General features: G+C 33.3%; 1 protein-coding gene across 2 annotated transcripts; it reads left to right on the forward strand.

Moving 5' to 3' along the window:
* Positions 1-7,273: 7,273 nt before the first annotated feature.
* LOC111503545 (nose resistant to fluoxetine protein 6) lies at positions 7,274-49,905 on the forward strand. 2 transcript variants are annotated; one of them, XM_023157886.2, is made up of 12 exons: positions 7,274-7,526; positions 10,262-10,458; positions 18,184-18,398; positions 20,918-20,994; positions 22,207-22,397; positions 28,787-28,950; positions 33,452-33,620; positions 34,441-34,622; positions 38,066-38,195; positions 41,318-41,501; positions 47,288-47,430; positions 49,774-49,905. In XM_023157886.2, exons 1-12 carry the CDS (start codon positions 7,337-7,339, stop codon positions 49,897-49,899), a joined length of 1,968 nt encoding a protein of 655 aa, XP_023013654.2. In that variant the 5' UTR covers positions 7,274-7,336; the 3' UTR covers positions 49,900-49,905. The 2 variants fall into 2 exon arrangements, with proteins under 2 accessions (XP_023013654.2, XP_074027752.1); XM_074171651.1 differs by lacking the exons at positions 38,066-38,195; positions 47,288-47,430; positions 49,774-49,905 and having other exon boundaries at positions 41,318-41,460.
* Positions 49,906-72,089: the final 22,184 nt, after the last annotated feature.

Raw genomic sequence — 72,089 nt, forward strand, 5'->3', positions numbered from 1 at the left:
TCGAGCATAGTTCTCAAAATGAATGCGTTTTCAAACAGTGAAGTTCAAGGTGAGTTGAACCTCAAAACAATGAGCAGCCAGAGTCCGTTTCGTTTTTCTGATATGTACCGCTCTTGGTGGAATCAGATGTGCCAAATCAATTGAAAACTTCTTGTGAATTTATATATAGAAAAGAGACAAATCTCCAACTTTTTTTCGATGTTCCAGACTATCGAGGAAAGCATGTGAAGTTAGTGTCTCCAATCAGATGGATGGCTTTTTTCTGGATGGAATCTAGCAACTTCAGGGTATGCTTAGGAGCGGAGCTCCATACATGAGAACAGTACTCCAAAGTAGGTCTGATCTGAGATCCATAAAGCATTACAAGTTGCTAAACTGTGTACAGATTTCTGGTTCGGAACAGTATTCCAAGCTTTCGAGAAACGACTTTTGCAATTTCAGCGACATGATTGTGCCAAAACATATTAACCCCCAACAAACCTATCGAAGCAGAAAGTGAAATGGTCTGACCCGACATTATTATATTCGGTTCGGAGACGTTTATCCATTTGAAGAAAATCGATGCTTGGGTTTCTGTGGCATTGAAATGAACCTAGTTACTTTCAACACAATTCGAAATCACTTCTAGATTCTCATTAAGATATGAAACCTACTGCTGCCAGTGACGATGTGCATCCACAGCCGAAGTCATGGAATCCAAATGGAATGACCAGTCAAGTGTGCTATCGTCAGCAAAGCAATATATTGGATTCATGTTTGTTTTTTTATTTTTGAAATACAATAAAAAGGGTTGGAGTAAATGAAGGTCCCTTGAGAACATCAGCGTTGATGGTGAAAGTCTTCGAGATATATCCATCGACGGCCACTTGCAGAAAACGTCAATGAATCGAAGTTTGGCCAGCAAACTCTTATGCCAAATACGGTAGAAATATCAAACGCAACAGTTCTCAACTCTCCATGTTTCTTGATTACGTTATTCCAAGTATGGGTGACATAGGATAAAAAGTCGCTAGTTGATCTTTGTTTCCGAAAGCCATATTGATAATCACTCAAGATGTTAAAGCATCCCAAATATTTGAAGATATGGTGGTTTACAGCTTTCTTCATGATTTTCGATATCTCTGATGACAAAGCGACTCGTCCATAGTTATTTGAAAGATTGTCCTTCCCCTTTTTGGGAATAGGTTGAACGCGAGCAATCTTCCAACCTGAAGGGAAAACCCCTTTCTTGTAAGACAGGTTGAAGAGTCTGCAAAATACTGATGCGAGTTCATTAGCGCACTTTTTTAGTTCGATGACGGGCACTTCATCAGGACCAGACGCCTAGTTGATTTTAGGCTGTTCCAAAATTCGCCTAACTAGACGTTGTCAAAAAGTAATTTCTGGCATCGTGGATTATAGCGTGGGAATAGTGTGTGATGCCTTTTCTAGAAAATATCGACTGTGAAGTAGGACGCAAATTATTTAGCTAGTAAATTTGCTTTTTCTATGAATGTTGCTGCAACTGAACCATCCGTTTGCGTTAGTGGTGGAATTGTGAATTTTGTGAATCTACCAGGTCCTAAACTTATACTCACAAACCAATAACGTGATCAACGACAACTCTACAAGTGGTTATTAACTTTTCTCTAAAATAGTGCTCGAGAAAGTGGCATAGAGCTCCACACTCTCTATGTAGAGTTTTCACAAGAACTTTATTCAGATACTGTGGTATCTTAACTTTCAGAACTACATGAATGGATAGTGTATATTGAAGTTGAGTTATCTGGTTGAATTTTGAAATTTCCATTCTTCTGTAATGCAAAGATATGTATTCTCTTCTTTTGATTTATGAGTAGCACATTTATGATTTATGAGGTTGTCCCGCAACCAATATGAAATGGAAAGTAGAAAAATGGAATGTTACAACTCATCTTGGGGTTCAACAGAATAACAACTATCAACTAAATGTTTTGAATTCTATGGATGATAGGAATTGTAGAGATTTTACTCATTACCAACAATTTTGAGATATTTGATTTCATCCGCTTCAATCCAGATTACTTAGAAAAATTAGAATTATTAGAAAAATTTTTATCGTTTCGTTTCGGTATCGAAAAATATAAGTTCTTTGTTGTATCATATAGAATATTGAATTTCACTAGTTCGGACTTCCATTGTCTATTATATAAAATGATTTGAAATCCCTGAAACAAGTAAAAAAGTAAAAAAGAATAATTAAAAAAAGAATAGTTGAAAAATAACAATTATATTAAGCAACAATAAACCTGAAATGAAATGCTAGTAAAATAACCTACAAGTAAAAATATAATAATGAATAAATAAAAATTAAAGGAATGCAAAAAAGAAAATAATAAAAATAAAAAAGTGTAGAGATTCCAAGTCACGTTAGTTCACGACGTTTCGATTGTTGGTATCTACAATCGTCTTCGGGTGATGACCCAGTCATCACCCGAAGACGATTGTAGATACCAACAATCGAAACGTCGTGAACTAACGTGACTTGGAATCTCTACACTTTTTTATTTTTATTATTTTCTTTTTTGCATTCCTTTAATTTTTATTTATTCATTATTATATTTTTACTTGTAGGTTATTTTACTAGCATTTCATTTCAGGTTTATTGTTGCTTAATATAATTGTTATTTTTCAACTATTCTTTTTTTAATTATTCTTTTTTACTTTTTTACTTGTTTCAGGGATTTCAAATCATTTTATATAATAGACAATGGAAGTCCGAACTAGTGAAATTCATCACGAAACATTGTCAATCACCTTCAAACAAACATATAGAATATTACTGGAGTTTTTTCCCAACACCAAATCGTTATTTTTAACACCTCGACACGTGTCGAGGTGTTGAAAATAACGATTTGGTGTTGGGAAAAAAACTTCAGTAATATTCATTACTACACCAAAGGTTCCAAACAGTGCATCATACGTATATCATATAGATACATCACACAATTCATTTGAATTTTGAACTGATATTGAAGTCACCGAATCTGCGTAGTTGATCTACGAAATAAAGGGGTGCGCAAAAGTCCGGAATAAAATTTATATCTTTTTAACCAGTATTTTAGGAAAAAAACGCTGAAATACGTCAGTTGATTTCACGTTGTACGCTTGTTCGCATTTTTTGGCAATGGAATGAAAAATTTTTTTCAACCCCTTAGCTGCAACCCTCCCCAACTTTTTTTTTCAAATACAAACCTATGTCGTGTATGGGCTCATTGAAAAGCTCGTACAAAATGGAATCTGACCATACCCTTCATTTTTTTTACTCATGCGGTTACCACGAAATGAGAAGAAACTCTTTTAAAACCAAAAAAGTTAGAAATACCTACTTAGTGCTATCTACGGGGGAATTAACGTTGCAAAAAACAAATGAGTGGTGATGATGTACATTGCTCAACAATTGCTAAGAATCACCAGTACCTACTTTCTAAAAGTTAACAAATTTTAAGAACAGACCAACCGGGCCAGGCACCACAACACATTTTATTGATTTATGTATGAAACTGATAACGTAATGTAGCATCAACATTCCGTGGATTTTATTTTTTCACCAAAAACTTACACATAAAATTAGTTCCATCCCAAGCAATTGTTGACCAGTGTACCTCAAAAAAAAAGATTGTTGCATTTTTTGTACCAAAATGAATGCCCTGATAAGAACTATTGTCTTGACTCAGTTTTAAAATTGTGGCATTTCTGGGTGAAATTGAAAATATGTATGTTTAGTCTATTAATTGGGTACCTTCAAAGTGAAGACCACTCACCATACAAACTAATCGGCTTCGTTAAGAAGCTGGGTTTATTTGGCCGAGTGTGAATAGGTGTGAGCCACAATAAACCCTTATGGGTTGTGGTGGAGGGTCGAATAGACCCACTCACTTTAGACCCACCTACCTATCTACCTTCAAAGTGTTCACAGTGTTCTTTTTCAATTTGCCAAACAAAAATGGTATTGTCAGAGAGGCAGCGTATCGAAGTCTTGTTATTGTTGGGATGTGGGGATAGAATGCGGAGTCAAAGTGAGGTGTGTACTTCATTCAATGCAAAATATACGAAAAATCACATTTCCCAGGCTACTGTGAGTGAGACCTTACACAAATTTGAAGAACATGGTACGGTGAAGGACTTGCCCAGAAGTGACCGGCCACATGTTTTAGACGAAGATGGAAAATTTAACATTGTCGTATCTCTGCAGGAAGATCCACATTTGTCAACGGTTTCATTAGCCTAAAACAATCCTGCGTCGAGACGTACGATTGGGAGGTTTTTGACAACAGAAAAATACCACCCATATAAGGTATGTCTTGTCCAAGAACTCTTGGAAGATGACTATGACAGGCGTTTGCAATTTTGTGAGGAAATAATCAGGCGATGTGACGAGAATAATGGGTTTCCACTCAACATACTCTTTTTGGACGAAGCTACTTTTTATTTACATGGAGTAGTTAACTGGATATGCAAAGCTCGTACGCATCGTCCTCAGAAAGTAAATGTATGGGCAGGCATCATCAACAACAGAATATTGGGGTCATACTTTTTTCAGGAATACCTTACAGCTGCACGCTACTTAGACTTTTTACGCTTTGAAATGGTCCCTGCTTTAGCTGTTATGTTCCCCAATGAAGCAGATCCAGATATCCCCACTGAAACACTTTGGGTCCAACAGGACGGCGCTCCCCCACATTTTGGTATTGATGTCAGAGAATATCTCGATGACATATTTGCAGGACACTGGATTGGACGACGTGGTACAATTGAATGGCCGCCAAGATCCCCAGACTTAACGCCATTAGATTATTTCTATTGGGGATACACGAAAGACAAGGTTTATCAAAATAGGCCGGCTAATATTGAAGATCTAAAAAGCAGAATTGGAGTTGAATCACATAACATATCGGCTGAGGCCATTCGGATTTCCGAAGACGGGTTTTACCATCGCCTAAGTAGAGGGTGGAAGCCAATTTCAGTATCTGTTACGTTAATTCACCCGTAGATAGCACTAAGTTGGGTATTTGTAACTTTTCAAAAGAGTTTTTTCTCATTTCGTTGTAACACCAAAAAAATAAAGCTTATGGTCAGAATCCATTTTTTACGAGCTTTTCAATGAGCCCTTACACGACATAGGTTTGCATTTGAAAAAAAAAGTTGGGGAGTGTTGCAGCTAAGGGGTTGAAAAAAAAATCATTTCATTGCCAAAAAATGCATACGACGTGAAATCAACTGACGTGTTTCAGCGTTGTTTTTTACTAAAATACTGCTTGAAAAAATATTCATTTTATTCCGGACTTTTGCGCACTCCTGTATACGGAAATGATTGGGTCACACTTTGTATTAGTTCTGATCTTTTACTGCATGATGAAATATTCACCGTATGTTGATAAAATGAAAATGTTTGGTATCACATTTTTCACATGCATTTCTTAAATTTGATCTGCGTCTACATATGTAACATGAGGCTTCATTCAGCAGAGATTTAAAGAAATATGTCAAAGCAATACGTGGAAGTAAAATAAACTTTTTTCATTTGTTATAATTTTCTGTGAATCATGGCAAGGATCAATGTGATATATAAATAAATTTCTTCCTTCTGTCATTCACTTGTTACGTAATTCACTACTGACTCTTTTCAAATAGTTCTTGAATAGAAGAGGAAATCAGCCATGATATTTCATATAAATACTTCTCAACCATTCATACAGAAATTATCTGCTCTGACGGCGATGAACTTTTACGGAATATTCATCAAACCGAAATGAAAGCTAATTTGGTACTTGAATTTTATCTCTTTTTTTCGAAGGAGTAAGACAAAACGCAGAATTCCATTGAATATTTAATTATACCCAGAATTTTTCCCGGTAAATTCGGATGATGAGAATGAATATTCTATTGAAGCTTTTGTACTGAAATGAAAATATCGGGCAAAAATTTTATTTTTCAAATGATCGAGAAGAAGATTGTACTTCACTTGGAAGTTCGTTATCGAAAATAATAATGAAGATTTGTATAGTGTATTGAACTATACAAATATATATATATATATATATATATATATATATATATATATATATATATAAAGGTTAATGCAGTCAAGCTGCTGGAAAATAATTCCATGAAAATCAAAAAATGAATAGATTAGTACTCTTTGATCATTCCCATATTGATTTCAATTTAAGAGCCACCGGTATACAGCTGTTTCAGCCTATTGGGCATCGTCAGTACCGGGCAGGCGGTCCTCGATTGAAGACAAAATGAGAAAAAACCAAGAAAGTACTTGATAAAAATAGCTGCGTAAACGCAAGCGAAACATAAGTGGAACCACCTATTGGTGTGACACCCAAGTCAACTTGCCAAGTTTTTATGTCAGTGTTGGTGGTTTGACCAATCAACCGACAACTGCGGTAGCAGAAATTTGGGAAGCTAACCTGAAATATATATATATATATATATATATATATTCTATATCGGCCAAACCAAGAAAAAACTGATCCAAAAGTACAATGAGCACAAAAAGGCATACATAAATCCAACAGTATATAAATCAAACCTTGCAACACACGCCATACAACGTGTGGGTGGGACCTATACCTTTGGTATAGGTCCGTCACTTGGTGATCGAAACACGTGTCGAGATGTTAAAAATTACGATTTGGTGTTGGGAAAAAACTCCAGTAATATTCATTACTACACCGAAGGTTCCAAACAGTGCATTATAAGTTGAAATAATTTCAAAAGCAACCGAACTGAATCAATGAAAGTTTGCCCATATTCTTTTCGTACACTAATCTGCTGTTGTTATTCGAACCAAAAAACGCACGAAAGAAATTGAGGAATGTAGTAGTGATAAAAATGCCGTTGTTTCCGCATTTTCATTAACACCAAAAATATCGAGTTGATGTTCTTGCTTTTTTTATAACTATTCAAGTAAATACAACAAATCAGGTATCATTGGAAAGAGAATTTTGTGCTCTTTCAAATGATATATTACTCGACCCCACTTTCTATTAAAAATTTTTGGGTTGTTACTCACCCTCGCTAGGGGGTTGAAGGCAGAGGTAGAAAAATACATCGAAAATGTGTCCCCCTCAAAAGCAAAATTGACCTGTCCGAGCATTTTTGCGTTGAGTAACAAAAAAAGGAGAAAAGCAAGGTGCATACTTTTCGTTGGACCACTCGATATAAGAACAAACTTCCCCAAAAAAAGCATTTCTGTTTTTGCCTATCCATGAAAAACACAATCGTTTTTATTGTGTTGACATTTATGTAGTGGAAACCTTTTCAACTGATGTTCTGTCAGTAGAAAATAGGTGGAAGCAGCAGAATGAAAACTAGTATTCATTATATTGTGGTGCTGCTTTTACTACTTGTTGAGATTTATGGAAACATAATTCTTGAAACGGTTCAAAATGAGGACAAAAAAGCCAGTCTCACTGAAGAATGTCGATCTACATTAGAACTTTACTCGTACAACTGGAAGAATTCTTCCGAGGATGACTCATGGGCATTGAAAAGTAAGTATAAATATTTTGCACTTCTCTGACAAAGCCAGCAAACCGGTTTCAGAGTAAATACTCTGATCAGTACAGTATTGCTCTTACAGTCCTTGACAGATATTAATGATTTTTGGTGTCGTTTTTTGGGTCGTGTCGTGTTCTGGGTAGGATATGTTAATGATGACCCCAGCCACCTATTCACAATTTATCAGACATGTTACGTTACAGAACCATCCCAACTGCAGATAGAGTAATTGATAACATCTTAGATATTTGGGAAAGAGAGGTTTTGGCTTTCTACTTCTACATCTTCATGAAAAAATGTGGGAATCTTACAAAAACGAAGAAACATAGTTGATTTCAGAATAAACTCTCCACAAAGATGTATAGAGCATTCAAATAAGTTACTTTCAGACACAAACTGGAAGAAAACGATCTTTCGAAACACTATCTTTCTATAAATCTTTATATGAACATTGAACTTATGATGCAGTGTTTGGAACCTTTGGTGTAGTAATGAATATCACTGGAGTTTTTTCTCAACAACAAACCGTTATTTCAACACTTCGACACGTGTTTCGCTCACCAAGTGATCATCTTCTAGATAAAGGTATTCGTCCACCATCCTTATTCATAATATCATTATGTTTACTTATTTCTACACTTTCATAGGCATCTAGATGCCTGTTGTTGTTAACTTGTCTAATAAATCTTAAGGAACTGAAGTCTGTGGAATGGTTTTGTTGCAAAATATGATGGGCGACTGCTGGTCGAATGAACGAAATCTTGACTTTTACAAAGGACAAAAACCAAGATAAATATATCTGAGTTTCATACCACCAATACATGAAAAACTTTGGAAATATTTTCAAGGAACTAGGTATGAAGGTGGATTTTGCAAACAAGTCATACTTTACAGAGCCTTTTAGGAAGTCCAAAACACAAAACTCGAAATCAAATGTAAGGACTGCGATATTATGGACAGACAAAAAGATGTATCAAAATAAAATGTTAAGAAACAATTAGCACACTCAAAATATGGAAGACCTGAAAAATCAGCTGTCGCTCATTATATTTTGCAACAAAACCGTTCCATAGACTTGAGTTCATTAGGATTAGTTAGACAAGTTAACAACAACATGCATCTAGATGCCTATGAGAGTGTAGAAATAAGTAAACATACTTATATTATGAATAACGATGAATAACTAATAGTATACTATATAGCTTGTTGAAATAATATTTTATTTATTAGATTCACCATAAGGACACATTGTAATATTATTTTGAGACAAGTAGATAAGGCAAATTGTAGAATTAATTCAAGACACTCAAGACGAAGGTACTTAGAACAGATATCTATGGTATAAGTAAGGATAGCTTTGTAAGTATAATTAGTTTGATCTTCCTCTTGAAGATGATCACTTGGTGATCGAAACACTTGTCGAAATGTGAAAATAACGGTTTGGTGTCGGATACAATCGGTGTCGGATACGATATCCATGATACTAATTGAACCATTTTCACATTTTTTTTTAATTCTATACGCGTTTCGCTAATACCGTAGCTTCATCAGTAGTAATAATGAAGGTGCAGTGTTACCGAAACGCGTCTTGAATTGAAAAAATGTGAATATCATGGATATTCGCATTACTCATGATGCACTGTTTGGAACCTTTGGTGTAGTAATGAATATTACTGAAGTTTTTTCCCAACACCAAACCATTATTTCAACACCTCGATACGTGATTCGATCACCAAGTGATCATCTTCAAGAGAAACATCGAACTGGTTGATCTTGGTGTTCAAAACACGTATCGAAGTGTCAGAATAACGGTTTGGTGTTGGAAGAAAACCCCAGTAATATTGATATGCACGTTGTTTATTGTATAATTCAGTATTCATATGAAAGTAACTGTTTCGAAAGTTATTCAATGTTTATATAAAAGTAGTCGTTAGGAAGGGGTTTTTTCTTTCAGTTTTTGTCTGCTTCGATAAGTTTGTTTGGGGTTGAAACGGACCCCAATATGTCTTGGAACGAACATGTCGCTGGAATTGCAAAGGCTGCTTCAAGCTTAGGTCAGTTCTTCTTTGGAGTTTTGTTCTCATGTACGGAGCTCAGCCCCTAAGCATAACCTGAAGCTGCTGGATTCCATCCAAGAAAGAGTCACCCATCTAATTGGAGACGCGAACATCACTTGCAACTTCACTAGTCTGGAACATCGAAGAAAGTTTGGAGAATTGTCTCTCTCCTATTGATACTTCCAGGGGAAGTGTTCAAGTGACTTGACACATTTGATTTCACCAAGAGCGGTATATACCAGAAATACGCGACGGACTGTGGCTGCTCATCGTTTTGAGGTTCATTTTAGTTCACCTCGAACATCACTGTTTGAGAACTCTTCCATTTGGAGAACTGCGTTTATGTGGAATCAACTTTCTGAGAACGTTTTTTCAAATGGTTTCAATCTCCAGCAATTCAAATTCAATGAGAAATGCTTTTTTTGTACAGACACCGCGACTGAAGGAATTTCCCGTATTGTTTGTGTTCCGTCCTCAAAAAATACTTTTTTGCATAATATACACATTCACACATCCTTATAAACCGTTTACTTCCAACGAGTCGTTGATATACAATAAAGAGAGGGTTGAAGATAATATGTATCCTGGAGGAACACCAGTGTTGATGGTGAAAGTATCTGCTCATTTTGAAATTATTTTCATTCTTTCATATGTTACTGTATAATTTTCAGTGTGGGATTCAAGTACCAAGATTCCTGTGGGCCTTTTGTCGTATGATTCCAAAGAAATGGGAAACTTCATGGAATGTGTTGAGACAAAGTCGAAGTCGAATGAAATATTTGGCAAATATTGCCTTGGAAGTATTACAGCTACTAACATATCGTGTTGCAATGCAACAAATAATAATTCCCCTAGTTTTGAAGTACAGGTTGGTATTGAACATATTCCGGATTTTTCTTTCGTGTATTGATGAACATTCACAAAAAGCAAAATTGCACAATTAATTGACAGAAATAGAACTTTTGGTATATCACTACGTAGTTTAAAACGAAGTCGCTTCCCGCTGTCTGTCCTTATGTATGCTTGGATCTTTAAAACTACACAACAGATTTTGATGCGGATTTTTCAATAGATAGAGTAATTCATAGAGAAGGTTCATGTGTATATAAAATGGTTTTTAATGTAAATAAACACATTTTTTGCGCTTACATTGCAAACGCTGGCTGAACCCTACGAGATAGATCAAAAAATGTACTACAGTATACTTCGAAAAGGCCTACAAAAAAGTCCGCGATGGGATAACCCACAATAACTATTTTTTATCCTTAACATTCAACGAAGCAATTTCAAGAGATTCAGCATTAATCGTTATCCAATTAAGTGCATTTAATATAATCCTATATGGTACTCTGAAGGATGTTATTCAGATAAATAAATTACTGAAGATTCATAGTTGTGACATTTGTGTGAGCTATTCCAAAACAAATATCGAATTAAATAATGAATCTCTGTACTGTTATTTCAGAGCATTTCAAAATGGAACTCTTGACACATTCGGTAACGTAAGGATGCCCAAAAATGAATTTATTTATTTTATTTCCTCCTTGGAAGTGAACTTCCAAAGTAATTTTGAGAATCTTATTGAAGGAACAAATGTCATTGCAGGATTTGTATCATTGTTTGAACAATTCAATTATAACTATCTATGTGAAAATTTCCAAATATCTCACCTTTTGAAGTTACATAGTAGAGTAAGATTATTTTATACATCAAAATATATAAATAGGAATTCCAAATATTATAAAAATATTGTCAAAAAGAGAAGGAAGAATAAAATAATAATATGGAGACACGAATAAATGTTTTAAAATGAACAATTTGTATTTCTAGTATTTTCCTTATATAATAGTCACCAGCTACCCTGGAAACCTAGAAGAATCCTAAGTGGGTCAATTACATGATATTGACATTTCAGGAGGGTAAAAAACGTTCTGTGAACATATTACTAGAAAAGATTAAAAAGATTGGTGTAACAAAAGTAAGTTGATGTTTGGATAGAACTTATCTATGTATATATAAAAAATACATTTATTTTGAAAAAGTTCATTCTAAAATGCAAGGAGAACGTCAATTCTTATAATGAAGAACAATCAATTCAACTGAAAGGTTAATTAGTAATATATATAATCATATTTATTTTAAGAGGGGTAGATCAAGTTTATACCAAAAAGTTGATTGCTGGACAATTTCTCCTTCATATACCAGATGATTGTACCATTGTATTCCTACTGGTGATTTAAAAAAAATCATGTAACCAGATAGAATGTCTGCACAAGAATTATTATATCAATTGAATTTTGGTCCATTCCGTAAGGTATATCAAAATTATATGAGCATTATGGATATAAAAAGTTTGAGTACGAACCTGTCCAAAACCATTTCGCAAATCCTGCTCTTTTATAGTCACTTCCCAAAATGGCGTCTAAATACTTTTCCACATCAAAGGCGGTATGGCCAAGTGTCCATGCTGATTGTTACTTATGCTGTGGCCGCCCTTCGCCCTATAGCACTTCATGATCAGCAGCGATTGCACGCGTTTATATGTACAGGGTGAGTCAACAAGGATTCCTTCAGTCCATTGCTATCAGGGAAAACTATTTTTCGAATTAATAATGTTTTTTCTTAGTCATATCGATGAAGACTATCTTTAAAAATTATTTTCTCGCATACTGGGTAGTTCAGTCAAGCATGGCCAACCAAACTTATATTTTTTCAAATGGAACACCCAATATATGAATACGTCATTTGATTCCATATTTTTTCAGCTCTCTAAAAAAATTTTGTTTTCGAATTTCCATTGCGGAATTGCCAAGTTATTCCAGAAAAATCTATTTTGCAGACAATATTTTTTAATTCACCACCCGCATGTCTACAGTAATTAGATAGATTTTTTTAGAAATACTTAGTCAACATCACAATGATAATTTCGAGAATCTCAACTTTCGAAAACAATATATAGGATGTTCAGTGAAACCAGTCAAGTTTCATACATTTTCAATCAGACAATATGAAGTGTTCGAATGGAACACTTTATATTTTTTCATTTGTATGGAATTTCTCCACATTCCACTACATTTTTCATCTGAAGTGTACTATACGAAAAGCAGATATTTTACCCAGTTTTATTACTAGCTGTAACCACAAAAAATGCATTTATTTATGTGTACTCACTCAAATTTTTTTCAATATGAACAATAACGCCTAAATTTTTTATTGAATAGCTGAGTCCAAAAGATGTTCAAAATTGCGACCATTTTCTAAAACACATAATGTATCTTTTTTTTAAACGAACTATCTACACGTTCCAGCACATCATCTGGAATTTCCCTGGAAGCTCTAGCGATTCTTCGTTTCATCTCTACTATAGATGTATGACCTCATTGTACTTATACATGAGAACAAATTTGACATTGTGATGGTCTCTGAAACGTGGCTGACCGATCAGTTTGATTCTAACTTGATTCAAATTTATGGTTACAAGTTCATACGTGAGGATAGAAAAGGGAGAGTTGGAAATTTATCTTAGAAATGATTTGAAGTACAACAAAATAACTTTTGATTTTGTGGTTGAAGAATCTCTTGAATTCATCTTTATTGAAGTGAAACTTGGATGTAGGAGTTTGGTATTTTATAGGCCTCCAAATGCTAAATTTTTGAGCATGATTGATGACCTTGATAATATTTTATCCGCTGTTTATATCTCGTCAATAGTTAGAACTGAAAAAAGGACATATCTCAAGTCTGTCTGTTCTGAAAAAATACCACGCAAAACCTGGAATGCTCTTTCTAACCTCAATGTTCGTTCAAAAAAACAATATTCATTACCCAATCACCTCTCGAATCCCCATGAAATAAACAACTATTTTGCCCAATTCGTACAAAATGTTTCTAATAATTGTGATGAAAATATTGAATTTTATAGCAATAATTATTTAATCAGGCAAGATAACTTCTCATTTCGTTTCGCTACTGAAGAAGCTATTCATGAAATCCTGAATGATATTAAAAGTCAAGCTTCAGGGGTTGATAATAGTCCAATCAGAATGTTGAAACTTTGTAGCCCGTTTATAAATGAATATATTACACATATCATCAATTGTTGTTTTGAACGTTCATATTTTCCAGACTTGTGGAAAATGGCCATTGGGAAACTCATTCCCAAGAATATTGATCCAGCTAGTTATTCTGATCTCAGAATTATCAGTATACTTCCAACCATGAGTAAAATTTTTGAAAGAGTTATTCATTTACAAATTAATGAATATTTCAATACCAATAATCTGTTATCAACATCGCAATGTGGTTTTAGGCAAGGTTTTAGCACGGCTACAGCTCTTGCTACTGTTACACAAGACATTGTTGATGGATTTGATTAGGGAATGATTAGCACTCTGGTACTCTGGTAGATTTTTCGAAAGCATTCGATACCATCAATCATGAGCTGATTTGCATTAAACTCAAATATTATGGTTTTGATAGTGCTGCCTTATTTCTCATCTGGTCTCATTTACTTGTTCGTTCTCAAAAAGTTGTTGTTGATGGTCATCACTCCTTACCTCTTGATATTCTATCAGGAGTACCACAGGGTTCTATTTTGGGACCTTTCTTGTTCATCATTTATACTACTGACATTATCTCGCCCACCAAGAAATGTAAAATACAGGCGTATGCTGATGACATACAATTATATATGCACTTTAAAATCGATGAGTGTGCTGAGGCACAAAATCTCTTCAACACAACATTGATTTGATCAATGGGCTATCAAGTGAACATGATTTGGAAGTTAATCCTGATAAAACAATGATGATGCACTTTGGATCGCAGAAGAATCGTAAATTTGCAGAAAACAATTTCCGTTTAGAACTAGGTCATACTGTCCTGTCAATACAGCTAAAACCTTAGGGGTCATGCTTGACACTGATCTTAGATTCACTAGTCATGTTGAAAATTTAATGAAAAAAGCTTATATGTCATTGAAACTCTCATACTGTAATCGTTTTATTCTGAGCCAACCTCTAAAAAGAATGCTCTGTGATAGTTTGGTGCTAAGCCATTTCAACTACTGTGACTTCATATATGGGTCATACTTATATAATTCAGATAAAAAAAGAATACAAAAAGTGCAAAATTCTTGTTGCCGCCTAATTTATGAACTTCGTGAGTATGATTCAATTTCTGAAGCCTTTAAAAACTCCCGCTGGCTCAATATGAAAAACCGTATGATTCATCATTTGGGTTGTTTTGTCCGTAAATTGATTACCCTTCCCCATTCTCCTCTTTCAATACAAAAACTAATTCTGCGTGAAAATATTCACTCAAGAAACATTAGACATAAAAACAAATTAACTATGTCACAACATCGCACTGCACAGTTTCAGAGATCATTTCTTTTTGGTGCTGTAAAACTCTATAATTCATTGCCTGAGCAATTGAAGAGATCCAATATCAGGAAATTCAATTACAAATTTAAAAATTACATCTATGATAGTCAGTAATGTCAACTTTTGCTTTTTAGGCAACAGATCAATTGAATTAAATCATTTATCAACTATCTTCAGAAGGTAATCACAAATTATTATTTTTTTTACGGTTCTCATTTCGTACCATCACTGTTAATTGCTTTTATTTTTGTATGTTTGCTTGCATTATGGAGTGGTGCTTGTTGGTTGAGTTAGAGTAGCTTTGAACTAGACTTTGCCAAGGAGTACCAGAATCTCCTGTAACCTATTTTCATTTTCGAATATATCTTTGTATTGTTTTATTTTGTATTATCAATAAAGCCGATTTATTATTATTATTATATTGGAGGAGTTTCGTATACAATCCATTTGATATACCCTATAAAAAATTAATTTTGGTCAGATCAGGTGATCTGGCTGGCCACTTCACAGGCCCACCCCTACCTATACAGTTTTGATTGAAAGGAAAGTTGAGGTATTCCCGTACTTCAGTTTTAAAATGTGGTGGTGAATAACCGTCTCAGTGTAGCCACATTCTAAGTCTTGTTCCATATTGAACAATATCCAATAAATTGGCAAACTGATGCCGAAGAAATCTTACATATTTTCTTCCAGTGAGATGCCCAGACACGCTGATTGACAAAATCCTACTTCTCTGCTCTGTTCTCGGGAGCTCACATGAAGATTTCCAAGAAAGTGAAGAGCAATTTGAAATGTATTCTCTTCATTTGTTACAGGACAGACTTGTTCGAGCTTCTTGTGATTGACATTACCAGTTCTTTAAAATCTTGATTTTAGAACCTGAAATGCCCTTCCATCAGGTTGTTTTCTTTCGGGGAACTTCTCCGTAAATCCTAGATGCAAGGAGGCAGTTTTCGTCACTTTCCCCCAAAGCATAGACCATTTGCACCATATCTTTCAATTCATAAGTCATAATGGAAATAATTCAATCTACACGGGAAAGAAACTTCAACACATGGCGTTATTGACACATTCCGAGATTCATTTTTTGATGTCAGTCATAGATAACTGGGTTTTTAACTTCTCAAACATATTCAGATTTCTTTCTGGAATTGATTCACTGAACGAATTGTGAATAACCTCTCTTATCACAATGTTATTTAAATTTGTAAAAAAATACTATTGTAAATGATTATGTTATGTATGTGTATATGTATTTTTCTATGTTGCTAATAATAAAAGAAAAGAAAAAGCACAAAAATTACTTAAACTTGGTATAATATGTAAAATATCAGTTTTTTGTTTAGAATACCTTCAATAAAAATTCAGTGAAATGTTGAAACAGAAAAACAGGGTGTTCTATTTGAAGAAGTTGAATTTTGTCTATTTGAAAACGAATGAAACTTGATCGGTTTTACCGAGCACCCTATATATTGTTTTCGAAAGTTGAGATTCCAGAAATCATCATTGTGATGTTGATTAACTATTCCTAAAAAATACACTTAATTGCTGTAGACATGCGGGTGGTGAATTAAAAAAATATTGTCTGTAAAATAGGTTTCTCTGGAATAACTTGACAATGTCGCATTGGAAATTTGAGAAAAAAAATTCCTTTGAGAGCCTAAAAAATATGGAATCGAATGAGGTATTCATACACTTGATGTTCGATTGAAAAAATATAACTTTGGTTGGCAACGCTCGGCTACAAACAAAAGTAATCATTTCGAAAAATTGTTTCCTCTGATAGGAATGGCCGAGGGAATCTTGTTGACTCACCCTGTATATTTAGTATCAGCATTGCACCCGTGCGGAGCCGCGGCGGCACATTGGTATGGTAAAAAGTTTGTCCCTTAAATCCTACTAGGCAATAGTTTTCCAATGAAAAAATAATTTCATTTTGGAAATATCACTTTTGCATTAATTTTTTTTCAATTAAAATGAGCTAGTTGTCGTAATTATCTGGACTGGAAAATAAGTACTCGAAATTAATATGAATGATTAGGTTTTTTCAGATATTTGAACCTGAGTATCGATATTCATGTTTTATACGACACGTTTCAGCGTTCGAAAGCTGTGTCAACAAATGTCAGTGAATTTCCTCAACTTTCGCCTTGTGTTTTTAAATAAACGGATGAAATAAAATTCCGAACGAACTGAAAGAAATATATCTTGTTCACAAATATATTTCCTATAGTTGCAGACCTAATCCTGGTCCATCTAGAATCTAGATCGTTGAAGATAACACAAATCGATTATTTCTCAAGCTTGATGTGAAAAATGGGGTGTATCAGAATATGTACACATTTGAATCAGCCCAGCAAGTCCAACAACATTATTTGATCTCGTCCATCAGAACCAGAAACATGTTTTCTCTGCTTAAATGAGAGAAAAGGTGTATTATACTTTGAACATCCAACTTTATTAGAATTTTGAGTGAAACATTGAGTGACACAATTTCTAATACTGAAGCTGTATTATTGGCAAATTTTTTCCGTTTTATAAACAGCTGTCTCCAAGTGAATCATCAATGTATGACTAACAGTAATATTCACTCTGTTGGATATAAGTAAGCTCAGTAAAAAGTTAGGAGATGGTTCGGATCAACTCCCAAAGAGACAAACTTGAATCGTGAAATGCGCTTAGAAAATAATGTTGCACTCATGTTGTGTGGAATGCTATATTGTATCAGCACAACTATTTTTAAATATTTTATCAGTTCAGACTTCGATTGTCTAATATAATATAAATTGATTTGAAATTCCTGAAAGAATCTGTAAAAAATTAAAAAGATTAACCGAAAAATAACAATTTCATTAAACAAAAAACTGAAATAACAAAGAAATAACATACAAGCATCAACCAAAAAGAAATAAAAAAATTGAAATATTAATACAAGCTGTATGTTATTTCTTTATGATTCCAGTTTTTTGTTAATGAAAATTGTTATTTTGCGGTTAATCTGTTTAATTTTTTTTACAGAATCTTTCAGGGATTTCAAATCAATTTATATTATATCAGACAATGCAAGTCCGAACTGATGAAATACACCACGAAACATTATCAACCACCTTCAAACCAATATTAAATATTTGATGAAAGCCAGTACTGGCCACAAACCAGTTGAATCAAAGTTTTTTTATATTGATAAATTGCTGCTCATCATATTTCAGGTGCATTTGGAAAAACTCCTAACTCTAGCAGCTCCAGGATTCGAGTTATATACTTTCCCCACGTGGGCCATATGTATTCCCAGGAACTGCACAGACAGTGACGTACAGGTGATCATGAGTAACCTGCAGGAAGTAGGGGTTACTTTGGAATCCCTTACATGTCAGACAATTGATGATGTGTATCCCCAGTTGACAACAGGGGCTGTCATTGGTATGTAAGTATATCTACTGTGACGATACGGAAATGAAACATTTTCTTTTTATCGTTTTCAATTCATCGACTGAAATGCAGACTTTTTTAATTAAAAAAAAAGCACGTTTTCTTCAGCTAATATTTATGACGTTATATATATAAAAGAATAATTAGTGACTGGATTAACTATAAATCGATTTAATTCGTGAGGTTGCAGTCAATAGCTGGGCTGTTACAAAAAAAACTCTTTGTTATATGTCAAGCTTTCGGTATATTTCACACCTTCGTCAGGACAACTACAATAATAAGATTATATATCTTGTAAAAAATATATAAATATGGAGAACTTACTAACGTGAGAATAAAATATAAAATGGTTCAAAAACAGATAGAAAAACATTAATAAATGACAGTTGATAAAAATTTTGGCTGACAATGTCAAGTGGGAAAATTCTGAATGATACTCGAATTACAAGATCTTTTATTTTCTTTATCATATTTCAGTAGGTACATGTAAATTTTGCTAAGACTATCAATATTAGTTTGTTTATTCATTGAATGTTCTTCGTTATTAATATGTATCATTTCCAAAAATATTCTTTTAGTTGTATTGGTTTCTCTATCTAAAATATTAGGATTTTCAAAATTCATTTTATGATCCTCCGAATTAACATGTTCTGTTAATGCACAAGAAATAACATTTCGTCTACAGTCGCTCTTATGGGAAGTGATGCGACTACTTAGAGGTCTAGATGTTTGTCCTATATATGTTTTAGAACAATCCATACAAGAAATTTTGTATACTAAATTGGATTTTTGTTTATTTGAAATTGGAGCTTTCAGTTTACTGTATAATTTAGATATAGAAGTGACATTTGTTTTAGATATTTTGAGGTTATTATTTCGGAATACATTAATTAATTTTGGTGTCAATTCTTGAATATATGGGAGTGATTTATATATGAATGAAGGTATAACGTTGTTATGTTCAACTTCTTCATTATTATTTTGAAAGTTTGTTCTTTCACAAAATAAAATTCTGTATACTAAAAATTTAGGATAAGAATTTTGGATCAGAATTTTACTGAAATTAGACAAACTTTGGTTTCGTAAATCGGGATGGGTAATTTTGATGATTCTGTTTTTTAATGATTTTATTAAATTGATTTTCATTTTATTTGGATGATAGGAATGGTAATTAATAAATCTATTACTTGATGTTGGTTTTCTGTACCATTCAGTGATGATAATATTTAGTTCTGATCTCAATAACTTCATATCGAGGAAAGGAATTCAGTTGTTTATTTCCTCTTCAATAGTGAATTGTATATTGAGATCATATGAATTAAATTAATTCAAAATTTCTTCTTTTTCATCTGCAGGTATGGTCAGAATCAAATCATCTACAAAACGTTTGATGAATGGAATACGGAAAGATAATTTTTGAATACATTCATCAATAAGCTCATCTGAAACAAAACTCGATAAAATTGGTGAAATGGTGGAACCCATATGTGTGCCAAATATTTGTTTATAAAATTTGTCTTCAAATATAAAATATGTTGAATCAAAAATAAAATCTAAAATATTCATGAATGTAATTTTGTCTAATTCACAATGTTCTTCAATGTTAGACCAATTTTTGTTCAAAGTTTGTTTCACTACTTTTAACGGTAGGTTTGTGAAAAGTGAAACAACATCTAGGCTTATCAAAACATAATTTTGAGGAAGCTGAAAATTATTTATAAATTCACTAAATGAAAAAGAATCTTTAATATAATAAGGATTGTCTGTTTTATAGGAAGTTGTTAAAATATTCGTGTCTATAAAACAGACAATCCTTATTATATTGAAGATTCTTTTTCATTTAGTGAATTTATAAATAATTTTCAGCTTCCTCAAAATTATGTTTTGATAAGCCTAGATGTTGTTTCACTTTTCACAAACCTACCGTTAAAAGTAGTGAAACAAACTTTGAACAAACATTGGTCTAACATTGAAGAACATTGTGAATTAGACAAAATTACATTCATGAATATTTTAGATTTTATTTTCGATTTTTTTATATTTGAAGACAAATTTTATAAACAAATATTTGGCACACCTATGGGTTCCACCATTTCACCAATTTTATCGAGTTTTGTTTTAGATGAGCTTATTGATGAATGTTTTCAAAAATTATCTTTCCGTATTCCATTCATCAAACGTTTTGTAGATGATTTGATTCTGACCATACCTGCAGATGGAAAAGAAAATTTTGTATGTATTTAATTCATATGATCTCAATATCCAATTCACTATTGAATAGGAAATTAACAACCCAATTCCTTTCCTCGATATGAAGTTATTGAGATCAGAACAAAATATTATCATCACTGAATGGTACACAAAACCAACATCAAGTAATAGATTTATTAATTACCATTACCATGAGTGATCATCTCAGAAAGGAAACAATCTGCAGATGTTTTACGAAAACTATCATATGACCAATATTTATATATGTATTCACATTAATTTCAATAATTCATCTAATTTCAGAACAATTTTGAGCGTAATCGTAGCAGCTATAGGATTGTCTACTTGTTATGATGTATACTGTCATTTCCATAAAAAAGGTAAGTTTCATTCTCCAAACAAGTACAAATTGTTTCAAAAATTCAAATTTCAAAAGGTTTATTATTTTTTCACGATATACCTAATTCATTTGATGATTTCATTTCAGATGACTTTCAATCGTAATTCCAAGATTGATACAGTCACCTTAAAAAAATTGTTTATTGGTAATATTGAGAGGGCCTAGGTTAGGTAATGCATTTTCATGAGAAGTGAATGAAACATATCAAGGTCTAACTTTGAAGTAAACTACCGGAGAGAGGCTCGAATCTCATAGTCATTCTCAATGTTTCATATTTTATATTCTACCAACCACTTATTCTTTATTGCTTTTGGATGCTCTTATGTATGATTGTAATTTGTAATCTGTTTATAATTTAAATCACTTATTTGTATTATCGAAAATTCGCGTGGACAAACTGTTCCTGACACCTGACTTGTTCTGTATTATGTGAGAAGCAGTCATAATAACTAATATCAAATAATCAACCACCATTACTATCAAATTGAGTCATTTTACATGCTTTCATGCAGTTAGTCACATCAATAACTATATTAATTATATTGACCACAAACATGTTTCATTAATTTATCTTATGAATCTATTTTTAACTGTTCTATATTATGCTAGACATAACCTAAAGAACTGTGTGTTAGGAATCACACGTTAAAAGGTAAGACCTCGTTAGTCCTTAGCTCGTACAAGTTTCTCAACTACTGAGAGTTGTCGTTCGTGTGGGGGCGATAGTTGATTAACGGAAAACATTTTTTTTCAACAGATACTCTATTATTATTATGGCCGTACACATAGCTCAACGCTTTGTGACATCAGTCAAGGTCAAAATTGGTGGGGGATAGATGTTCATATAACGTTATTCATGTATATGCCCGAGACACATGTCACCATGTTGGCGACACATTATGGTGAAGGGAGATCGAGAATCGACTGTAATCTCTCACTCATATTTCTTAACAAAGCTTATACGCGATTGAAAAAAAAATTATCTATGGTTTCTTTTCACGTTTTCATTCTTGTAGGATGACTGATATCCTCAAATGATAAGAACAAGTTAACTGTTTGGTTCCTGATCACTTATAGAGTTTGTGAATATTACTCGAAGTAACTTTGAAAATTGAATTATGAAGTTTTGTTACTCTTCTCAGTTGATGTAAAACAACTCTTCTCACATTGTTCATGAAAATAATTATTTTAGATTTCGTCCAACAGATGTTCAGAGCCTTATCCATTTATACCAACAGTGGAAAAATCTTCCAGATGAAGAAAGAAAATTCTGGACAGATTGGTTGTCTGACTGGAATCAGAGTAATAAGTACAATTTGGATAGTTATTGGGCACACAAGACATTTTTATGTTTCTGGCCCCATCGTCAATTCGAAGGATGCGGTGAGTTACAAAGTAAAGAAAAAAATTATGAAACAAGTTATTGCCGACTAACAACTAGACAAAACTCGTACATACTAGAATTCTGGTGACCTCTAAGTAACATAAGGCATAGTCACAAGACTGATAACTGAATTTTAAATGAAATCGTTTTTTGTCTTTTTTAAATTGAGCTCCTTCAAATCTGAGTTTCAACAACTTCTTGAAGTTTTACTGAATGAAACTTCTTTTTACACGCTTTATATTAGCTTCACCTGTATGTATGTATGTTTGTTTGTAACTCTTCTTTTCCATTTGAATGCTGGGGATCTGTATTTGACAGATTATCGACATTATTGCTTCATCTATTCGTGGGCAGATGGCGCTGCACGTAACCTTCGTGATATAATTCGAACTCACTTTACATGCATTTCTTCATTTGTTCTTCATTTATCAACACACGCGCCTGCTGCCTTTCTTGGGCTTCGTAGCTGATTTTCAGGCTTCCTCTCCGGAATCCGAAAATATCAATGGTCATTTTTCTGAACTATATACGGCTGATTGGTCCCAAAGTTTGGATAAAATAAAATATATTTTAAAAAAACTAAAAAGCACGCTTTTATAGTATACGAAACTAAAAAATGAAAAATAAATATAGTTTGAAAAACTAAAAAACACGCGTTTAAAGAATATCGAACAAAAAAGTTAAAAATATTTTTTTAATAAGCTTAAAACGACAACGAACGAAAATAAAAATATTATTGTGGAAAAAGCGTGGGCGCTTTGTGCCATTTTTTTGTATATCAAGCGCTCATCGCTTCTTTCACAATAATACTAGAATTTTTCGTTCGTTTTTTAAGCTAATTTGAAAAAATATTTTCAAATTTTCGAACTTTTTAGTTCGATGTTCTTTAAAAACATGTTTTTCAGTTTCATGAAGTATATTTATTCAAATTTGCTAATGCTTCGTTGAACTATTCCATCTTTTATCTATGTACATTGAATATATTTATGTTTGCTGTCCATTTTCTGTGTACCTATCTATTAGTTCTAGCAATTCAACAATTGAGTGGTTTTTTAGTCATTATGGGTCGAATCGTTCGGAAACAATCAAAATATGTTACTTCCTTATGGATTTTTGCGATATTTGCTGGAATCAAACATGATGACAGAAATTCCAAACTTTCCGTTTTTGTGCAGAAATGAATTTGTTCTCGATATACTCGTATTTATGATATACCAGTTGTTGCCCGCGGCCTCGCCCGCATAGAATTTGGTTTGTCACATCAAGTTTCGTGACAGACCATGTTGAACAAATAGTTACAATATTTTCTTATTAACCCAAAACTTCAGGGCTGTACGTTAATGTAAGAGAGGACAACAGCTAGTAATTGATATTTTCACTTTAAAAACACAATAACTGAAAAAATATGCCAACTGCACTGAGTAATGAATAGCTTCGTGAATCGAATCATGTTACCTACAAAGGACGTCTGCCTCACGCGTCTGCCCCCGTTCGGGTCGCGTTCTCGGCGATGGCGCTTCATTGCTTAGACCGCTCCTCTACCCCCGCGTATCATCTTCCATCGTCTTACAGTAGGCGCGACGCGCAATGGCTCACTGCGTATCGTCAAGTTTCTATCATCATGATTCGTACAAATCACTCAGTGGAAAAAAATATTATCCATTAATAAAGGTATCTAAAAAGGTATCCAATTGAATTGTATTTATTGTTCAGTATTTTGCATACAGTGGCTACCATATAAGAGGTAGATATATGATATCTTGGACTTTTATTCAGAACTTTTTAAAATAAACAATTTTACGTTACATTATCTGCATATAACTGTAACGGTGTAGGCAGCGCACGCCCAGATAGCTCTCAGGAAGCAAGAATTTTTTCGACCTACTTAATACTCATCGTTATATTATGACCAAAATCACACAAAACCTGTATTTGTAGCCTATATGTTATTCTGATGTATGAGCTGTATTTATGTAAAGTTTCATCAAAATCCGTTCAGTCGTTTCAGCGTGAAAGAGACTGAAACATACATCCTCACAAACTTCCACATTTATATCAGTAAAATACAGGCTGATTCACGGTGGATGGCACATTAGACGTTTCTGGTGAACCAGACAACGGATCACTTTGAAAATTTAATGGAGGGCATATTCGGACATTCTCTAGCCAACTAAAATATTTTCGACAATGCGGTGTTGCCGCTTCTATTAGAAAGCAGTAGCAACTTTGATTTTTCAAATAGAACACTCTGTATATAATATTATTTTTGGAATCTCCAACAATTGCCCGACAACTTTTCTTGATATTTCCCTATACCTATCTGTTACCGTTTTCGAAATAAAAATTAATTTCAATTTTTTTCTTCGAAAATCATGACTTCTAAAAATGCCGATATCTTTTAGTTAAGAAGTACTATGATATCGAAATTTGGTTTGGAGTTAGGTGATACCTGGACACTTCCCACACGTCAGCCTAATCTCCGTTACTTCAATACAGGGTGGTAAAAAAATACAGTTTTTTCGTTTGCTTGAAAAAGTTGCTGAAATTTGATTATTTTAAATGGAACACCCTGTATATTATTGAAAATTCGGAAAGCTGCTGAAATTTGCTTTCTTTCTATGTATATCATACCTATACCTAACTAGTCAAGTTTCGGAATTATGAACATTTATTTGTGAAAATGTCCCTTCAGAATGGTATTTCCATTCGGTATTTGGTAAGCAGGCCATGATTACTATTTGACAGTAGCGTTGTGACATTCTCCTAATAATATCGACATTTTCGTCACTTCAGAAGTTGCAAATACCTTCAAAACGATGGAACAAAACTATTCAAACGAAGTTCTTATGAATTTGTTTATTATTTTTGGACAGTGTGACAAAATTATCAGCAGAACATGTAGAAAGTTCAATGAAATGTATCCGAATCTACCGCCAATGAACCTCAAGAAATTTATACGAATTCAGAACAATTTCAATATGTTTGGATAAACTTTAAAAAAGCACCAAGAAACTTGAAATTGGAAATATTGATATGAATAATTATAAAAAAGTAAAACAATCATGTGGAATATTTCAAAATATGTTCGAATCGCTGGCCGTTCACTTCCAAGCACTTTAGAATGCGGGTGTTGACTGCTTTCGTGGTGGCAGATCTGATTTCATTGGGATCCACATCTTCAAATGTTTGGGCAATCCTTTCTAACAATTCATCTCTCGAACGCACGGGTATTTTGTAAACTTTTTCTTTAAACATTCCCCACAAATAAAAATCTAATGGATTAAGATCGGGTGATCTCGCTGGCCAATTCCATGGTCCCAAGCGCCTCATCCACCGATCGTCAAATAGTCTATCCAGTTCTGCGCTCACTTCTCTTGTGCAATGTGCAGGAGCTCTGTCTAGTTGGTACCAACAGTTTCGATAATCTTCGAGTGGCAGATTATCTACGAAACTGTCTACAGTATTCTCTCAAAATATTGAAATCCGGCTTCTTTTGTGACGTGAGGATTTTCACTGGACCAATAATGACGATTTTTTCTATTGAAAATCCCTTCTGTCGAAAATTTCGATTTATCAGTCCAAATAATTTTATTTAAAAAAAGTGGATCTTCTTGAATGCGTGTCAACAACATTTCACAAAATTCTACTCTCTGTTGAGGATCTTGAGGCTTCATTGCTTGAATTTTGGTGAATTTATAATCATGCATTTTATGTCTTCGCAAGATTCTTTGAACCGATGAATATTTTATACCCAAATCTTCTTCAGTACTTCTTATCGATGACTCGGGAAATGCGTAAAAATATGCTAAGACATTAATCTGGTTGTCTTCGAAAGTTACGGGTCGAGGCAAGTTTCTTGGTGCTTTTAAAGTTGATCCAAATGCATTGAAATTGTTCTGAATTCGTATAAATTTCTTGAGGTTCATTGGCGGTAGATTCGGATACATATCATTGAACTTTCTACATGTTCTGCTGATAATTTTGTCACACTGTCCAAAAATAATAAACAAATTCATAAGAACTTCGTTTGAATAGTTTTGTTCCATCATTTTGAAGGTATTTGCAACTTCTGAAGTGACGAAAATGTCGATATTATTAGGAGAATGTCACAACGCTACTGTCAAATAGTAATCATGGCCTGCTTACCAAATACCGAATGGAAATACCATTCTGAAGGGACATTTTCACAAATAAATGTTCATAAGTCCGAAACTTGACTAGTTAGGTATAGGTATGATATACATAGAAAGGAAGCAAATTTCAGCAGCTTTCCGAATTTTCAATAATATACAGGGTGTTCCATTCAAAATAATCAAATTTCAGCAACTTTTTCAAGCAAACAAAAATACTGTATTTTTTAACCACCCTGTATTGAAATAACGGAGATTAGGCTGACGTGTGGGAAGTGTCCAAGTATCACCTAACTTCAAACCAAATTTCGATATCATAGTACTTCTTAACTGAAAGATATCGTCATTTTTAGAAGTCATGATTTTCGAAGAAAAAAATTGAAATTAATTTTTATTTCGAAAACGGTAACAGATAGGTATAGGGAAATATCAAGAAAAGTTGTCGGGCAATTGTTGGAGATTCCAAAAATAATATTATATATAGAGTGTTCCATTTGAAAAATCAAAGTTGCTACTGCTTTCTAAAGGAAGCGGCAACACCGCATTGTCGAAAATATTTTAGTTGGCTAGAGAATGTCCGAATATGCCCTCCATTAAATTTTCAAAGTGATCCGTTGTCTGGTTCACCAGAAACGTCTAATGTGCCATCCACCGTGAATCAGCCTGTATATTATCTCACCTTTCCAACAAAAACTAACTTCTCCAAATCACATATTTTAGTTCCCAGAGCCCTTCTTCATATGAATGCACCGTCTTCTGCCCTTTTCATTCAAATATTGCCAGTTTGCAACGACTCTTTGGAATTCAATAGTTTGTCAGGTGCTTATTTACACAGGGTGGCCCATTAATGTGAGGCAGTACAGTATCTCGCCTATAATGAGGAATGAAAAATTTTCAGATAAAAGTTATATGTTTCACTTTGTATTTCAAAAATAATTTGGAATATGCAGAGTTTTCCTTCAAAGCGGAGCAATACAAAGCATATTTTTTTTAAAAGGATCTCCCTGTAAATTTTCCCCGTTGTACTGAGCAAAATGTCTTACATATGGAGGTATTTTTTTTTTTCAAAAATTTAGAGGCGGTGTCAAATTATTTCTGAAAGAAAGACATCCTTCGGAGAAACAGATAACCGTAAATGCTATCATAAAAACTCTATGAATAGAATTTTAGCAAAAATATTCGAGACATGCAGCACCGAGAGTGTGATATAACGTTTATATGGCATGAAAATTACATTTCTCGAACTGGAGATTTCATACAGAGGCATCAACTCGACAGAATTCAAATATCAGAAATTTGATTTTTTTTCAAATGAGGCACCCAGTATGTTATTTTACCATTTTGAAAAACTACCTTATTACTACAAGTATTGTTGATATAACTCAGCCCCTAAAATTGACAGATTTTGTGAAATTTGCAATTTCATTTTGTTTCGACTAGAACGACATGTTTATCACTTTTTTATCTACAAAATTCAAGAAACAACGATTTCGTGCAATACTAACCAGGTGCTTGTAAACTGGTTTACGGTGCACAAATAAATGCGTCATGCGCATCTCTGTAAGGTAAGTGATGGTTTTCGTCTGCGCCATGCGCAATGAAACAGTTACAGTAACTGAATGTCAAAATCCTAGCTGGCCTATACGTAAATAAAAGACGAATTGAAAATTGAACTGTAAAATTCTCAAAAAATGTCACTTGAAGAAATCAAGTTTTTGATATTCAAACTTTGTCAAGTTGATCGCTCTGTATGAAATCTCGTCTTTGAGAAATGTAACTTCCAGTCCATACCAACATACTCTTGGTGTTGCATATTTCAAATAATTCTGCCTGAATTTCATCTATAAATTTGACAAAATGATAGCATTTGTGGGGGTTTGCTCAACCGTCAGAAAATTTACATTTGAAAAAATTATGATTTCTATTGATCAGCTTCAAAGAAAAACCCTGTATATTCCAAACTATTTTCAAAATAAGCAACGAAGTGAACCGTGCAACTTTCATCTGAAACATTTCATCATATTCCTCATTATAAGCGAGGTACTGTAGATCCTCACACTATTGGGCCACCCTGTATAATAAAACCTACTTTCGTAAATCACTCACATATAATTCCACCATTAGATTTAGACAATATTCTACCGACCATTTATGCATTTATGAATAATCTTCTATTCTAATTCTTCATTCTTTTTTACATTGTTATTATGTAAAAATAAATTTTATTATTATCACTAATACTGTTTGAATTTTTTTAGGTGACAGACAACTTTATTTTAATGAAAGCAGTTGCGGAGCACGTTCATGCAGTTGACACATTTTTGATGATTGGTGGAGTACTTGTAACATATGTATTTTTCAAGCAAAAACGATACGAAAAATCATTTAAAATTGTTGGATACTACATCCATAGATACGTAAGGTAGAGTTGAAATAAGTTATGTGGGTGAACTCTTTCACAGTTAGTCTCTCATTATTCATAATTTATACAGTGCATTCCATTTAAAACGAGCCCCCCTGAATAACTTTTGGTACAATCATTTTCAGAAAAAATAAAAAACACGTCAACAATAGTATACAGGAAGGCACATTTTGACATATTCACATTTGATGTTACTTTCCTTATCGCACCCCAGAGCATGTCACCATTTTTTTTTTTTTAAATGGATCAACTTATATTGTTTTGCTTTATCAGATGCTCCAAGATGAGCGGATCTCAACAAAGTATAAAACATATGGTCTGAAGCTCATGGTTCGGAAGCTACAAATTTTTTCAGTCGAAAACTAGTCCCCCTGAATAACTTTTAAAACAATTATTTGCAGGAAAATAAGAAAAAACAGGTCAACAATTTTGAAATATTGAAATATACGTTCTAGAGACAAATATGGAAGCAATATATCAAAAAAAGAGATTTTTTATTATTTCTTGAACCAAAATCTGATGACTGGAGAATTTTTTCTATAGTTAATGTCAAAAACATTTGCAACAACTTCCATACAATGGTAAAAACGAGCTTTCATTATCACCCTCACATGGTTGAGAATCTCTGGAGTTATTTCTCTGCAATGCCTCATGATATTCTCACTCGAATCTTCTAATGATGTTATTTCTATATCATACACTTTAGACTTCAAATGTTCTCATAGAGAGAGATCTATAAGAGTGAGTTCTGGAGATATTGGTGGCCCTTCTGTAGAACCTCTTCCGCCAATCCAGTGACCAGGAAAATGATCTTCAAAAAATTATTGCACTAGAGCTGCATAATGAGGTGATCCATACTGCTGAAAAACTATTTCGTTTTCGAATAAATTTATATCCCCTTCAATTGCTCTATTTATCACATTTGTACTACTGATTCCTGATTCTCGAGATAACTTAGTAAGAGATTGCGAATTTTCATCAGTCCAACGTGCCCTAAACTACAGTACGAATAGCTTCATCGTTGACAACTCCTGAACGGTTATGCTTTTTTTTGTTAACAGATACAGTTTCCATAAATTTGTTCAATAATTCAGAAACGTATTTGTATCGTGCATTTCTTTCTAGATAATTATCATTAAACATACGGGCAGCAGCTCTAGCACTATTTCCATTCCGGTAGTATAAACTCACTACTTGAATCCGTTCTCAAAGCGTATAAACCATTGCTTCTCAAGAATTCACAAAAAACAGAAACACCAATTGCATCTTCACCTGGTAGGTAATCGTTATTGTAGTATGAGACAAATGCAAAATAAGGATAATATCGAATTCAAACTCAACTAGGCAGAATAAGACTTTTTTGAAGTATACTTCACAAAAACACTAATGAAACCAAGTTAACAGATTATACAGAAGTTCATTCAGGGTGGCTCGTTTTTAACTCAAATAATTTCCAGCTTCCAAACCATGAGTTTCAGACCATAATGTATTTTATTTTGTTGAAATCAGTTCATCATGGAACATCTGATAATGCAAAAAAATTGTGACATATTCTGGGGGTGCGATAGAGAAAGTTAGATCAAATATGAATATGTCAAAATGTATACTATATACCTGTATACTATTGTTGTTTTTATTTTTCCTGAAAATCATTGTTCCAAAAGTTATTCGGGGTGGCTCGCTTTCAACTCAAATAATTTGTAGGTCACGAACCATAAGCTTCAGACCATATGTTTTATAGTTGGTTGAAATCTGCTCATCATGAAGCATCTCATAAGGCGAAACAATATACGGTGATCCATTTAAAAATATTGGTGACATGTAATGGTTGCGATAGGGGAAGTAACATCAAATGTGAATATGTCAAAATGTATCCCCCTGTATACTATGATTAACGTGTTTTTTATTTTTCCTACAAATCATCGTACCAATAGTAATTCAGGGTGGCTCGTTTCAAATGGAGTTTACTGTATATTTCTGTGATAACCTGGGTAGAAACAATTTTTTTCACACGATCATGAGTATTGAAAATATTTAAAATACCGGGACCAAATAATATGAATAACTTTGTTGAAAGAATGGAATGATATCATGAAATGAAGAATGAACAATGAGAAGGCAATGCAAAATTTTAATAACGACCATTTGGTAAGAAAACAAATTATTGTGAACTGAAATTGAGATGAATAAATAAATGAGTTGAACAATAAGTGAAATTTCATTTGATAAATCGTGCAGTAATTTAAATCCTAATATCTAAATCATTCCTTCTTTTGTACCTATTTGTTTGAATTTTTGCAATTTTTTACTATTTCTTCATCTTCATTTATTCATTCATCTATTCATTTGATTGCCAGAACCTATATTTTTACCGCAGAAGAGGCGATAAGAAAGAACAAACTTCGGTAGGGCGTAATTGAATATAATTTGTAGACTTCTTCGATTGACGACTTGTTTTTTTTGTGGAAATTCATGTTCACTGAGGATACACTACAAAAACACACTTTTGTCTATTTTCCACTATATTTCTTTATTGTTGATCGGTTTCGGCTATTATACCATTTTCAAAACTAACTGATTACATTTAAATCCCAGTAATTCATACCTATATTATTCTAGCATAAATGATTTGATATACCTGATATATCTGATATACCTGATATCCGGTACCTGCGTTTCATATACCTGTAAAATCCATGAACATAACAAAGCTTTCAATATAATGTAGGTTTTGGGATCTGGCCTATAGGTTCAGGAGAGGACTATTGTATAATTCAAGTTGTTCGTTGAGGACAATAAAATTGGGATCTTTCTTTGACCTGTTTATTTCCATAGATTGCAACAGATTCATCATTTTCCCTGTTTCGCATGTATGTAGGATCTTTAAATTATCTTTATCTATTTTACAGATTCATCATTTTCCCTTTTTCGCATGTATGTAGGATCTTTAAATTATCTTTATCTATTTTATGTAAATAGATAAAGATAATTTAAAGATCCTACATACATGCGAAAAAGGGAAAATGATGAATCTGTTGGAATCTATGGAAATAAACAGGTCAAAGAAAGATCCCAATTCTATTGTCCTCAATGAACAACTTGAATTAAACAATAGTCCTCTCCTGAACCTATAGTCCAGATCCCAAAACCTACATTATATTGAAAGCTTTGTTATGTTCATGGATTTTACAGGTATATGAAACGCAGGTACCGGATATCAGGTATATCAGATATATCAGGTATATCAAATCATTTATGCTAGAATAATATAGGTATAAATTACTCGGATTTAAATGTAATCAGTTAGTTTTGAAAATGGTATAATAGCCGAAACCGGTCAACAATAAAGAAATATAGTGGAAAATAGACAAAAGTGTGTTTTTGTAGTGTATCCTCAGTGATAATTTGTAGAACTAAATGTTTCCTTCACCACTGCGGTAGATATTATCAGTGGCATATGCGTTGACTACGAAGGCGAACGTTATTCTTCGAAGTCTCAGCAAGGACTGACTTGTTTGTTCGCATACTCATTTTGTTCTTAACTTTTTTTTTCAATCATCTCACTTTTTTCTACGAATACCTCCAAATTTTTCTCGATCCAGATTAGTATTGTCAATATTTCAGTTTCATTTTTTATTTCTTTTCTCATGAACCTGTTATCACTTTTTCAGACTATGTCTTCCAATCGTTAACGACTTTCAAACATTCATTTCAATTTGTTGAATATATTTTGAAACGGAAATGTCAGATGTTTGTGTCATTCGAATGCTATTTCTGCCTCAAACTCAAATTCGGAATATTTCAGTACTCTCATTTTGATGTAGTGGGCAAGTTGGTCTCTCTCATCGAATATTTCAAAGAAATTAGTTTTGGAAACACTAATGCAATTATGTATGGTGTGTACGAAGTCAATTCGAATGGAATAAAAACTGAATAGATACCGAACGTCGGCAGTTTATTTGTATGGCTTGGGCGGCGTGTTATTCATACGAAGTCTAATCATTATTTTCATGTGGGAGATTAAATATGGTTTCAGCTAGTTCATTCAAAATTCAAGAGTCCTTTATTGAAAAATTAAAATATCACATCCACATTTAGTTGTTCATCACATGAAGGGTGAAGTTTAAAGAGCTTCTTGTTCGTTATGAACGCGCCCTCGCGCCCCCACTGGAAGAAGGCGGTGGGGAACGACCCCCGCGATGGTATCGGGTTACGTTCACTAAGAAATGTAGACTTCTTCCGTCTGTATTAACGTGTGCCTATGATTGCCTATGGTGTGCATGAGCCTTTGCACACCATTTTATGTAATCGATGTTATGGTCGCTCAAAGATCGTCACCGCTATGTTTGTCAGCAGGATACTATCGAAAAAGTTCATGAAAAACCAGGAGAGAACTATAGATACGAGTTTTCAATGCTAGTTTTTTCATGAACTCACAAGCGGTCTTCTACACGCCGTTCCTGAAACGTACATACTACACATACTTCATTTTCTTTTCCAGATTGACTTCTCCTTTAGCAGGCTTAGTATTATTCAGTGCAACCCTTGTGAGGTATACTGGATCAGGACCTCTTTGGAACACAATTATTGAGAGATTTGGAAACAACTGTTCTAAATACTGGTGGTCAACTTTATTGTATATTCAGAACTACTATAACGTAGATAATATGGTGAGTTTCCACAAATTCGTAGAAACACTCTTTTTATTTAGCAAATCAATTCATTTATCAACTTATTTGTTCACTACGAGTTTGTGACATTTCATGTGTAGATTATCACATCGAGAATTCAAGTAGTTTTTGCTAAACTCTTCATTGCGATAAGATTTGTCAAAAATAGTTATCTTTGAATAATAAAACTTGAGTATACTTTTTCATTCTGCTTTATCAGTTTTTCTAGTCATTTCGAAAACTGGCCGTGTGGTTTTCTGGAGTTTAAGAGCTGTGGAACGACTATGATCCTCCCTTCTTCATCCTGCTCCTGAGATGTGGAAAATACGTTACTGGAATGCTTCGGGCCAGAATTAGTGCTATTGCGAGCCTCTTCTTCAACTCTATGAGAGTTTGCCAGTATTCAGGAATGTCATTATCAGAGGAATAATGATTATGACGATTCACTCAGTGTTTATAACTTTTTTTATGTGTATAATCGAAAGACCGATTGGTCTTTCTTAGGTCCTGTATAATTTTCGAAAAAAATATGTTCAGAAATAGAGTTTTTCTTCTGATATATCGAATACTTGAGGATTGAGTTGTATGTAATGGATTTGATATATTGGGAAAAAAATCAATCAATCGGCCCACCATTCATCACTCAATGAAACTTTTCAGTTTTATAGCGATATGAGTTTTATAGCTATAAATGTGATATACATAACAAAACATAATATTTTAGAATTCCTTTTTGAAAAAATGAAAAGCGGTGCATATATTTGAAGAGTGTTAATCACAATTTTCAATGTGGAAGTTCTACAGCTGTTTTATTTTTCAGTGCCTACCACATACCTGGTATTTGAACGTCGACATGCAGTTGTTTCTAATATCGCCAATTATATTATACCTTTTGAAAACACGACCCAAAACAGCGATTACGATATTGGGATTCGCTTCTTTAGCATCGATCTCTGCAGGGTTATGGTCGGTTCATCAGTTGGTCGATAAGAGCAATTTAGGGTGAGTTATTAATCCACTGTTACATCATTGGTATTATGTTCAAAAGGAACGCAAAATTATATTGTATGACCACAGATGGAATTTTGTGAATATTCAAATTCAAAAAAGGGATACTAGTGTATAGTCATGAAGTTGAAGTATCACACAATGAAATCAACAAATGAAAGAAAACAAGATCACGACATATTTATTCATTCAACAGAAAATTTGAAAATGGAAAATTGAATTATTGGAATATCAAATGGTGAGAATCTCAATAGACGTACCTGAGAAACTTCGAAAGTCATATTTAGAGGCAATCATCAATATAATTGATTCAAACACATATGAAGTAAGTTTCATCAGTTCAGACTTTCATTGTCTGATATGATTCTACTATGATTCGTAGTAGACGAAGACGATTGTGGATACTTACAATCGAAACGTCGTGAAGTAACTTGGTTTTTCAATTTTTCAATTTATTTTTAATTTTTTCTCATTACAATTTTAATTCTGTTTTACTTCTTTCTACTCTATAGTCATTTTCATTTTGTATCTTGTATCTGTCATAGATTTTGAATTATAGTAGAATTATATTGGACAATGGACGCCTGAACTAATAAAATCCACCATGAAATATTGTCAACCATTTTCGAACACATATATAGTAGTTTACAACCGATCAAATGAAGAAACCATAAATAATATCAAATGACTTATTCCACATGCTAAAACTAGATCTTTCTTACCATGCGCATCAGAGTTTGCATCACGAGTAGATAACTAAAACTTTCACAATTTATATTATTCAGGAATACTGACACTTTCATTTGAAAAATGTTACTCTATAAATTGATGGAGTCTTATAAAAAAGGAAAAGTCCTATAATTGAATCACTACATAATAATAAGAATGAAGATTCCCATTTGACATTATAAATAAAAGTAAAAAAAAATACAGGATTGTTCAACATGATGAAAGAAGGTCAGAAATCAGATCTGTTATTTTTCCGAACAGAAAGTGCATAAAAGAGTGTGAAAATCTATGTGGTATCATAGTTATACTCAAATATAAGAGATATTGACAGAATATATAATTATCTACCAAAGAATCAATTTTTTTCATTCTATTGTCAATAGAATTGTCTCTGTCAAAAATGTTTCCAAACTGGGCTGAGTATGACGTACTTATGTTTTCTATATTCCATACATAAGTGGCAGTGGGGGGGGGTTGATAATTTTATACCTCAAATACTTTCTGATGACTTTGGAAAAAATTTAGAATATTCCCAACTGTAATAAAAAAGCAGATTATTCAAAAGTTCAATATTTTGATTTGCTGAGATCTTACTGTCTAGATTTCTATGTTTTTTGGCCAAAATTGTCCCATGGAGGCAAAGTTTGACCACCTTTTCCAGTGAATCAGCAAATTAGAAAACAATTTGATCACTGCCTCTCCCAGTCACATATACCATAAGTTTCACAGATCACATTGAAAATATACCACGAGCAGAGATACATAGACAAATATAGATTTGAATAATAACTTCCTTGATTGTAGATATATATATATATATATATATATATATATATATATATATATATATATATATATATATATATTAATATATATTATTATATATTAATATATATTAATATATATATATATATATATATATATATATATATATATATATATATATATATATATATATATATATATATTAATATATATTAATATATATTAATATATATATTAATATATATATATATATATATATATATATATATATATATATATATATATATATATATATATATATATATGCTGAACTGGTTTTTCCGGATCAAATACCCGGAAAAACCAGTTCATATATATATATATATATATATATATATATTTTGCCTCGTAAGATGTATATTATTTGTTCGCTGTTCATTTCTATATGTACATGTAGTTTTACTGTAGACAATCTTAAGAAAATGAATAAATACATATTATTTTTGTGAAAAAAAGTTTTTGGCTTTCTACTACTTCATCTCGATACAAAAAAAGATGAGGGAATCTTCCAAAGAAATGAAGGGAGTAATCAATTTGAAAATAAGTAACTCTATACATGGATGTGTAGATCATGCAAAGAAGTAATTTTCAGACACAAACTGAAAGAAGGTTCTCCTGAAACAGCTACTTTCATATAGACATTAAATTACACGGAAGAAAAAAATTCTTTCGAAACAAATACTTCTATATGAACACTGAATTATACAGAAGATTCGTTGTGGAATAAAATCAGATATCATTCACATGAGTTTTACTTTAAATGAATGGTAACGAATTGCACTTACATGGAACATTGTCATCCTCACTGGTATACATCTATGTTTCGCCGAAAGACACTTGCCCTAAGGCTCTTCAGTATCAAATTGGATACCATTATAGGAAATACATACAATTCATTCATGAATTACGATTTTTAATGTCACGGAATGAGCTTGATCTGCTTATGTCATCAATGACATCGTAATGACATTCATTCATCTATTTGATTTAATCCCAGCCACGAGGAATCTTATTTCAATTGAAGGGGTTACATTTTTAGGAGTGATTAATTTTTGGGAAAGAAAGTTTTTGTCTTTCTACTACACCATCTCGATACAAAAAAAGAAAGGAAGGAAGTAATCAATTTCAAAATAAGTTACTCTGTACATGGATGTGTAGATCATGCAAAGAAGTAACTTTCAGACACAAACTGAAACATCGATGTATACCAGTGAGGATGGCAGTGTTCCATGTAAGTATAATTTGTTACCAATCATTTGAAGTAGAACTCATGTGAATGATATCTGAGTGATCGCAACTTTTCTCAGATCAGTTACACTGCTGTATGAAAGTATAGGGTGAGATCAAAACGGCATTCACATCTGATAAATAAGGTTTCGCTGTGGCTATTGTGCTAAATAAACTCGGTTTCAATCTTTAGATAATCATTATCCGACAGAATGTTGCGACTATGATATTCACCGGACTTCTAACTTACTAAGGGTTCAAAGTCCAGACAAGACGTCTATCAAAAATATTAGAGAAAGGAAACGGTAAAACAGAAACAGAGCCCGGTCAGTTGTTTTCACGAATTTTTGTGGCTCACTGTGCTTTTTTTCAGCGACAGTGATCCATTTCATCTATTTATCAGTTTCTTATGCCTGTAGTCATCGCACTAGAAAGCATTACTCCCCAATTTTCATGATTGAACAACTCAAAACACAATATGACATAATAATCTGTGTTCAATTGTTCCGATCATGAATCTCTACTACATCTTGAATAGTTTTTCACTCCTATATAGTTCTGACTACTCTCTAATAAAGTATAAGTTTTTGTGAACAAAGTGACATAGATAATAAATATTGTAGAAGTAGTGATTTCACAATTCGTTAATTTTATTTGATTGCTTCTTCTCTCACTAGTGTCTCCTCGGAAGTCTTCTTCAATAACTACTATCTGAAAACGCACTCTAGGGCAGAACCTTGGCTGATAGGAACGATTTTTGGATACCTATTTGCAGGAGACCTATTGAAACCCAGAAAGATACCAAAGGTAAATTGGTTTTGAGATTTCATTGTTTATATAGAACAAATTATTTCATCGTGAATTTTTGTTGATAACTAGTAAGCTAAATGCAAATAAAAATCATCACTTTTCACTTCAATTACATATGAGAACAAAATTCAAAGTGGTGCATTCTTAGGAGCGATACATTTCATGGAGAAAGGGTTTGGCTTTCTACTTCTCCATTTTCTCACAAATGTGGGAATGTTCCAAAGAATGGTTGAATGAAAGCAATCAATTTCAATTCAAATTCTACACAAAGATGTATAGATCATGCAAAGACTATTTGTCAGACACAAACTGGAAGAGAGAAACCTCTTGAAACAACTATTTTCATATTAACATTGAATCACAACATATATATATATATATATATATATATATATATATATATATATATATATATATATATATATATATATATATATATATATATATATATATATATATATATATATATATGAAATATAGAAAGGTTAATGCAGTCAAGCTGCTGGAAACTTATTCCATGAAAATCAAAAAATAAATAGATGAGTACTCTTTGATCATTACCATATTGATTTCAATTTAAGAGCCACCGGTATACAGCTGTTTCAGCCTATTGGGCATCGTCAGTACCGGCAGGCGGTCCTCGATTGAAGACAAAATGAGAGTAAACCAAGAAAAAACTTGCCAAGTTTTTATGTCAGTGTTGGTGGTTTGACCAATCAACCGACAACTGCGGTAGCAGAAATTTGTGGTTCCACTTATGTTTCGCTTGCGTTTACGCAGCTATTTTTCTCAAGTACTGACGATGCCCAATAGGCTGAAACAGCTGTATACCGGTGGCTCTTAAATTGAAATCAATATGAGAATGATCAAAGAGTACTTATCTATTTATTTTTTGATTTTCATGGAATTATTTTCCAGCAGCTTGACTGCATTAACCTTTCTAGATTTCATATCATTTCTAGAAACATGTGGATTCGTTTTCCGATGGCATTTCAGGTTAGCTTCCCAAATTTCTGCTACCGCAGTTGTCGGTTGATTGGTCAAACCACCAACACTGACATAAAAACTTGGCAAGTTGACTTGGGTGTCACACAAATAGGTGGTTTCACTTATGTTTCGCTTGCGTTTACGCAGCTATTTTTATCAAGTACTTTCTTGGTTTTTTCCCATTTTGTCTTCAATGGAGGACCACCTGCTCGGTACTGACGATGACCAATAGGCTGAAACAGCTGTATACCGGTGGCTCTTAAATTGAAATCAATATGGGAATAATCAAAGAGTACTTATCTATTTATATATATATATATATATATATATATATATATATATATATATATATAGAGAGAGAGAGAGAGAGAGAGAGATAGAAAATTATTCTTTATTGTCTGAAAAACAAAAATTCTAATTGACGAAGCGTATATGTTCTGCCTGCCGAGTACTATAATTTGTTTGGATGGTTTTAAAGCTATTCATGTGTTTTCTTATCCGATATGAATAATGCTACTACTGTTCTATCTTGCGCTATCTCACACTTCCAGTCTGAGTTCCCAATCACTAACAATTCATAGATACAACTCAGTGTGAACGATCCTTGTTCGCATTTCAATACCATATAATAATAATAATATTGTTTATTTTTATTGACATGATATTGGAACAGACACACAGACATAATGTATACATAAAATCAGATTAAATGATAATATTGGAAGTTTTGAACGTTATAATAATAACCAGGCCATCCGAGTGTCATAACTCACGTTATCTTTTTGCTCATGAATTCTGATATGTCATAGAAAGTTTTTAAGTTTTATTTTGAAAACATTAACGTTGTCTTCCAATCTTATACAGGCAGGCAGATGATTTGGAAATTGAATTCCTCTGTAAATTGGGCTTCTCTCATACAGACTAGTTCCATGTTTAGGAGGCCTAATAAGTTTCGAGGATCGAGTTGGGTAGCCGTGACAATCAGAGTTGGGAGAAAAGTTATGATAATTACTTTTTGCCAATAGAATGGATTTGTAGATGTAAATGGAGTAAAATGTAAACATTCCATGTTCTTTGAAATGATTACGACATATTTTACTATAGTCTAGGCTGAACATTAATCGTATCCTCTTTTGGGAGACGAAGACCCTGGATGCTGGAAGACCCACTGCACCACCCCATATAATAATATTATATTATCAACTGATCGAAATTCTCAAATAACGAGTTGAAGAAACAGTCACATCGAATAACGAGATCTAACCCTATTTCAGTATTTTACAACTCTGTTTAAAAAAATCTGTTTTCCCGTTAATCAGTATATTTCCTGATGAGTATTGTAGATTACGATCTGGAAATCTGGTATCGAATGAAGAAGTTGCTTAGTTTCTGTTTTGGCTGGTTTCCAGGTTTTGTCGTGGTCTTTTATGGTTATAATCTTCAAACGTTTCAACTGCAACTACGGCAGTCATCTCTAGTGGTGTGGTCGAAGTACTCTTCTTGACGTATCAACTGATACGTACCAACTGACGTATCATCTGACATATCAACTGACGTATCAATTGATACGTATCAGTCGATTCGTATCAGATGATACATATCAGTTAATACGTATCAGTTGATACGTATCAGTTGATTCGTCAAGTGATCAGTTGATACGTATCAATTAATACGTATCAGTTGATACGTATCAGTTGACATATCAAGTGATACGTCTTGTGTGTTTTAATCGTATACATAACTCAATCGAACCATTAGGTAGATAGTCATGCAGCTACACATTTTTATGAAAATGTTTCTCACGAAAACGTGGAATGTAGAAAAAACCTGGTAAGGGTGAAAAATTGTTTTTGAATTTTGTTTCTACCAGTACTAAAATGGAGTTGCTGGTCAAATTGTTACTTAAATATAAAAAAATACATTTTGTTAAACCAGACTTTCCAAATGTATTTTCATTTTTCAATTATGTTCATGGAATAATTTCTGAACCGCTGGTGTATGCTCATATGTTCTCATATTTTCAAAATCATTTCCTGACGGAAAGTAATCAGAAATTTTCAATTGTTTTGAACTAGTTTTTACGATTTCGAAAATAATTTTGGAATGTTCATAATCACTTTATTTTTTTACAGACTTTATTGATACCTATTTGGGCAGCCTGCTTCACGGTGATGACAATGTGCGTATTTGGAGATTACTTTTTCTCAAATGATTTGAAAAACTCATTATGGAACGTATTGTTTGTGGTTCTTCGAAAATCGGTTTGGTGTATATGCCTGGCTTGGATCATTTGGGCTTGCACTGCAAACCGCAAAGGTAAGCATGCCTTTATAAAAATAAGCACCAGTTCAGATATCGATTTGACATTAGTTTACATAGCTGTCAAGTAACAACAAATGTTTATCTGATTATACGAAAATATCAAAAATCTGAAACTCTTCATTTGCGGTTTATAACCAGAAATAATTTTAATTCAGGAAAAATTATCAGTTCCTCGAAAGCGATATCTTTGTCACGCATGTCCGAATGCTGTTAATAGAACAAAGAAATATTTTTCAAATGATTGTGACAAACTGGCCACCTTCTGTGTTCAAGATTTTTGGGCGAAAAATGTTTCTGTCATGGGTTTTTAATAATCCTCACGAATGAAATTCGATATAAATAATGAACTTAGATCCAAATCAATGAGGATAAGTTTCACTTTCTTATAAATTTTTATTGATCACATGGAAGAGATTTCAAAATCAACATTTGATATAATCAGATTAAAAATCTCACCTTTGATAAAGTCCTTTCCTTCCGAAAAATTTGTGGTTTATCCAGAATAAGGTCTGACTCTCTGAAATCTTTTGTACTTCGATTTTTCCGAAACACGAAATTCTAAATCGTCTGCGTTACCTTGAAATAAATATAAGTTATTTGAAAAGTGTAACATCTACGGGTTTATAGCTGAATCACCAGTGAAATAATACTTAACTGTCTATCAATCCTTGCTATCCCTCTCGCTTTTTCCGTGTGTGTTTCATTTAAATAAACTTCGGCAGCTGCTGTCACCAGATGCAAATTTCCCCACATCAAAATTTTGATGGTAGGCAATTTCGAAAGGACTGTAGGGTTCGTGCCGATCGCAAGAAAGCCGGTCTTTTTTGAAATCTGATCATTTAGTATATCTACTTATATTATCTCTCATTATATGGTTCCAGAACGATGCCGAATATGCTCTAACTGAATTTTAATGTTAGTTAAAATGCTTTTCACTTACCATTCTCTTCTCGATAGATTGACAAAAAGTCTCCAATTTGTTTTTGTTTTCTTAACTTCATCTTACTCTACAGGACTGGTATTTTTTTCAGTTCAAGAGAAAATGAAAGTACAAGGTTTCAAATATAAAGTATAATGAGTAAAACAACGACTCCATGGACAACATGAAAAAAATAACGTGTGAAATCTTATTATGAAAAAAAAAATTGTTCTATAAAATAAAAGAAAATAGAACAAAGTAAATACTGCCAATTTGACCATGCTATTTACTATTGATTCAATCTATTAAACTACAACTACAAACGCACCATCTCGGTACAAGTTCGACTTGGGTTCTTTGTTCACTCACTTGAATTGACTGCCGTGTTGGTCGGTGGTTCTAGCCCTAGTCTAAAGATCGATTTTCACTTGCTATCGTTCAACCCGTGTTAGGAATCACACGTTAAAAAGTAAGACCTCGTTAATCCGTAGCTCGCACAAGTTTGAACTCCTGAAGGTTGTCGTTCGTGGAGTTGTGACAGCTGGTTAATCCGAAAAACAGATTTTAAACAGATTTTCTTTAATTGAATGAGTCGTTCTCATCAATCTTCATTTTCAAATGTTTCGTTTTGATCGTACATCTATTGAATTCTCATTTTTCAAAACTATATAGGCATACCTAGTATCTTTCCCATTTTCGTTCAAATTATGATATGATATTTTACATATTTTTAAGATTCCGTTTACGACACAGGCACCATATTAGGAATACCGAATAAAAACAAATTACCAACAACAAACCGTATAAGGGGAAAAAATAAGTCCAATATGAACAAGAAAGGCAGAATATCAGACAACAAGATTGGACCTATTACACCAATCTACAAACTACTAACGAACAAGCTGATTATTTAACTGAGACTATTAGCAGAACGGTAAAACAGAATACGCGTAGCAAACGAATACGAAGACAAGAAACTGAAAGAAATAATTGGATCACAGAAGGACTTGTCATTTCAATTAATCATATAAACAGATTACATGGAGAATACAAAGAAGATATACATAACACCCCGAATAGAAAGAGATACATAGAATACAGGGCTTATACAAAGTAATGGAATCGGCAAATCTGATTTCCTATCAGAATTAAATACAAAACATTCAAAACGAAAGTGGAAAAACAACGAAAAGTGATAAAACAAAATTAGAACTGTTCAACAGTTTTTTTGTGAATGTGGGAAAACAACTCGCCGAATGAATAACAAATCCTACTAAAGAAATTCCAAAACAAGCTGTGAACACACATTTATTTTTTCTCAAACCGGTCACTGAAAACGAAATCATGGAAATAATAAAATCCCTAAAAAATAAAAAATCACCAGGAAATGTTAATATCAGAGCGGAGGAACTCAAGGAGATAGCTGTAGAAATTACCCCTATCTAACAACTCTAATAAATATTATATTCGAAACATCTAATGTCTCAATACGCAAACGCATTAAAAAATCAATTGGTACCCCCATATTTGAAAAAGGAAACCCGCAATTAATCAACAACTATAGGCCAATATCGCTAATATCAGGTTTCAGCAAGATATTCGAATCAAATACTAAACGCTAAGATAATGCCGTACTTCGAAAAATATAGATTGATTTCCTGCAAACAATATGGTTTTAGAAGAGGTTTCTCAACAAACTATGTAATAGCTACCCTGACAGGTGAAATAATCGTTCATATAGATAAAAAACGATCTGCTTTGTGTGTATTTTTGGACTTAACAAAGGTCTTTGATACTGTTGGCCATGTCCAGTTTTCGGAGGCATTGGAGGGTTCTGGAATACGAGGAAAAACTTTTCAGAAGTTATTTGGTTGGTAGATAAATGGTTGAAGTAAATTATACTATCAGCTCACAAAGGGAAATTATCTATGGTATACCACAGGCAACTGTGATTAGACACATGCTCTTCTCAATATATACCTACTAACTATGAAAAAAGATGGTTCAATCTACAGTTTTGCTGATCACACGGCCATTCTTTACACCGACGATAATTGGGGTAGTTTGAAAACAGAGTTTGAATACTCGATATCAATCACCTTAAAATAATATTCTACGCCTTAGTACAATCTCGACTCCAGTATGGTATACTGAGCTGGGGTGGTATTTCAGATAGCCACCTCAAGAAAGCTAAAGTACTACAGAGAAACATACTTGGAATCATGTACCACCAAAAAAAAATTACTATTGTTCTGATCAAATCTCCATTGACTCGAAGCTACTCGATATCAGACAAATATACATGTTCAACTCAATCTTGTATATCTACAAAAACAAAATGACATTTCGACCAATTAGACACGACAAACGCAACAAAAAACTCCATTGGTTAACACTCATACAAATACCACAGTGGGAAAATCTTCAACTTCTTACCAGATATGTACAAGACCTACATATATACAATAAATAATATTAACCCACTCAAAAACATCTTTAAAAAGTATGTACTCAATATTAATAGGGACATCGTTCATAATATTCTTATGAAAAAATAAAGACAATAGTTATCCCAAGTTCAAAATCTGTTATACATTCCTTTTATATCGTTGCACATTTGACTTCTAACTCAAATATACCTATCAAAGTACCGTAATTTAATATTATATTTATGTTCATAATCACCTATTATATACTTCTATTTTATGTACAGTGCATTTCTTCAATGTCCCCCCCTTTAATTTTTTAAACGGGTCAACTCAAAAATTTAAACTTGGGATTATGAAATTAATGCATGAATACTTCATTTTGAAGTGAATCTGACAGATTATTCTTTGAAGATGGCGATTGGGCGCCATCTGGTAAAAAAAATTGAATGGAAAGGGGGGTCTTGTGACACATCTTTTTGAAGCTCCTGATGAATGATTCACAATCCTAGAATATAATGTCAATATCTTCAACTACTACAAAATGGCGAAACTATAAATAGTTTCCTGATTACATTGACATTCAACTACATAATATGAGGTAATAAGCTTGAGGTCAGTTCAGAAGATGCTAGAAATGGTTGCCTTGAACTTCTTGACATATGAACAGCCTAGCCGATATTTCACGCCGAACATTTTCGAACACAGTAACGTCAATATATCTACAAATATTTATTATTCTCTGCCGTATATCCAATATTGAAGCAGGTTCAGTTTCGTACACCTTTTTCTTCAAATTGCCCCATAAAAAAGTCCAATGGTGTCAAATCTGTTGAGCGGTCTGGCCATTTTGTAGGACCTCGACGGTCATTCCAACGACCGGGAAAAGTAGTATCCAAATAGTTTTTAACTTGTCTGAAGTAATATGGTGGGGCTCCATCTTCTTGGAATACAATATCCATATCGAATTCATTAGGATCCGCTTCGACGATTTCAGTGATGAGAGGGTCAACAGTAGTTTCCAGCATATTCAAATATAGTTCCTCTGTTAAACTTTGTTCAATAAATAGAGGTCCTACAATAGGGTTTCCTAATATTCCTGCCCAAACTTTAATTTTTTCATGATATTGGGTATGTGTTTCCCAGAAAACGTGAGGGTTGATGTCACTCCAATAACAGCTGTCGTGCTGATATTTGTTGTCATTTTTATAAACAAAAAATAACTTGAGGAAACTTATCGGGTCGTTGGAACTGCCATAAGGCAGATACAAAAGAATATTTCTAGAAATATCGATATCAATGTCTTCAGGAAATTATTAAATATTCCGCCATTTAGTTGTAGGTGGATATATTCACTTCATGTCCCAGGGTTACGAAGCATTCGTCAGGAGCTTCAAACTGATGTATCACAAGACCCTCCTTTCCATTTAGTTATTTTTTCCAAATGGCGCCCAGTCGCCATCTTGAAAGTTTCATCTATCAATTTTACTCCAAAATAAAGTATCTATGCATTCATTTCATTGTTCCAAATTTCAATTCCTTGAGTTGACCCGTTCAAAAAATAATAGGGGGGAGTCATTAAAGAAATGCACTGTATATACAATACGCTATATTGCAAATAATTATATTGTTTCTCAATTCAGCTCATTAGTTCTGCATTTCGCAATAGGAGTCCCACGCACAACTTCGGTTTTAGTGGGTTTCTTTGTCTTTGTTTGAACTGTTTGTTTGTACTTTCTGAAATGTCTTTTCAATTTTTTTTATCCATGATGAACTCTGGAACTGACTTATTTTATCAATACCTAATCCTGAAGAAGCAGTTGAGATCACAACAGAACTGTAAATTCCAAGTATCATCCACCTTATGAATACACAAATAAATGAATGTTCGTTAAGGTAGGTAGAGGGATTCATTAGAAACTTTTTTTACAAGTTCTCAGTATTGACCTTTTTGATTCGAAAAGAAGTATTTTTGTAACTTCCGCCAAAAATGTATAATTTTACTTTATACATTCGAAATAATGTTTTTTTTACTGGGACGGTAGCCTGGTGGGTTGACGTGGGTGGTTTACTTCACTCACTCAATCTACGGCTGTGTGAACCGGTGGTTCGACCCGCAAGGCCGGACGATCGATTTCCACTTCCTATCGTCTAACCCGTGTTAGGAATCACACGTTAAAAAGTAAGACCTCGTCCCTAGCTCGCACAAGTTTCGACTTTTGAGAGATGTCGTTCGTAGGGGCGCGAAAACTGGTTAACGAAATAACATATTTCAACAGATTGTATAATCGATTACGAACTTCTGAGAATGAGAGTGAAAATTGCTCATTATTGATATTATCTTCAAATTTTTTCAGTGTATTAATATGTGTAGATGAAAAATATCATAAAAACTGTGCGGAATTTTATATCTAAGTCAATATCATTATTTTCAGGTATTCTGAATATAATACTTTCAAATTCAGTATTCCAGTTCCTGGACCAATTTTCATACAGCATATATCTTTTACATCATGTGATTGTGAATATCATAGTCTTTTCTCAGAAAATTCCTTATTTCTATACAGCGATGAACGTGGTGAGTATGAGATGATTGTATTTTTTATAATGTTAGGGGTTGATACTTCTATTGTTTGGGAAGTGATGATAGATCTGATGAGAAAACTGAGTGAAATATCAAAAAGCTAGCACTGAAATATCTGGATTTGTGAGTTAAGAAATAATATTGAGAATTGAGACGAAAAAATAATTAATGTAAGAATATAATAATACTTGTTTGTGAATGAAACGGATTATTGTGACCTGAAATGGAAATGATTCAGTGAATGGATTGAACAATAATAAAGAAATTTATTGATTGACAAACGCACACTGGAAATGAAAGGACATGATGAAGAATTGAAAACTGATGAAATGAAATCACTCACCGATTTCATTCATAAATTCTCATCATCTTACGCAATAGTCCTCGAGGTTTTTCCTTTCACTTTTGCTCTTAGATTTTGAATAATGAAACTTTCCAAACCATGGAAGACCAAAAATTCCAAAATCACAATTTAGTGAAACTCATTCATCTGAAATGTAGTTACGAAATAAATGCTTACATGACTAAATATGATCATTTAAAACATTTAATCTATTTGAAAATACTCTCAAATTGAATATTGAGTAATAATTATATTAATTATTATAAAATAATTATTATAAAAAAATAGAAAAGCAATTCCTAAGGAACATTTCTTGAACAATAGTTTCAATTGAAATTTCACATTAAAAATACTAATTTGAAACAAAATTCGTATTATATTTCAGGGATTATGAGTATTCACTTCAATAATTTTTTCTACCTGAATTCCATTGATTGAACTGGAATCTGGTGTTTCCAAACACCAGAACTATAATAATGTTCTTGACGCGCCTTCCAGGACTTGAAATAAACTGATTCCTAACTCTCTATTTCCATCTTACAGGGTAAAATTCCACTCTCTAATACACATTCATGATCTTTGGTAGAAATTTGCGGGGTACATTTACTCGTGGAGGTTCCTGCAAAATTCGATGGAGTGATTCGTAAAAGGGTGAATATTGGGCTGTTGAGTATGGAAACTTTTAGTTTTTGTCATGCCACACTTTGCTATTTTCAAACTTTCGAAAGCATTGAAAAATCTAAGGTCATGTACCGATCTCAAGAATTTTACATGGTTTCCATTTATAATGAGGTTCAAGGCGCTGTTCTATAAGGCTTGTTACACCACACTAAATTTTACTGGTCTTCAAAATTAGATATATGCTTTGTGTTCTTTGAAACATTTTTCAATGTATCGTTTGGTCTGACAGATATACTTCTTTCACAGTCCTCAGAGCCTACTCTATATATCCCCGACTTTCCATTTCCCAACATTTCATCTTTTGGGAACCTTACATTTGTAGAGGTTTCCAAGAGGTTTTGAAAGCCACCTTCACGTTTAATTTTTTGAAAATACGATCCAATCCATTAGTGCTTCATAATTCATACGGAAAGACAATAATCTATGAATCTATTCCGTTCCTGAAAGTCGAAGAGTCTTCCCTTCTTTAGTTAACTTATGTACTATATTTGAAGAATATCTGAAGAAAGAATCCCAGTTAATTTTCGATTTTCCAAAAAGACAGATTCAAAGTTTATTGTCCTTCCTCATCAGGTAACCCTAAACGATGTTGTGAAATGAAATGTCGAGATATATGACATAGGCATTGAGAATTATTTCGGCCAGACTGAGCGAGCCATCACAACTCGTTTCAAACAACATGCAGCACATTTTCGATTTCGGAGAACAGAAAAATCTAGTATCGCTCAACACTCTTTGGAAAAGGCCTTAGAATAAATAGATACTATATGAAATCACTAAGATCGGTACATATCTCTAGATTTTTGGAAGCCTTCGAAAGTTTGGAAGTAGGTAATTGGAGGAGGAGCTATGCATAGTGACTAAAGTCCTATTCCAAACAGATAAATATTCATCTTTCCATTAATCACCCTGTTGAAATCACCAAGAACTTCCACAAACACATTTCCTGCGAATGTTTACCCGAAATCCTTGATGTCTTTCGGAAAGTGGAAGTTTTCCCGGTTAGATATTTATGAATAAAGGTATATTTCAGAGTTAGGATTCAGTTTACTTCATCTCCTAAAGGTGCCGACTTGGTTCGATAATATGATTGCAGTTCTTCAATTAGGAAAGGGTGCTTGTTTTGGATAAATTCCATCAAGATTCCAGAGCAAGAATTATCATTAAGTTATACCTTTTCCATCATTGATTTAGTGACAAATCAGAATCAGGAATTCCCAAAAATATCATAAAACTGACATACACGGAAATATCACTTAACAAATACTATTGAATTTGTAGATATGATGCTCTGAAATATTTTTGTGTTTCAGGTTTACTCCTTCTGTGGCATATATATGTTCAGTCTCGGATTATCTGTTATTTGGGTCTTGATTTTCGAAATTCCAATAATTGTTTTACAGAAAAATGGATATTCAAACGCAAATAAAATAATCTGAATTTTTTCTAGTTGTTATTGTAATTAATTATACCGTTTTATACAGTTTATACTGTATTGCAGTTATACAGTGTGCGGAATAAATTCATTATTTCGGTTACTGTACATATATAAAAAAATCCCGAAACGCGTCAAATGTAAATTATAATTTGACATTCTTCGAAGTAAAAATGTCACCCCTACTTTCAATCCCCTTGGAATGACCGGTAATATCCCTAATTTTTTAAATGGGAAGTAAAAGTTTAAGATATACCGTTTGAAAGGCCTCTTTATTCTCTATTCAAAAATGTTACTGCTTTCGAGTTTATTGCAGCAATAAAGAAAAAATAAATTAAAATCATGCGGTTACCGAAATTTGATAAAATACACTCAAAAACTAAAATATAATGCAAAACGTAATGAAATGTAAAATAGGAAAAAGAATTATGGATGTTAATAGAACTGTTTTTTAACTTATTTAACATATCAGGCGTGACCGACATAATCGAAAGCGTTATTCGTTCTTTTAAGGTTTACTTTAGTTTAGTATTGTATACATTGCTCTTTACATATCCCCATAAAAAGAAATCTAATGATGAAAGATTAGGTGATTGCGCGGGCCATTCAATCAATCCTCGCCTTCCTATTCACCGATTGGGAAATGTTGTATCGAGGTATTGCCGGACATTAACTTAGTAATGTGGTGGTGCTCCATTCTGCTGAAACCATATCGTATTCACTGGAAGTTGAGGGTTTCCCGGATCAGGATATAAATTTGGTAAACTTGGAATGACATCATTTTGAAGTAGTGCCAAATATCACAATTCAAGTTGCCATTAATGAAAAATGGACCAATGATATGGTTTCCTACAATCCCTGCCCAAACATTAATCTTTTGAGGGTATTGCGTGTGTTCTTGTCTCATCCAGTGAGGATTTTCCGTTGACCAGTAGCGGCAATTTTGCCGGTTAGCATGACCATTAAGAGACAAAGTACACTCATCAGAAAACATAACGTCTCAATTGGATGATATTGTTATCCAACATGTCCATCATTTGCTCACAAAAATAAGTTCTATCAAAATCGTCTTCTGTGAGCTCTTGAGTAGATATCATTTTATAAGGATGCATTTTATTTTATTTTAATGTTTACTATCGATGTATGGCTAACGTTGAATGTAGTGAATGCCTGTCTAGTATGTGTGTTTTCCTCAAACTCAAGCGTCACATCTAATTTGAGTTCATCACTCATTGCATTGGTAGCTGCTTTTTTTATCAGCCCCACATGACCAAGCTCGCGAAATTACTTTTCTATTTTGCTTATTGTTCCTTAAGATATGGGCGGCGAATAAGGAATCATCTCATGAAATAGGCGAGCTACTTCCTGTTGTTTTCGGATTATATCTCCGAAGCCAATCATTTGTAAAACTGTTGTTTTATGCATTTCCGTTAATCTAACCATTTGTCAGACTTGAATTTAATGAACTTCATATTCAAATTAAAATACTGACAACTACTGTTGTAACATACAAAACAAATTAACAAGGCGTTTCAAACTTAACGTTGCCACGGAAATTATTTGCAGTTTTCAAAGGATACCATCTGAAAAGAACATTGCTATGGTTTTTGCTTATTTTCTCATTATCATTACCACAATATGAAATAAATTTTGAGTGTAATGCAATAAGTTTTGAGTGTGTTCTATCGAATTTCAGTAACCACACAATTTTAATTTATTTTTATCTCAAATGTTGCAATAAACTTGAAAGTGATAACATTTTCACAGAGAAAATGGAGAGATCTTTCCAACGATATAGCGCAAGCTTATACTCCACATTGGGGGTTGGGGGTTGTACCTGTCATTCGACAAGAGTTGAAGGTAGCGGTAGCATTTTTCCGTTGAAGTATGTCAAATTACAATTTGAGTTTGAAATGTTTTGGGTTTGTGTTAAAATATGTACTGCAATAATTTCCATTATACATTATTACTAAATTAACACTGAGTTGTGGTGAATTTATCATAACATTATTATCAATTTCTCAATCTGATATTGTTAGAATAGTTTTATATTCTATTCATTTGTAGTGTTTTTGATGTTGTTATGAAATTAAATATGTTGAATCATTAATCATTTCTTGTTGATGAATCAAATAATATTTATGGATCACACCAAATATTGCGTTATAATGTAAACAAAATAATGTTAAATCTTCAAAAATTCCTTGTTAAAGTATTACAAAACGTTGTTCAGCTATATATAAAGTCGTGAGATGATATGAAAGGTTTTAAAAAAACCGTGACACGTGTTTCGCTATAAAATAGCTCTCATGTGCTTGAGAAATCCATTGTATAGCGAAACACGTTTAGCGGTTTTTGTATAACCTTTTATAGTGAAAATCTTACAATAAACTGTATCAATGAGTTTCAATATGGATGTTTATGAAGTATCGGCCAGTTTTATTCGGCTAAACAAAATTTGGTTAAATCATTGATAATTTCTTGTTCAAGTATCAATTAACGTTTAATTTTTTAACGAAGTTGTATATTTTATGTTATTGAGATTGGTTCAATGAATAAAACAATGCCATTCAAAATTATTTTATTTTTTTCATGAATTTTACAATTTTCAGAAATATAAAAATAAAAAATATGTATTTTTGTCGAAATTATAAAACATTCTTGAACTCAAAAATCACAAAAATGAGGTACATAAAAGAGATCATGGTAGTCTATAGTCAGTTGTGGTAATTCAAGTTGTGAGGATGTGCTTAAAATTTCATATATGTTATATTAAAAAAAATAATAATTATTTGCATTTTTTAACTTCCAAGATAACTCCTCGTTCTGAAAATCCGAACAAAAATCGTCAAAAGATAACGTATATCAGAATTGGTATGAAATGGTGACATGGCCGAAAATTCGTGTAGTTACAAACAATATTACTGGATTTTTTTCCCAACACCAAATCGTTATTTTGAACACCTCGAAACGTGTTTCGATCAACAAGTGATCATCTTCAAAAAGGAAGATTAAAACAGTAAATTAAAACAGTTTCAATCTTCCTCTTTGAAGATGATCACTTGGTGATCGAAACACGTGTCGAGATGTTCAAAATAACGATTTGGTGTTGGGAAAAAACTCCAGTAATTTTCCTTACTACACCAAAGGTTCCAAACAGTGCATCATAATTACTAACAGTTTGTACTGGTGCAATCGATTACGGTGATCTGAAAATGGATAACTTTATGGTCTGATTCATGAACTTATAACGACTCCTGGTCTTGATAAGAAATATGTAGGTGGAAATCTTATTGTCTATCGAGTTGAAAGTTTATTTAACTTGTATGCAAAAAAATCATAAAACGACTAATCAACAAGAATAAAACAGTAACAAAATGAATTTTGAGAGATTGCTCCAGGATGTACGGTGTTAGTAGATAGCAGCAGCCCACAAATAGAAAGAACATTTATCTGAAAACTACTGCTAAATTGATCCTGTTACCCAACCAACCTTTTTTGGATCACTAAACTAGTTAACCTAATTCCACAATATTGTTGTAACAATAACAGCAGGTCATTCTACGAAAACAATGGTAAGAATATTGTTCAATTAGCAAATATGGTGTGAGCTTAAAATCATTGTCACGTCAATAACAATTCATTGAAATATACGATTTCGAAAGATTTGTCTAATTCACAAAATATCTTCTGAGTTTGGCAACGAATAATTTGGTATTTGACATAATATTGTTGTAACACCAACATCAGTTCCTTGTCGGATATAATTTTAAAAAAGTATTCAAATGAACGAAATTTCTTATCAATTTGACAATTGATCATGCAATATTTGCCATAATTTCATGGTAACGTCAACAATATTAACGATAATAATATTGACAAAACATTTCACAAATGAACAAAAAATTCCGTGAAGTTTGTCAATTAATTGATTCAATAAATAGCAGGAATATTTGAGTAGATGATACAACAGAAATTTTTGGTAATTTCAGCAATTTTTTCGTAACAAAATTCAATATTGTTGAAATTAACGAATCTTTTCCAACAGTGAGGTACTCAATATTTTACTTCGGTGATTGAGTGATAATGTTAACTGGATTGATTCTAAATTCAATGATATTTTCGGAGTTATATGATATTTTTTCAGTTTCAAGAATATCACTATTATTTTGATTTCAATATATTTACTAGGTATACGCACCTCAATTTTAGGCATGTAGGAACGAATAGTTATGATAGGTTTCTTAGAGATTTCAGATGAAGAGGAAGAAGTCAAAACGGAAATTGTTGGGAGCCTGCAGTGGTGTTTTGAGGCTGAAGGAGAGGGCGGAGAAGTATTGGAGTAATCCATTTTAATATTAGAAGTATTAAAAAACACCGAGATGAATTACTAGAGTACATAGAGTCTGGAAAACACAATTTCGATGCAGTAGTCTTGTCGGAAACATGGAATATTGAAGATGTGAGTACATTCAATATCCCAGAATAGAATATATTTATAATGAATATAAAGGTAATCAAACTGAATCATTATCTATGTGAACAACAATATCAATGAATCTGAAACAAAACTTCTCAGTCGGACTATTGAAATCAGTCGTGTCAGAATTTGCTTAACTACATCATACAGACCCCCATTAGCAAACGTAGATACAAACATATTTGGACAATATAGAACAGTGTTAGCAGTTAATAGATATTCTGAAGAGAAATACAGTTCTTTTCATAAAAACGGTATCAAACTTTTTGAACGTCGCTGGGAAAAGCGTATAGAGCTGTTAGGAGATTATGTTGAAAAATAAATCATTTTTTTTTCGAAATTTCTGTGTTTTTTTGTATTTTCCAACAACAGAACACAAGCACTACAGGAAAATCCTTAAGACGCTCTCAGAGCGGTGCCTGTGTGAAAGTAGTGATTAAGATTAGAATTGAATCTCTGGAGATCAAATCCATTTGGGAAAACTTTCTCAGAAAATTTATTTCACATAAACGCAATTCTCCAGATGGAAGAGTTCTTAAACAGTGAAGTTCGAAGTGCAATGAGTTGAACCTCAAAACGATGAGCAACCACAGTTGGTCGCGTTTCAGGCTATCAAGATTGTACGTGATGTTCGCGTCTCCAATAAGGTGGATGGCTCTTTTCTAAATGTAATCCAGCAACTTCAGGGTATGTTTGAAGGCAGAGCTCCATACATGAGAACAATACTCCAAAGATGGTCTGATCCAATCTTTATAAAGCATCAAAAGTTGCTGAGGCGTGAAGAATTTTCTGGTTCGGAACAGTGTTCCCAGCTTTTGAGAATTAGCCTCTGCAATTCCAGCGACATGATTGTGCCAAGACATATTGGTGTCCATTTCAACCCCCACAAACTTATCGAAGCAGAAAGCGGAAATGTCTGACCTGACATTATTATATCCGGTTCGAAGATATTTATCTTATTGGAGAAAACCGATGCCTGGGTTTTTGTGATATTCAATCGAACCTGGTTACTTTCACCCCAATTCGAATAACTTCTAGGTCCCCATTAAGATATGCAACCTCCTGCTGCCGGTAAAGATGTGACTCAGTAGCCGATGTCGTGGAATCCCAATGAAATAACGAGACAAGTCTGCTGTCGTCAGCAAAACAATAAAGGGGATTCTTCAGATCATCTAAAGGAACAAATAGTTGCTGCCAGTCTCAACTTCCTACACTGTAGGTTGATGGACTGACACCTATCAGAAAACAACTACTTCCCTAGCTAATACCACGAAGGGGGTTGGATTATATTCGAAAGGTGTCAGTGCAGGATTCTTCACTGAAGATATTGCTGCATATGCTGTTGGCGATCCAATGGCCCAATTGATTTTCAATTATTGGAACACACTTGCAGACCGGTTTCGAGCTGTACGGCCACTCTTCAGCACAAGATAGTGTCTATCATCAACATAAAGTCAATGATTGCCAATAATTGAAAATAGAATTCCTTCAGAGTATCATTCATCGAACTAGGCTGAAGCGGACAACAAACAGCGGATTTGTCATCGCCTCATCGGCCTGTGAACGAAGTAACCAACCGCATATCCGAAATTTGCCAATTCCTCGTATGCCCACATATAGTTAGTGGGCATACTAGAAGACTGGCTATAAATCAAATTACCTGAAGGAACAATTTGTTCAGGCCAGTCTCCACTCCCTACACTCCCTACCAGAAAACAACTCCTCCCCTGGCTAATACAACGAAGGGCGGTGGATTATATCCGACAGGTGTCAGTGTAGGATTCTTCACTGAAGTTATTCCTGCATATGCATTGGCATGTGCATATGCATATGATTTGATTTATAGCCAGTATGCCCACTGACTATATGTGGAATACTATATACACATATATATATATATATATATATATATATATATATATATATATATATATATATATATATATATATATATATATATACGAATATGAAAGTTATTGAGTGTCTTGATATAGAAAAATGTCCATGCGGTTTTCCCATTTGGGAAAACTTGAACACCCATAAATTCAACAGTCATAAATCACTTATCGAGGAACAAGTACAAATCAAAACACAACAAGATCTCACATTCATTATATTGAACAAAACCATACACATTCCTAGAGAAGATCTAACACGAATAAGAGTACCTGATGCAGAACAAATACAGGCAAATTTACCTAAAGTACCTGAAATACCTGAGTTAAGACGCTCTGACCGTATAAAGAGACAGACAACAGGATGACCAGTTCAGTTTGAGGAGTGCCAGAAGATGACAGTACTACCAACTGTCGAAAGCGCTCGCAGATAATTAATAGAAGATATAAAGCTTCAAATCCTTTTTCTAGAATTGATTATTGAAATACCCAAAATAAAGGAAAATTAGTTGCATCAATCAAAAAAATATGTCGGCTACAATTGCTGGATTAGGTACGACGATTCTTCGGTCAAGACCGTGCAAAATGAAGACGTATTGAAACCCCAGGGAACGCGAGTTCCTTATTTGCTGTTCTACAGGAAAAGCGATATTTTCCTATCTAAATAAGGTTGCGTCTGGAATCTTACGGAATTTCTCGTTTGAATTCTTATTGAAATTGATATTTTTTTTTTGGTTTCAATGAATTATTTTATTCTTTCATTAGTGATAAGTATTGTTCAAATTTTAATGTTATATGTATATTTGATTTCGTTGGAACTAATTATATATATATATATATATATATATATATATATATATATATATATATATATTTATATATATATATATATATATATATATATATATATATATATATATATATATATATATATATATATATATATATTTATATATATATATAATATATATATATATATATATATATATATAATATATATATATATATATATATATATATATATATATATATAAAATCTAGAAAGGTTAATGCAGTCAAGCTGCTGGAAAATAATTCCATGAAAATCAAAAAATAAATAGATAAGTACTCTTTGATCATTCCCATATTGATTTCAATTTAAGAGCCACCGGTATACAGCTGTTTCAGCCTATTGGGCATCGTCAGTACCGGGCAGGCGGTCCTCGATTGAAGACAAAATGAGAAAAAACCAAGAAAGTACTTGATAAAAATAGCTGCGTAAACGCAAGCGAAACATAAGTGGAACCACCTATTGGTGTGACACCCAAGTCAACTTGCCAAGTTTTTATGTCAGTGTTGGTGGTTTGACCAATCAACCGACAACTGCGGTAGCAGAAATTTGGGAAGCTAACCTGAAATGCCATCGGAAAACGAATCCACATGTTTCTAGAAATGATATGAAATCTAGAAAGGTTAATGCAGTCAAGCTGCTGGAAAATAATTCCATGAAAATCAAAAAATAAATAGATAAGTACTCTTTGATCATTCCCATATTGATTTCAATTTAAGAGCCACCGGTATACAGCTGTTTCAGCCTATTGGGCATCGTCAGTACCGGGCAGGCGGTCCTCGATTGAAGACAAAATGAGAAAAAACCAAGAAAGTACTTGATAAAAATAGCTGCGTAAACGCAAGTGAAACATAAGTGGAACCACCTATTGGTGTGACACCCAAGTCAACTTGCCAAGTTTTTATGTCAGTGTTGGTGGTTTGACCAATCAACCGACAACTGCGGTAGCAGAAATTTGGGAAGCTAACCTGAAATGCCATCGGAAAACGAATCCACATGTTTCTAGAAATGATATGAAATCTAGAAAGGTTAATGCAGTCAAGCTGCTGGAAAATAATTCCATGAAAATCAAAAAATAAATAGCTAAGTACTCTTTGATCATTCCCATATTGATTTCAATTTAAGAGCCACCGGTATACAGCTGTTTCAGCCTATTGGGCATCGTCAGTACCGGGCAGGCGGTCCTCGATTGAAGACAAAATGAGAAAAAACCAAGAAAGTACTTGATAAAAATAGCTGCGTAAACGCAAGCGAAACATAAGTGGAACCACCTATTGGTGTGACACCCAAGTCAACTTGCCAAGTTTTTATGTCAGTGTTGGTGGTTTGACCAATCAACCGACAACTGCGGTAGCAGAAATTTGGGAAGCTAACCTGAAATGCCATCGGAAAACGAATCCACATGTTTCTAGAAATGATATGAAATCTAGAAAGGTTAATGCAGTCAAGCTGCTGGAAAATAATTCCATGAAAATCAAAAAATAAATAGATAAGTACTCTTTGATCATTCCCATATTGATTTCAATTTAAGAGCCACCGGTATACAGCTGTTTCAGCCTATTGGACATCGTCAGTACCGGCAGGCGGTCCTCGATTGAAGACAAAATGAGAAAAAACCAAGAAAGTACTTGATAAAAATAGCTGCGTAAACGCAAGCGAAACATAAGTGGAACCACCTATTGGTGTGACACCCAAGTCAACTTGCCAAGTTTTTATGTCAGTGTTGGTGGTTTGACCAATCAACCGACAACTGCGGTAGCAGAAATTTGGGAAGCTAACCTGAAATGCCATCGGAAAACGAATCCACATGTTTCTAGAAATGATATGAAATCTAGAAAGGTTAATGCAGTCAAGCTGCTGGAAAATAATTCCATGAAAATCAAAAAATAAATAGATAAGTACTCTTTGATCATTCCCATATTGATTTCAATTTAAGAGCCACCGGTATACAGCTGTTTCAGCCTATTGGGCATCGTCATTACTGGGCAGGCGGTCCTCGATTGAAGACAAAATGAGAAAAAACCAAGAAAGTACTTGATAAAAATAGCTGCGTAAACGCAAGCGAAACATAAGTGGAACCACCTATTGGTGTGACACCCAAGTCAACTTGCCAAGTTTTTATGTCAGTGTTGGTGGTTTGACCAATCAACCGACAACTGCGGTAGCAGAAATTTGGGAAGCTAACCTGAAATGCCATCGGAAAACGAATCCACATGTTTCTAGAAATGATATGAAATCTAGAAAGGTTAATGCAGTCAAGCTGCTGGAAAATAATTCCATGAAAATCAAAAAATAAATAGATAAGTACTCTTTGATCATTCCCATATTGATTTCAAAGTTTGTGGAGATCAAATCGTAAGGTGTAGTTTATGATATTTCATCTTCATTCAGTTCTGGTGTTAATTTAATCTTGTAAGGATGCATTTTGTGGGTTTTTTAAAATACGACGAATGCTAGTTCGTGACACCCCGGAAACAAATGCTAACTTTCTTGTGCTCAAAGTATTGTCAAGTTCAACATGATCCAGAATTGCCACTTGTGACGCCTCATTTGTTTCTGGTGGTTCGATTTGCCGTTTTTTATTTGCTACAGATCCAGTTGCGCGAAATTTTGCAATTGAATCGAGAACATACTGTCGCGACACATTCTTTCCTTGTTGTTGATTGATCAATTCAGCGGTTCTCACAACACAACGTCTATTTCCATAGTACAGTTCAATCAACTCAACCCTCTCTGCAGTTTTGTGAACCATTGTTTCTTTAGCAACACTTTACGGCACTCATTACTAGTAATATTGTAGATATCCCTTTTAACATAAAAATCAGAAATAGAAACAACATTTTTAACCATTTCTCAAATGTAATGGTCCTCTCATCAGAGAAGAACCGAAATATTAACAAAAAAGTAGCGTAAGAAACAAATGAAAGAGTTCCAAATACATTCCGACTGAGCAGTGGTGTACAACAATAGTTTGTTGCTACAAACAATATTGAAAAAGTTAATTATCGGAAAGAACTCTTTGAAATACGTCCAAATTCAAACAAATGTACACCATTATTTAGAGAATTCTAAGATCTTTCAATTGATGTGCGACTCGCCCCCTATTCCCTATTAAAATTCCAAGGTTTGTTCATCCCTCTGCTCCAGGGTTAAAGTGGAGACGCTGTAAATGGGGAAAAAACTGTCCCCCTCCCAATGAAAATCGATCTGTCTGAGCATTTTTTCGGATTTGCAAGATTAGTACCCAAAACCGCCATGTCAAGTTGTCGATGGCCCACCCTGTATTTCTCAAATAAAGTTTGTGGAGATCAAATCGTAAGGTGTAGTTTATGATATTTCATATTCTCTAAATCAGGTTATTTTGGATCCATCTGAAACTCCACCATTCATAAAACAGTTGACAAAAATGTAAACATTCAAGTTTAGAGATACTTGAGTTGAAGCTACTCTTCGTGTTTAATGGTAATGGTATGCTGGTTTTTATGGCTGATGTTTTGTCTGCGACTGCGATTAAATCATTATTGAAGGCAACATTCTGGTTGTCCTCAGATCAGATACAACAGAATTGTTTCGGTTATTTCCGAATGTATGCTGTTGGTGGGGGCATTCGAGAGCAATCAAGTACAGGATGCCAGATTTCATTGATGTCAATTTTCTCTTTTGCACGTTTGAAATTGGTTTCGTTTTTCTGATTTACAAGGAATCGGTAAAAATTCTGAAACACAAAAACAATTCCAACCAAAAGAAATAACGAATTACCACTGACGGAGTCTGATTTTTTCACTCAATTGCTTTCTTATCAAGTCATTCAATTCAACCCAGACCAATTCTACAGTGCCTGCTCAAATGATAACCAGCTCAATTTCTCCACTTCTGATGAAGTCCACAGCAATCGTATACGTTACGTCATTAATGGAACCTGCAGACCACGGCAATCCCAGAAGAGAGCTTTGGCATACTGAGTTGGAAACAAACTTCTATTTGAAACGGAGTCGCCCTAGTAATGTCACAGTAATTGTAAGTTCATCCAATTTCCATATAGCTGATGGAAATTTCCATATCGAGGGTCGGAAAACCCGCATGATGTTGATTGGAAATCGCACATGCTTTCATATTCTTCTGTAATATGTCACGTTTTTGACTTCACAGCTAGTGCAGGATTCTGTTGAGAGAAGTTTCATTTTGGTTTTGTTTCTTTTTTCTCCTATGCTTTGATTTCCAAAACGAATTGCCAGATTTGATTCAAATTCTGCTTCGTCAAGAGTGAACTGGAATTTTACATTTCGGCTCTATTTTTTAGTAGATGAATGATTGGAGTCATTCCGAATCTAATATAAAGTGAATTCAAAAAGAGTTTCTGACGTTTGTATGATAATTTTATACTTATTTGAATCAATATTTCAAATGATACTTGGAAAATGTACAAGTTTTGTAAAATGGTATATTGCCTTTGTTCGAAGGTTATTGACAATCTTCAATGATGAATTCCATTAGTTCGGACTTCCATTGTCTAATATTGTATAAAATGATTTGAAATCCCCGAAAAAAACCAATACAAATTAAAAATTGTAAAGAATAGCTGAAAATAAAAATTATAACAAGCAAATAAATCCGGAAATGAAAGTACAGTGAAATAAAATACAAGTTGAAAATACAAAGAGATACAAAGAATTAAGAGATAAAGTTTTTTATTGTTTTTTATTTTCTGTATATTTGTTCTATTTTTTTTACTTGTATTTCATTTCACTGTAAATTAATAATTTCAGGGTTTTCTTGCTTAATATAATTGTTATTTTCAGCTATTCTTTTTAATTCTCAATTTGTATTGGTTCTTCTAGAAATTTCAAATCATTTCTTATAATATTAGACAATGGTATATTGCTACCCAAAAAAATATTGATTTAAAGTTTTGTTGGATATAATCCATAGATAATGACTTCCAATCTGCCAAACACAACATCCTTTGATTCATTTTTCATCGAATATGATCGACTATTACGATTTTTTATAGATTCTTATTTACATTGGTAAATATTTCATTTTGGATTTTTTATGTTCACAGTAATTTGTTCTAGTAAATTTTCTAGGAGAAAATGGACATGACATTTTTTTTAATTAGGTATATTAAAATAGTACACAATCACTATTGAACTCGATGCCATCATTAGAGCAACGGATCAAGGATTCGGCACTATACTCATTCAATTAGATTTCAGTAGAGTATACTCTCAATAACTCTTTATTGTTGCTCATTTTGAACTATTTTGGTCTCTCACTTGATGCTGTGAAGTTAATTGAAAATTACGTGGAGAATAGTTTCCAAAGTGTTGAAATTGATGAAACCCAATCTAATTACTTATTTAAAAAATCTGGAGTTCCTCAAGGATCAATTCTTGGATCACTGTTGTTTGTGATATATACCTCTGATCCCAATACAAGCCTTCAACAACGTAACATCCACTGTTATGCGTATTATGATAGTCAGAATTACTTCTCTTTTCCCCCTTCAGAAACTGATACCGCTTGTAGTAAAAATAATAGACAATTGGATATATTTATCAAGAATGCTTCATGCTCAATGATGCCTTCCTCTGAATGAAAAAGCATTTTTTTTTATCCGAAAAATAAACGCGGAGATGTTCCTAACTCTATAAAAATAGATGTTGATGATGAAACTATATTAGTTTTCGAAGAAGTCAAAATTTCAGGTGTATTGTTGGATTTCAATATGAGATTCGAGGGACATGTCAATAAATGTTAACAAAGAGCCTTCTTCTCCATATGTTGAATATATAATAAGGATAATAATCGTCTTTATCGTTTTCCAGCTGTAGTTACATAAAATTATTCAAATAAATCACAGAGCTAGTTGCTGATGTAACAAAAGGCGAAGTTCAACTCACTCAGCACAAGTGCTACTGAGTTGTTGAATGTGGCATTTCCTACCGCCAAATCTCAAAGTTATACTTCAATATTGTCGAATTTTAATTACGCAGACTTTGTTTATGGACCTAATATAACTGATTAATATACAGTGCTAGTCAAAAGTCCCCTCCCCCCCTCGTATCTTTTGAACGGGTATACTTATGATAATGAAATTTGGAGTGTGGAAATAAACGGATGTAGGCTTCTTAACTGGTCATAACAGGTGACGCAATAGTCATAAATGACGTCACAAGGCCACTGTGATCAAAAATTTTAAATGGGACCCTATGGCAAGTGACAGCTCGTTTGAAAGGTATTGAAAATACCTATTCAGTCATACCAATTTTGTTTGGGTTTCGGCTGATTTTGATTGATAAATTGAAGAAATACGAAAATTATAGTTTCGCATTTAATTAATAAAGATTTAAGAACCAGTTCTTATAATAAGTGTTCAAAATGTGCTCCATCTACTTCCTGGCAGTAATGCATCCTATTGCTAAACTCTTGTCGTACTCGTCCCAGTGTGTCAGCGGAAATTGCCCTACATTCTTCAACAATTCGTTGTTTCAGAATGGCAATACTGTCAGGTGCTGTAGCGTAAACCTTAGATTTCAAGTACCCCCATAGAAAAAAATCTAATGGTGTAAGGTCCGGTGACCGAGCTGGCCATTCGATCGAACCTCGTCGTCCAATCCATCTACCACGATATTCTTCATCTAGGTAACGTCTTACTGCACCGTAATAGTGTGCAGGAGCACCATCTTGTTGAAACGTTATTTCCAAGTTGTCGAATTCATCTGGATTATCTTCTAGAATTTCAAGAATTAACGCCTCAATATCAGTTTGTAACATCTCCAGATACAATTCACCGGTTAAGTTAGCATTGAGAAAAAGAGGCCCAACTATGTGGTTTCCCAAAATACCTGCCCAAACATTTACTTTTTCTGGAAATTGAGTATGTTTTTCACGAAAGATGTGAGGATTTGTGTCACTCCAATACCTCACATTTTGAGTGTTAACATTTCCATTGAGAAAGAAAGTACTTTCGTCACTAAAACAAATTGTCTGTATGTAGCCTGGTTGTTGGTTCATTTTATCGGACATAGTTTCACAAAATTCTAGTCTTCGGTCGGGGTCATCATCTGAAAGTTGGTGCACCATTTTCAATTTGTATGGATGAAATTTGTTTTTAGCCAACACCCTATGTACTGTCCTTTGACTGACTTCACATATAGACGCAACTTGGGCTGTGGAAGAAGTAGGGTTCACTACCATTTCTCCAAGTATGTCAATTTTTTTGTCATCACTAATTGTTGGCATCTTGAACACTATCTGATGCTTCAAACTTCCGAAGAAGCTCCCTCAAATAAACCCTCGATATAGGGCGATCGGGGTACCTCTCATTAAACAGTCGTTCCGCTGCATGGAAATTGTTTCTACATTCACCAATTATTAAGATAGCTGCTACTTTGTCGGCTACAGTACGTACCATTTTGCCTATGTAAACACTTAAACGTCTCGTTAAACAATAGCTTAGGTAAATTTTCAAGGTATAAACACTTTTGACAAGTAGATAATTCAAACACGTCAACCTTTTTGACAATGAACCAGAGGCGTACTTTAAAATCTTTATTAATTAAATGCGAAACAATAATTTTCGTATTTCTTCAATTTATCAATCAAAATCAGCCGAAACCCAAACAAAGTTGGTATGACTGAATAGGTATTTTCAATACCTTTCAAACGAGCTGTCACTTGCCATAGGGTCCCATTTAAAATTTTTGGTCATAGTGGCCTTGTGACGTCATTTATGACTATTGCGTCACCTGTTATGACCAGTTAAGAAGCCTACATCCGTTTATTTCCACCCTCCAAATTTCATTATTATAAGTATACCCGTTCCAAAGATACGAGGGGGGGAGGGGACTTTTGACTAGCACTGTATAGAAAAAATTCAAAAAGTGCAAAATCTATCTTAACGTCTAAAACGTCTTGAAAGAATTTTCCGTCAATTGCATGAAGTTGGTTGGCTGTACATGAAAAATAGGAGAACTTTATATTGTGCCTGTCTTCTTCATGAAATAATTTGCACTTCAGCTCCTTCATATTCACATCGACATATAACCTTTCGTACGGATGTTCATGATGTAAATGTAAGATTCAGAGAAATACTGTCTCCGCCCTCTTTCGAAATCGAATACTTCACGAGATCTTGTAGTTAATGAATTTGCGAAATTTACATTATTCCATTCGATTTCGAAATGAGGAATTGATTAGGACTTTGAGACTCATTTCAAACAGTATAAATTCAACTTTTCTTGCTGATAATAATTAGAATTTTCGTTTCAAATGAGATGCTGGTTAGAAAGTTATGGAATATGAATAATATTTGTGTGTGTGTATTTAGTTGTAGTTAGTCTTGTTCATTCTATTCTTTTTCAATATAGAAAGGTTTTTTGGGTTTGAGTGAAAGAGCAACAGAGTAGCATTTCTTGCTTTCGAGTTGAAGTTTGCCCATAATTATTCTCATGAGTCTATAATTCAAAGTCCAAATTCCAAGCTTTTGAGAAGCAACCTTTGCAATTCTAGCGACATGAATGTGCCAAGACATACCCAATCAGCAAATTTGTTTTATAATTTCATGGTCATGCAACAATTTTATTTTATTGGTATTTTATAATTACTTCCAAAATGCTAATTGATTATATTAGACGAGCCATGAATATAATACAGTTGCAGGCAATAGAAGTGTTCCATAAATTTGTCAAAGGAACATTTATAAAATAAAATCATAAATACGTTATAAAATAGTCACGAAAATAAAACATATTTTTCTATAAAAGTCAGTTGCTTTGTAGAAGTTTTACAGCACTTTTCTGTGAGGTTTGTGTGCTCTTTATAAAACTATTTCAAGATTATTGTATAACTGCTTTCTGTAGCTTTTATGGACGTATTTTATTAGAATGCTCTCAAACGCAATATTGTTTTCATTACCATATTGTCACTTTAATGATAATTTCGCAACTATTTCATAGTATGGTACATTCACTACAATTCCAAAACAATAAAATAACTGTAAAAAAATTAAATTGCTTCTGCTAATATATATTTGCTGCCGCCAAAAATAAAATGCACCACTTAAGAAGAACCAGCTGACATTGATTTTAGAGGTCGTGTCAATTTTTATTTGACTAGCATCCCAATAACTATATACCTAGTAACTCCGTATTATATTGGTAATTGGAAAAAAATTAAGAAAAGTGGATCGTTTTAGATGAAGACCAACGTAACCTAGTGCTTTAATTTTGTTCTTGCTGAAAGCAGGATAATTAATGAATAAAATCTGTCGATTAAGGTGAAGCACCAATTATATATACCTTCAAATCACTAGCTCAAAACTACTTCGAAATTCAGTCTTTATAATCGATGGAAGAAGCTTCTTATCCAAAACATCCCGACAGATAATACTTATCCAAACAATACGTGAGAAATCGAGTTTTCATTTTAAAAGAAATATATAGCTTTAAAAGTAGTACGACTCTGCCGCAATACTCCTAGAACAAAGTGTTTCTTAACGGATTGTAGAATGGTGATATCGAAATAACTTGTCGCTAAATCCAGATAAATGTAAGGTCATGTCCTACAGTTTGAAAACGAACATCTTGATCTTTAATTATTCAATAGAAAACGTTTTCCTTGTAACCTCCCCCTGTCGTTTGTACGGACTAATTGCACGTAACAATAGTGATTTCGAAGAAACGTCGACCTTAAAAACTCTATTCTATGCTTTCATTAGACCAAAGTTAGAATACGCGTCAGTTGTGTGGAGCCCCTTTCATCAATATCATGTACTTAGATAGAATAGAAGCAATTCAACGACGACTGCTAAGCCTAAAAACTGATGGCATTTATCCTCCAATAGGAACAACCCACTCTGAATTGCTACAAAAGTATAACTTTTTCAGTCTCGAAAATATTATAGTGTTGTACTAACCTATAAAATTATCATCAAAAGCATAGTTGACTGCCCAACATTACTGGAAAAGTTTAATATTTGTATTCCTAGAATCTGTTACAGACACCGGAGTACTTTCTATATAAAAACATATCGCACAAATGTTCTGGAGAATTCTCCGATACGTACCATGTGTAAAGTGACAAAGTCTGTTAGCGATAATTTAGATACATTCAGTTGCAAACTGTCAGATATAAAATCCCACTTCCTAAAATAATTGTTTTGTCACCTATTATAAATATAAAATGTGTAGTCTTTATAGTCACCTGCTTGTGATGTATTTATTATACTCTGTTATTTCCTGCTTTGTGATTGGGCTATATCCTGTAGAGTATTGTATTACAAATAAATAAATAAATATCCAGATCGAAGACATTTATCTTCTTGGAGAAAACCGATGACTGGGTTTTCGTCACATTGAATTGAACCTGGTTACTTTCATCCCACTTGGAAATCATATCTAGATCCTCATTGAGATATGCAATCTCCTGCTGCCGGTGAAGATGTGCATCCGCCGCCGATGTCCTGAAATTCAAATGGAATGGTGAATGTGGATCCCTGTGGAACACCAGCATTGGTGGTGAAAGTATTCGAGAGGTATCTATCGACGGCCACTTGCCGGGAACCTTTTTTCAGCAAGCTGTTGAGCCGACTTTTTTACCAAGTGGTCAGTGTTGATAAATATCAACATTATATTTCCCAATTCTATTTCATGTTCTTTTAACCATTTGTGATAATTGGATTGGATGGACAATAAAAATTATTGGTAGAATTCAGTTTGGTATAGTCGAAGTAACCGATATAGTGATCTTAAAGCTAACGGTGAATTCAAAGGCCAAAAAAACCAATACAGAGAATTAATGCCGCTATGTGTCCACGTGGACTGAAGAATTCTAATTTTTACTAACCGAGTTTTATGATTGGCTGAAGAATCATGAAATTAAATTTGAAGTCATATTACGGTGACCAATAGCATGAGAGGATGGTTAGAAGAGTCGTGTTGGCAATGTTCAGGCCAACAGTTCAGGCAATTTCAGGAACTGATCGCGATTTGAGTGTTGAAATTCGATATTGGTGAAGTTATGATTACTTAAAATTTTTCTTATTGGTTTAAAATGTGGCGTCCTTGGACAAGTACTAATAGTAATAACGAGTGTGAGTGATTCTAATAGCGCTGGTGAACAATGCGAAAAAGAGATACCAGTGAATAAGATTCGGATGCTATTGAATATTGAAACACAGAGAGTATGTTTCAATGTATATAAGAATCCACTTATAAAGTTTGGTTTCGAGGGAAAAAAACTATTACAAGCAACATCATATTTAACCAAAATTTCTTTCTCAACTGTACGTAAAATAGTCAAAAATAAACCTTATGAACGCAAGACGCGATTTGATGCGGGATTACTGAAACCTTTAGATGTTCATCTAATAAATTCATTAAAAAAACGTATCTCCTTATATTTTCATTTTCATGAGATCATTCTCCAGCAGCTTGACTGCCTTAACCTTTCTCGATGTCCTACCATTTCTAGATACATGTGGATTTGTTTTCCGATGGCATTTCAAGTTAGCTCACCAAATTTCTGCTACCGCAGTTGTCGGTTGATTGGTCAAACCATCAACACTGACATAAAAACTTGGCAAGTTGACTTGGGTGTCACACCAATATGTGGTTACACTTATGTCTCGATTGCGTTTACGCAGTTATTTTTATCAAGTACTTTTCTTGGTTATTCACATATTGTCTTCAATCGAGGCTGAAACAGCTGTCTACCGGTGGCTCTTATCTTAAATTGAAGTCATTATGGGAATGATCAAATAGGACTTATCTATATATATATATATATATATATATATATATATATATATATATACATATATATATATATATATATATATATATATATATATATATATATATATATATATATATATATATATATATATATATATATATATATATATAATTTGGTAAAATTATTGTGAATCTAATGAATAAATTCCTTTTTTTTAATTCTAAAATTCTGATTTTGTACCAGGCCGGTACATGTGATCACAAAATAGGTTATAATACTAATTTTGAATGAAAATGGAGAAGAAGAAATAAATGACATGACAGTTCAGAAAACAATTACATTGTTGGATTCAGTATTGCCAAACTTTCATCCTATACAGGAATGCCAATTTGATTATGATTATTTTATGTACTATACTCTAATAAAGTACTACTACTAGTACTAAAGTACTAATATGTACTATACTCATTTTTACTGTAAGTATGAATTGTAATATTTTTCGATGGCAAAAAAACCAACAACTCAATAAATTATAGGCCCTGAAGAAGCTTCCCATCAGAAGCGAAAGCTTGGCAAAGTAGAACAGAGATTCAGAGATTTGATTTTTGATATATATATATATTTATATATATATATATATATATATATATATATATATATATATATATATATATTCAATATATTTCAATTCAATCTTTTGACAAAACTTTTTTTATAAACTTTCTACAATTATTTCATTCAGTGTTCTTACATATATTTTTTTTATATTTACTGTAAGTATCAATAATAACCTTTTTCTGTTAAAATTAAACCAAATTTTATTTTAGATAGCCCTGGAAAAGCTTTAAAATGAAGCGAAAGCTTGGCAAATATTCTAAATGAAAACCTTTTTCTGAAAGTTTTTTCACATTGATTGACTGCTGAACCCACGAAACCAAAAAAAAAACAACTACTCACAGTCGCTGAAATTTATTCCTATGATATAGATATATATATATATATATATATATATATATATATATATATATATATATATATATATATATATATATATATATTGTGATTCTTATATAATCTGAAATGATGATAGATTCTAATATCATCAGAAATGATCACTGAATAAAAAAATTAGTTAGCTACCTAACTATTTTATTAAAAGTAGGTGGCACTACTTGAACTATACCAGTTTGTGTGAAACCCCGTATGAAGTTAAACATTCCCAACAAACCTTCAGCAGTTTTTTCACCCGTGACACCGCCTCATTAAATGAGACGATGCTGCTAGCTTCGTCAAGGAAATGTTTAATTCACACAAGTCATCGCTCTAATGCCAGTCGTTCAGGTAACTTCTGAAGACAGATCGACCGATCTATCACTTAGTCCTTCCCAAATGCGGCTGGATGTATTGAAAAGTTTGGAAGATTTATTACGTGAAGGAGCTATTCTCGGAAAACTCGAAGTTATAGTTTCAGTGAGAACCTGAGAATTTGGAAACTTCTGGGAATACAAGTCATATACATTTAGATCCTATGTAGGTCAGTTTCTCATTGACTGGCTTCCATGCAATGCTCCGCCACAGAACATCTAATTTTCATTTTGAGAATAGTGAACAACGTTATGGTGGCATTTTTTTCCCTATGAATATCTGAAAATTATGAACAATTAGTGATAAAATTAATTATAGCAGTCCTAGAATAAGTCAAGACTATGTGATCAAGTTAGTTGTTGCCAATGAATCATAGGTTTCCGAAGTGAAACCACAAATAAGCGGTTAGCTCCTGTTGGTGACACCGTGCATATGTGTAGTTTTCGGCGAACACGTGTGGCCCATTCTTGCACTTACACAGACACGTGTCACACTCCAGTAATATTCATTACTACACCAAAGGTTCCAAACAGTACGTCATAAGTACAACTATACGGTTGGTTTTTGTTGATAACTCCGGGCATATGTGTAGTTTTCGGCAAACAATTGTGCCCATTCTCACACTTGGCAACATAGCGCTGACGAGGCCAATAGCCAGAAACACTTATCCGCGTTTTTGCCCCATTTTTGAGTGTTATGTTTGCTAATTCACTCGTTTTCAATTCATACCAAATGCATTCGTCAACATTTTTCTGTGTATTTATTGTATTTATATTCCGGATCAGGATGTCACGTAGATAGCTACAGCTATATAGGTTAGTTGTTGCCTATGAATGACAGGTCTCCTAACTAAAACCACAAATGTGCGATTGGCTCCTGTTGGTGACTCCATATGTGGCTGATTTTGGCATTGAAAAATGTGTAGATGTCCAAGTGAGTGTTGAACACATAAATGACTCAGTGAGCATGCTATGTTGCATAATTGTATAAATATTTGATGACAAATAAGTAAGATATTCATTTCCTTCGTGAACCCGTGGACGGTATGCACCATTTACCATTTTTTAACGTCTTAATTTGGCTTACCCTATTTGTTTGGCTAAAATTTAGTAATTGAAGTTCAATCCCCTTCATGTCGATGGATTGCTTTGATACTTGGTACACGCATTAAGTTTTTATGGCAATATATTTCAATAAATTCATTGTACCATTTTGTCAAATTCATTGTAAATCTAAGATGACTGCAAATACAAAATGGTGAATTACATATTTTTCCACACAATAAATCAACAATAATTATCGTATTAGTTTTAAAATGTCCTCATAGGACGAAACTGCAGTAACGTTAGTTACAAATAAAAGTGGTAAAAACCATAGAAAGTTTCATTTATCTTTTCTTCATTACATCACATTTTATTACATTGTATTACGTTGAACATTCCAAAGCTCCTGTGACATCTGCCACAGTTTGAGATCAAAACGATTGGATAGTAAAAATGGTGGGTACTATTTGGTTTTTTCAATTCTGAACACGGAGGCAGATTTTGGCATCTGAAACATTGAGATAAGTAACTATATATTTTTTCAGCCCTTTTCTACTGAGCAAAAATATATTGGATCCACATAGTAACTTATAAGAGTTAACTAGAAAGTTCGCACTTCCTACCCCTGTATTTTTGTGGAAGGTAAAAATTTTCAAAAAGTTCAAAGAGAAATTCTTCAACGTCTAATTCGATTTCAATTATGACTCCTCCTTCCACAAGATCCGTGAAATATTTCTCTCACTGTATTTGAGAAGAATTCACAAATTATCATTAACAAGGTGATAACTGGGAATCCATCCATGAATTAGTATTCTTATTATGCCGTGTATATTGATGCTATTT

The sequence above is a fragment of the Leptinotarsa decemlineata genome, unplaced genomic scaffold (assembly GCF_025532065.1).
Source record: "Leptinotarsa decemlineata unplaced genomic scaffold, Ldec_3_MD MMD2_tig00000026_RagTag_RagTag, whole genome shotgun sequence".
NCBI classification, from domain to species: Eukaryota; Metazoa; Arthropoda; class Insecta; order Coleoptera; family Chrysomelidae; genus Leptinotarsa; species Leptinotarsa decemlineata.

What these genes read in the sequence shown, in the direction of transcription:
- LOC111503545 (XM_023157886.2), top strand. Translation starts at nt 7,337, where the DNA reads ATGAAAACTAGTATTCATTATATTGTGGTGCTGCTTTTACTACTTGTT. An exon ending in TGACTCATGGGCATTGAAAA is followed by an intron (nt 7,527 to 10,261) that starts GTAAGTATAAAT and finishes TATAATTTTCAG; the next exon opens with TGTGGGATTCAAGTACCAAG. An exon ending in CTGTCATTTCCATAAAAAAG is followed by an intron (nt 20,995 to 22,206) that starts GTAAGTTTCATT and finishes TAATTATTTTAG; the next exon opens with ATTTCGTCCAACAGATGTTC.